The sequence below is a fragment of the Hevea brasiliensis genome, chromosome 15 (genome assembly GCF_030052815.1).
Source record: "Hevea brasiliensis isolate MT/VB/25A 57/8 chromosome 15, ASM3005281v1, whole genome shotgun sequence".
NCBI lineage: Eukaryota > Viridiplantae > Streptophyta > Magnoliopsida > Malpighiales > Euphorbiaceae > Hevea > Hevea brasiliensis.
The window spans coordinates 64744589-64815414 of NC_079507.1; the positions used below are offsets into that span (position 1 = coordinate 64744589).

At 31.9% G+C, this 70826-nt stretch overlaps 8 protein-coding genes and 1 long non-coding RNA gene across 12 annotated transcripts; 5 read left to right on the forward strand and 4 right to left on the reverse strand.

The window, feature by feature from the left end:
* The first annotated feature begins 9431 nt into the window (after window positions 1-9431).
* On the forward strand, window positions 9432-12366 carry LOC110655332 (protein RICE SALT SENSITIVE 3). Of its 2 annotated transcripts, XM_021811606.2 has the most exons (7): window positions 9432-9833; window positions 9946-9996; window positions 10483-10611; window positions 10812-10917; window positions 11112-11153; window positions 11255-11311; window positions 11410-12366. In XM_021811606.2, exons 1-7 carry the CDS (start codon window positions 9703-9705, stop codon window positions 12154-12156), a joined length of 1263 nt encoding a protein of 420 aa, XP_021667298.2. In that variant the 5' UTR covers window positions 9432-9702; the 3' UTR covers window positions 12157-12366. The 2 variants fall into 2 exon arrangements, with proteins under 2 accessions (XP_021667298.2, XP_021667299.2); XM_021811607.2 differs by lacking the exons at window positions 9432-9833; window positions 9946-9996 and having other exon boundaries at window positions 10484-10622.
* Window positions 12367-13765: 1399 nt separating this feature from the next.
* Window positions 13766-14590, reverse strand: LOC110655380 (probable membrane-associated kinase regulator 1). Its single transcript, XM_021811681.2, has one exon. It carries the CDS (start codon window positions 14455-14457, stop codon window positions 13966-13968), a length of 492 nt encoding a protein of 163 aa, XP_021667373.2. The 5' UTR covers window positions 14458-14590; the 3' UTR covers window positions 13766-13965.
* A 1983-nt stretch (window positions 14591-16573) lies between these two features.
* On the forward strand, window positions 16574-30310 carry LOC110655333 (uncharacterized). 3 transcript variants are annotated; one of them, XM_021811608.2, is made up of 14 exons: window positions 16574-16705; window positions 17129-18254; window positions 18404-19136; window positions 20344-20839; window positions 21605-21756; window positions 21829-25212; window positions 25316-25528; window positions 26341-26544; window positions 26653-26856; window positions 27676-27831; window positions 28138-28488; window positions 28827-29247; window positions 29395-29479; window positions 30050-30310. In XM_021811608.2, the coding sequence occupies exons 1-14, from the start codon at window positions 16636-16638 to the stop codon at window positions 30255-30257; spliced, it is 7803 nt and encodes a 2600-aa protein (XP_021667300.2). In that variant the 5' UTR covers window positions 16574-16635; the 3' UTR covers window positions 30258-30310. The 3 variants fall into 3 exon arrangements, with proteins under 3 accessions (XP_021667300.2, XP_021667302.2, XP_021667303.2); XM_021811610.2 differs by lacking the exon at window positions 29395-29479; XM_021811611.2 differs by lacking the exon at window positions 16574-16705 and having other exon boundaries at window positions 18100-18254; window positions 18427-19136.
* A 3198-nt stretch (window positions 30311-33508) lies between these two features.
* LOC110655284 (probable protein phosphatase 2C 39) lies at window positions 33509-37382 on the forward strand. The gene is made up of 5 exons (XM_021811530.2): window positions 33509-33785; window positions 34715-34960; window positions 36037-36313; window positions 36853-37007; window positions 37145-37382. Exons 1-5 carry the CDS (start codon window positions 33753-33755, stop codon window positions 37280-37282), a joined length of 849 nt encoding a protein of 282 aa, XP_021667222.2. The 5' UTR covers window positions 33509-33752; the 3' UTR covers window positions 37283-37382.
* Window positions 37383-41235: 3853 nt separating this feature from the next.
* Window positions 41236-42063, reverse strand: LOC131173864 (uncharacterized). Its single transcript, XM_058136482.1, has one exon. It carries the CDS (start codon window positions 41688-41690, stop codon window positions 41373-41375), a length of 318 nt encoding a protein of 105 aa, XP_057992465.1. The 5' UTR covers window positions 41691-42063; the 3' UTR covers window positions 41236-41372.
* Window positions 42064-43977: 1914 nt separating this feature from the next.
* Window positions 43978-48511, reverse strand: LOC110655335 (phytosulfokine receptor 2). Its single transcript, XM_021811613.2, has 2 exons — window positions 48154-48511; window positions 43978-47998 (listed from the first exon to the last, which is right to left on the reverse strand). The coding sequence occupies exon 2, from the start codon at window positions 47382-47384 to the stop codon at window positions 44226-44228; it is 3159 nt and encodes a 1052-aa protein (XP_021667305.2). The 5' UTR covers window positions 47385-47998; window positions 48154-48511; the 3' UTR covers window positions 43978-44225.
* A 5770-nt stretch (window positions 48512-54281) lies between these two features.
* On the forward strand, window positions 54282-56710 carry LOC131173996 (uncharacterized). Its single transcript, XR_009144346.1, has 2 exons — window positions 54282-55833; window positions 55924-56710. It is a non-coding gene; the product is annotated as an uncharacterized LOC131173996 (long non-coding RNA).
* Window positions 56711-60174: 3464 nt separating this feature from the next.
* Window positions 60175-65771, reverse strand: LOC110672201 (protein DETOXIFICATION 19-like). Its single transcript, XM_058136671.1, has 7 exons — window positions 65234-65771; window positions 61884-62428; window positions 61463-61549; window positions 61289-61345; window positions 60950-61188; window positions 60604-60722; window positions 60175-60479 (listed from the first exon to the last, which is right to left on the reverse strand). Exons 1-7 carry the CDS (start codon window positions 65543-65545, stop codon window positions 60345-60347), a joined length of 1494 nt encoding a protein of 497 aa, XP_057992654.1. The 5' UTR covers window positions 65546-65771; the 3' UTR covers window positions 60175-60344.
* A 2879-nt stretch (window positions 65772-68650) lies between these two features.
* On the forward strand, window positions 68651-70341 carry LOC110672204 (early nodulin-like protein 1). The gene is made up of 2 exons (XM_021834917.2): window positions 68651-69204; window positions 69295-70341. Exons 1-2 carry the CDS (start codon window positions 69027-69029, stop codon window positions 70176-70178), a joined length of 1062 nt encoding a protein of 353 aa, XP_021690609.2. The 5' UTR covers window positions 68651-69026; the 3' UTR covers window positions 70179-70341.
* Window positions 70342-70826: the final 485 nt, after the last annotated feature.

Sequence of the window (70826 nt, forward strand, 5' to 3'; positions counted from 1 at the left end):
ATTGAGATTGAGTATGAAATTGAAGCAGTTATTGAGAAAAGTTTTTAGAAGTGCTTGTTACAGGTATTTGAAGAACTGTTTTCTCAAAATACAGAGGGAACTCTGTCAAAACTTTTATAAAATTTGCGTAAAAATAAAATGGGCCAAAAATATTAAATAGTTTTAATTTTAACTAAATGTTTTAAGTACTTATTAGAAAATGCTCACCACTTATCAAAAGTAAGAAAATTGTTTTAAAATCCCTTGTAGGGTACTTAATGAATTATCGGTAGGTGAAGTTCGGTAGTTCATTAGGTATTCTACGGGATCATGTTATGCTTTACAGAGAGGTAAGGTGTGACAGACCCTTCGACTAGAGAGAGAAAAGGTTAACCAGCATCGATCACCTATATAGACACAATGACCTCTATCAATTTATTGACAAAATTAACCAATTAATTTAATTAAAGAAGCATAAATAATTCCTAAGGTCTTGTTAAAATATTTCGACAGAATTTATCCTATAACTAGACTTAACCCCCTGCAAGAAAATGCAACAACAACAATACACAAAACCTCAAGTTCATAACAACAATTATAATGCCCATCCGAAGCGTACAAGAAACCTAATCTAGGTTCAATATTCAACTCGAGTTCCTAACTCCTTTACAGTCTAAATAATTATTTTTAACATTTCAAAAATTATAAAAATATTTTTAGAGATCCTTCACATCGTTCTTGTATTAATTAAAGTCATTTTACTTAACTTTACTAAATAATGAATATTTTACAGATTTAACCAGCTAACTAAATCAAGGCACAAACTACACAACTTAAGTTAAAGATTACCTTTATAAATTTTGCTATCTAAAATGCGTTTGAAACGTCTAAAAATACTATGATCAACTATAATATTGACTATGTTTCGAGACGGGCCGTCGGACATCCGGATCAGGCCGAAAACTTAGTCCTAAACGCCAGTGAGCTATCATTGATCTGAGTACATATCCAGGATACCCATGAGCTGCTGGTAATGGATTCGCTGACGGTTCATCAAAACTCTACTTCGATCGTCTTATATCAGCCGATTTAGTTTAGGCCATCCAATGAGCATATTCTCCATTTGATCTCTGATAAAGGAGTAATTGGTGTCAAAACAAAGCTCGAGGAGCGTAAATCATGATCTTGAGTCTGATCGTCCAAATTGGAAACCAATTGGTCGAGATCTAGTCGAAAAGTCATAAAAACTCAAAACTTTTCTCCCCTTGATCTCACTTGTTTGGCCACCAAACTATGCAAAATTGGCATGAAACAAGCCTTTCAATGACACCAAAAACGCTCTGATCGGACTTTGAATGAAGCTAGAATTGCGCCTGGAGAATGCCCCCGCTGCGCATGCTTTGAAGGAGAAGCGCTTTGCTTCTGTGCCGCTGTTGTCGTTGCTCCGGCTGGCTGGCGGCTTGCCAGCATCATTGGGTGGTGGAGCTTCTTCGTGAACCACTATTGGTGGCCGGAGGTTTGCCAGTAGCTGCAAAAATGGAGGGAGAAAGAGGGTGACGAGAGGGAGAGGAGAAAAAATGTGTGTGTGTGTGTGTGAGAGAGAGAGAGAGAGAGAGAGAGAGAAGCTGGGTTGTGGTGTTTTTTTTTTTTTTTTTAACTTTTAATTTCCTGATAAATCTTTAAAGTTTTGCAAGTTTTTCAATTAGGTTCAAACTTGTTTTTAATAGGATCCAATATTACTTTAATTAGTTTAAATTAGATTTTTAAGTAAAATAATACAACAACAATAATAATAATAATCCCATTTAATAATATTAATGGCTAACAAGTTGGTTAAATTACATTAATGTTACTAAAATAATATTAAGATAATATAAAAAATTCAAAACTTTATATTTTTAAAATTAAAGTTGTTACAATTATTCAATTATTTTATATTACAATTAAATTATTAATTCCCTAATTATGAATATATAAATTACAAATTATTAAATGATTGCCATTTTAATGCTATAATAAGTTATAATAAATAAATAAATAAATAAATATATATATAAATATATATTTATTTTATATGTCTATAATTTTATATTAGACGTCTATATAATTTTGTTTTCATTTTTTTTCTTTTTTACTACCTACATTTTAGATTATTAATATTATATTTTAAAAAAATATTTATATTACTACATAAAAATAATATTTGAATATATTATTTTTTAATATATTAGGAGAATATAAAGAAATTGATATTTTAAAATGATAAAAATAATTATATAATTTAATCAATTTATAAATTATTTCATATCCTTAATAAATATTTTAATTATATTGCTATATTTTTAATATTTTTATTATAAAGTATTTGTTAAAAAAATTAAGAGATAAAAAATTTAGCCTACATAAAAAGTTATAAAAATAAAATATAGAGTAATTAATAACAAATTTACAATATTATCTTATTTTTATATATTAAAATTAAAAATATACAAAATTGAAATTATTTGCATATTAAAATTATAATTAGATTAATGTCAATTTTTGAAATGAGGGTATATTTTTCTATTTTACTTTGCTTTTTATTTATAATATTTTTTCCATCTCTGTCCAATGGCTAATTGGGCCATCTTGAATCTATAGTCATTGGCCTGGCCTAAAGAAGTGCATGAAATTCTGTCCAAGTTAATTGGGTAATGGCAAATTGCCATTATTCATGAACGATGGGCCTTTGTTTATTTCCTCTCAGCCCTCTCTTTTCTTTCCACTAATATTCTCTTTGTTCTTTCCATACTCTATACAAGCATATAAAAAAAGCTTCAAAGTGATACAATTTTTATTAGGAATGCTATATGATAGAAATACACATTAAATATATGTTTGATAAAATGCATTTGTATTTACAATTATATTACATGATTTATTATTTTTATTTATTTAAAAGAAATATAATTATTGACATTTGAATAGAGATAGCTCAGTGAATTAATATTTTATCCAAATTCATTCAGTAATTATAGTTATATTTTTGTTAAAAGTTTAAATTTTTAGCATGATGATAAATGCTCGATCTTATAATTTGTGTTAAAGTCAAGATCATGAGTTTGAATCCCTAACGAGTGGGAAGAATGTTGGTACCGATTGGGAATAATTCAACGGGATAGCATCTTACTTAGATCCATTTAATTTATAACGCTTGAATTATTATACTATAAGAGATTAAAATTATGCCTACGGCTTAAAATTTTGATATGATGATAAGTATTCAATTCTATAATAATATATTATAATTATTATTATTTTATTATATTTTTTCTTTTTATTACAATCCTCACACTCTTTAATTATTCCCAACACCACCATCTTTATAAAATGAACTAAATACAAATTATCATCATTTTATTATATTGTATTAATTTAATTATGCGATTAAACATGAAACTAGAATAATTATGATGCGACATTTTTCATTTTATTTTATATTTTATTAATAATTAGATGATTACATTCTAATAAATATAATATATGCTAAATTTGTGCACCATTTTTTTATTTGGAATATGCTTTTCCTTTTAACAAACAAAGTGGAATTTACTTTGTTGCTTTATGCAAAATCAATTGCACGAAATGTCAAAGTTCATCCCATATATAGTTAAGAAATCAAAGAAAAAATAAAGTAGTAAACAAACAATTAATAAATATATTGTAGGACAAACTTTTCTTTCTTATGGTACATTGATGTATGATAAACTTTTACTTGTGTAATTATTATCTATATCATCAACTAATTTAATGAATTTTTCATTTGAGAATTAGGCATGGCAAGCATATGAAGTTGATCACTTTTGAGCTTTAAACCTTATAAATGATCCATCTGGCTAGGCACGTGCACATGTCTCAACTGCCACTGTCCAAAACTATAACCATTGTCAGTTAGCCACCTCCTCACGCGATCATCAGCTGCAGATGCAAATGCAAAGCAAAAGAGGTTACCTCTTTTATTTATTAAAAAAAATATCCATCTTTATTATAATTTTCATAATTCTAAAGCCATTTTTCAAAGATAAATAAGAACATTAATGAAATTTGTTAGTGTTCTTAAGGAAAAATGCTAATGTGTTGAATGCATTTAACAATTTATGGTAATGAATAACATTGGATTCAATGGTTACAACCAAAACATGAGTGGAGGAAACCTTTTCCAGCTTGCTAAATTTGGCTAATTTCCTCCTGTAAATACGTTGACTTGTATATTGTGAGGCACATGCCATCAATGAAAACTTGTTCTCTCTTTTTGATTTGGTGTAAATACGAAAGACTACTGCCTAACCCCCACTAAATATCACCTTATGGTCTTTATGCCACCTAATTTTCCATTATGGCAGGAATTTTATAATTCATAATGCTTTAATTTAAATTAAAGTTACCCCAAAATATCACTTTTCTCTCAATATCTGAATTTTATAAAAATATAATTATTTAATTTATATGGATTAAAAATTTGTTATATGAGTTTGCTTTGAATTTAATCCATAGGAAAATTTAAACTGATTGAAACTTACTTTGCTTTAAATCAGGTGAGAATTCAAATAATGAACATGATTATTGAAATAAATTTCTGCTTCCATTTATTTATTTTTTTTAAAATGAAGTAAACATGTTTAGAATGATTATAACCAGACAATTGCAGTGCCTGTATATCAAACTAGTTGATTAAGCTATAGCTGCCTTGTGATGCCTATGCATGCAAACAAAAGAATCAGTTGATTTCATTTTTCATGCGATTCCAATAATGAATGGAGACTACTTCCAGATTAGTCTTCACCTCTTTAATGGTAGTCGCTTGCTAGACGATAAAAAGAATATTATTTTCTATTGTTCTCATGTAAATTTATTATTATATAAGATCAAATTTATATTAAATACATTAACATATATATAAATATTATTTTAATGAATATTTATTTGAAACACAATTATAAAAGTAATTTAGTTAATTATTCATGATTATACACTAATTAATTAATTAACAACAGATGTGTTATTGGTCTTGTGTACTTTACATTGATCATTCAAACTCTTATAATTGGTAATGGTTGGTAAACATTCTCAAAATTACATAGTTACATGTCCTTGGTTTTCAATAATCAACAAAAATTTAATTATTACAAATTTGACCAAAATAGTCCCATCTATAAATTTCACTATTTCTCCTTCAATAAACCTATCTAAAATAGATGTAATTATTAAGTAACCACAAATAGAAATTAATTCACCTTCCAAGAGGAAAGTACCATAGTAATTCTAATATATAATTGCTTACACAAACAAGTCAATCTTGCAAAGATAGTACACATTTTATGATCCGTAACACCTTCATACACGTAAATTTTATATTTTTAGCTGCATTTTAAATTTTATAATAAAAAATAAAAATTTACACTTTATATTTTTTTACACAACCATTTTTATTTATATAATATTTTTTATACATATAAAAATAATATTTTTTATTTATAAAAAAATAAATATTTATAATATAAAAATTGAATTTCATGTAAGTGCGTGGGATAATACTTATATTGTTAGAGTTTATTTAATATTATTATTTAAATTATTATGAAAAAAAAACTTTAAAAGTGTTAATTAGATATTATAAAAAATTAATTTAAAAAAAAAATATATATTTTTTTAATCTTTATACACTGCAAAATGTTGAAGGAATTGCAGTTTGGATCCAGCCAAAGATGCAGTGTATTGGTTAAAAGGATACATTAACGTTAAGGGTTAGGTTAAATATTATGAGAAAAGAGGGTATGGAAGTGGGACCCACAAAAGATACGGTCGTGGGGTTTGAGCGAGGCCTGAGCCGGTCAATGCGGAAAAGAGTGTTTATTAAAGGATTTTTGGATTGGATGCCTTTTTCTATTTCTCCTCCTCCCGCTCTACGCGCCACCTAACTTTTTTTTTTTCTCCAAAAAATTTTTAAAAAGAAAATAAAATTTGATAAAATTTAATTAACAAATTTTCATTATTAATTTTATGAAATTATTTTTTTCTAATTAACTTTTATCAAGTATTATAATATTTAGAAATAAATTAATAGCAAGTAATTAATTTATTTTAAATTTTAATTTAATTAAAATAATTAAATGTGCAAAAAAATTATTAAATAATAAATATCAAATAAAAAGTTTGTCTGATCTATGTTTTATGTTAACAGAATAATTAACTAAAAATATAATTGTTTATTCTATTATATATTCTATTATAAAAATTAACTATGTAATTTTAATATTTATAGTAATCTACTTTTACTGTTTTGATTTATAATTAAATTATAATAGTAAATTTTTGACAAAAAGTTTTGTTAATAAAAAAGTATTTTAGAGATTAATTTATTTTTCATTAAGATAGATAGATTGAATTATAATTTTCATTATATTTTAAGGATTAAACAGTAAAATATTAGAAAAGAGTTGTGTAATGTAGCGCGTGGGAACGTGGAGAGTGGAAAAAATGAAGATGATGTCGCAGGTAGAGGACGCAGTGCCCCGTAATTCGTGCTCTCCGTTTTCTTTATGACTAACGATGCACCGACCCGCTGGCTTGCTGCCATGGCACGTGCACACGTGACATTCTCAATTCTTCTCTCTCAAACTTTATTATTATGCGTTACAAAACTGCTTGCTTGTTAATTATTTAATAATCATAATCATAATATTGCCTGCTCCTTTCCCCCCCTTTAAAAATGATTTGAGCACTCTTACATTTTTTGGATTTTTTTTTTTATTTCAAACGCCACTCCCATTGCAAAAATACAATATTACCATTAATAGTTGTCCATTTAATTAAACAACTTAAATAAAATTCTAATAAATTTTAAAATAATAATAGGAAATATGATTTAAATTTTTATTGATTGAATTTACCTAAAATTGAATGATTTAAATTAAATATATCGCTAATTATTATATAAAAAAATCTCAAAAAAAATTTTTAATTATGAAAGGAAGATAAATAGGGTAAAGAAAGCAAGGACAATGTTGGTATTTGATAGGCTAAGTCCATCGTTTAGAATTGGAATCGTACAAATTTATTATTAAGATATTATTTTAAAAAGCTTTTATTTTGGTCCTTACAATACTTACTGACATAACAGCATTATGATACATATTGTTAAAATAATAATCCAAATCTAATCCTCAGAATCCTTCATATCTCTTTTGGCCATTAAAGATTCTCTTCAATGCCAACACTCATTCATTCTTTTTCCTTCACTTCTTTTTAATCCTTTGTCGTAAAACTTGTTTATTTGTGAACTTCTTTTCACCACAATCATCGAGCGACGCCTCACTGTCTCTCTCTCTCTGTCTTTCTCTCTGTAGTTGTCTGGTTGAGAAGAGAAGAAGAGAAAACCCTAATTCTCTGAAGTGGCATATTATCTAGGCTTTGAGAAAATTTGATGAGTAAATAGCTTAATTTCTATCAATTGTAGTCAAAGTATAGAAGCTCTGGGTTATGCTTGTCATTTATGTAAAATTTCTCCTGGCAAAGTCTGATCTGCCAAAGTCCCCCAATGCAAATAGTTTTTCAACTTTTTGTACAGTAATATATTATAATTATAAATTATATATAACGTAGTATTATTTTAATTTCTTTATATTTATAAATAATTTTAATTATAAATATATTAAATTATTTTATAATTATTAATAGTAATTGCATCATTATATTATATAATATAATATATTTAATTATTAATTATATATAATTTATCATTAAAGACTACATAATTAAGAAATAACTAAAAATATATATTATATAATATATTATTTATAAAAATTAAAATATAAATCAAACTCGAAATATTCAATAACTGAATTAAAATTATATTGAAAATTTATGATATTTTTGTCTAACAAAAAATAATTTATATATGAAAAATATTTTTTTAAAAAAATATATTTTCATTATTTAGTTACAATCTTAAATTAATGTATATATTTATTTTATATATGTATAAAAATTTTTATATTTTAATATAATTATCAAAATTTATAAAATAAAAAATGATATTTTCTTTAAAAAAATTATTTTTTAATCAGACCTATTGGTTAATTTTTTTAAGTGCTCAAAACACTAAAAATATATAAAAATATTTTCTATAAAATAAACAAAACTTTAATTTAATTATGATATCTAAGCGGACATAAAACAAAACCCAAGTAAATATACCTTTAATTTTGAGACTTTTTTTTTTCTAGCGAAGCCAAAGAATATTAAAGCCAATAATAATTTTTAAAAAAATTTCTTAAATATAGAAATATGGCTTTAAATTTACTTCGAATAAATAAAAACAAAACATTATTGGACTAGATTGAGGCCTTGCAAATTAAGAAATATCAAGTTTTATTTTCATATTTATTGTAATATTAATTTAGTGATTTTTTTTAAGGGATTGAGGTGTAAGAATTCAAACACGAGTCTATTAAGTGATTGATATACCTTTAACTACTAAATTAAGTTAGATTAAATATTATTCTAGTAATTTTACTTAAATATTTTTATGTAAATGTATTTTGAATTTGTATAATGATTATGATATATATTTTGCACTTGCACTAATAATTTTTGAGTAAAAATATTTAAAAAGTATATTTAGTCAGAAATGTATTTATATTTTTAATTGAAAATTTATATACATCTAAAACAGATGCATACACATCCTATTCACGTAACGTAGACAATGTTATATAATTTACATGCATGACAAATAGAGTTCATTTATATAAAAATAAATAAATAAATAAAATATATGATTTTTGACAAATAATGTCATATAGTTATAATAAAAAATATATTTATATTTTTCTTGAAATTGAAGGGCATAATCTAAAAATTTAGAATTCACACAAAACAAAAGAGGAGTTGTTAGTGTAAGTCTTTTCTTGACCTCTTAATGCAAGCAAAGTTTACAAACACCACCAAGTGGCCCAAAAAAAAAAAAAATACAAACAAAACCAAGTCAATATCAAGCAAAAAAACCAACCTAACCTAGCAAGCACCCACCTAAACTCAAAATTCCCAACAAGCCAAATATATAAAATTTGTCAAAATAGCAGTTTTGCCCTTAGCAAAAAGATTAAAGCCACTTTTTCTACCCCCACCCTCCCATAGAGAGCTAGTTGTCCCCACCTCCTTTTCCATGGTTAGAACACTGGAAAGTTAAAACAGGTAAAAAAAAATTCATCCCTTTCTCTTTCTCTGCCTTTTTTTAACCCTTTCTCGTTGATCAAGAATCGAGATCACTTATGGACAAACAAAAGGAATAGTAGAGGGAGGGAGGGAGGGAGAGAGTTCAAGAAATGGGTCCGTTCACCTTTATTGACAAAGAAAAATTAATTACTGAAAGGAACATATAAATATATATAAATATATAGGATGGTGGTGAGGCAACTGGTTTAGACTTTGAATTAGAATAGAAAGAAAGAAGCGGTGGCAGTGTGAATTGTGATTCAAAGGCTTAAGAGAGAGAGAGAGAGAGAGAGAGAGAGAGAAAGAAGGAAAGAAAGAAAGAACTTCACAAAAGGGGTTTCTGCGGCTAACTGTGAACTGTGAAGTGAAGTTTTAAGGGCTGAAAAAATATATATATAAAGAAAAGAATATACAGATAATATATACATATAGAGAGACCCAGAGAGAGACTTTTGGAGAGAGAGAGAGATGGTGGGCTCAGGAGGAGCAGATAGGAGCAAGGAAGCTGTTGGGATGATGGCCCTTCATGAGGCCCTCAGAAGCGTCTGTCTCAACTCAGACTGGACTTACTCAGTCTTCTGGACTATCCGTCCTCGCCCGTACTTTCTCTGTGAAACTATCACTTTCTATCTCTATGGTTCCCTGCCTCTGCCTTTTATTGGAGGTACTTAATGGATTTTTATTTTTTGCATTTTTTTTCTTATTTTGCAGAAGAGTCAGAGGTGGTAATGGTTGCAAGGTTGGAGACGATAATGGGAGCTTGTGAGTATACTCGTTTGTTTGTTTGTTTCTCTACTTTCGTCTTTATATCTTCTGTTTGTTTACAGAGAAAACAGAGGAAAATGAGAGAGGAAACTGTAATTTTACTATTATAAGTTGCAATTCTTTCGGTTTTTGACCGAATAACAGATTTCCCTCAGTTACAGCTTTTATATTTCTTTCATTTCTCTGGTCGTTTCTCAGTTGCCAAACAGAGAAAGTTACTAGCTTTTGCGTCCCTCTAGTAATAAAGTTAAAACGCAGGAAAAGAAAAAGTGAGCATTTAATTATTGCAAATGTTTTGAAGGACATTATACGAGTATGTAAACTTTAATGAGAAATGGTTTCTTTAGGTAATTAGTGATTTGGATGTTTCTGTTTTTCCGATAAATTTTACTTTTTTTGGTTTGCTAAGAATTTCTTTAACTGATACGCACACAAAGCACAGGCACAAATATAATTAATACAGACTTGTGAAATTTTGTGAAGGATGCTGATGTGGGAAGATGGGTTTTGTCGAGGAAGAGTAGGAGATTGTCTGGAAGAGATTGATGGAGAAGATCCTGTCAGGAAAGCTTTCAGCAAAATGTCTATCCAGTTATATAATTATGGAGAAGGGTGGGTACTGGGTAGGTGTTATTATTTTGGTTTCAGTTCTCTCTCTCTCTGTCTCTCTCTCTCTCTCTCTCTCTCTCTCCCTCTGTCCATCTCTCTCGGTGGAAGCTTTGTGGCAAAGTGGTTAAAGTGGGAAATTAAACAATATTAATAATTGAAGCCTTGCCTTTTGTATCTGTTTTGATTTAATTTCCATTGTGCAGGCTAATGGGAAAGGTTGCTTCAGATAAGTGTCATAAATGGGTATTCAAAGAACCTTCTGAATGTGAACCAAATATCTCCAACTACTGGCAGAGTTCTTTTGATGCTGTATGGAACTTGACTTTCAAATCTAATTTTTCTTGCCCTAATTAGTACTGGTTTTTAAGTTGTATTTCAATTTTCAGATAACAAAAGGATGTGGGAATTTATTGTGCTCCATTACTGGGTATAGTTACTGGATGGATGGAACCATATTTATGATTTGATAGTAACTTTCTCAAATTTGATGCTATTAATTGCAGCTTCCTCCAGAATGGACTGATCAGTTTGAGTCTGGCATTCAGGTTAGTGCCCATATGTCCAATCCCACTGTTGTTGCTCTTGTCTTTTTTATTCACTCCTTTCTAGTGCTTATATTTTCCTACACACAATTTATGTCTACCAGACTATTGCTGTCATTCAAGCTGGTCATGGACTTCTACAACTGGGGTCCTGCAAGATTGTGAGTTTACAGTATTTGTCGTTCTTTATGCTTAAGAGCAAATAGTTAGTTAGTTGCACAGTCAAGTAGAATCTGACCAAGGCATTATCTATTTTCAGATACCTGAAGACCTTCATTTTGTGCTGAGAATGAGGCATGCCTTTGAATCTTTGGGTTACCAATCTGGTTTCTACCTTTCCCAGCTCTTTTCTTCAACCCGAAATACTTCCTCTTCATCTTCAATTCCCTCTAAGCAATCTCCCATTCCAACCCGCCCACCTTCGCCTCTCTTCAACTGGGGTCAAAGGCCACTCCCAACTGCAGCTTCTATGCTTTCTTCGCCAAATTTTCAAAACCCAGCAGCTAGACTTGGATTTCCACAATCAAAAGATGAGCCCCATATGTTCATCCTTCCTCATTCAGCAGAAACCCGAATGGAAGAAATGATGGGAGAGCACGAAAATGACATTAAATGGCCTAATGGGCTGTCTTTCTTCAATGCTTTAACTGGACGCACCGATGATGCCAAGTTTTTGTTCAACCCTGAGAGCTTGGGGAACAAAGCAGACCAAAATCACCACCCTCTCATCCTTGAAGGAAAGAATCCGAATCCCAATCCAGATGGTTCAAATATGCATAGTGCAGGCAGTACAAATCCCAATGAGTTCTTGAGCTTGGATAGCCATCCAGATAGTGCAAGAAAAATAGAAAACAAATTCAAAAGGAGCTTTACTTTACCTGCAAGAGTGGCCACATCATCTTCTTCAACTTCAGTTGATCACCATCAGCAACAAGCTGTTGAGTACAGAAATTCTGATGCAGGGACTGGGATGTATTCAGATGTCATGGAGACATTCTTAGAGTGAAATCTACAGAAGGCCTGTATTAGAGGGAGAAAGGGTGAGGAAGTTGTATCTAGGAAAAAGCTTCTGTTCACTTTTGCTACTGGGATTCTTGTGTTTGTTTTCATGTTCTTTCACTAGTACTTGTGTTACCTTTAATCAGTTTACTGAACTTTCTGATCATTTGTTGTAGTTGGTCCTAACATAAGTTTTCCTCACAAATTTTCTTTGAAATTAGGGACTATAGCATTTGTGTATGCTTTCATGCTAATTTCTGCGCTCCTGTTAGGGGGCCAACTTTTTTTAGGCAAATTGTCAAGGCCAAACTGTAGTTGTTGAATGGTTTCAACATCCTCAACCAAATCTTTTGGACTGCATAGGACAGGTTTAGTTGTCAAACCATTTAGGAGGCTTTCTTGTATGGTTTGGTAATTTTGATCCTCCTCTCTTTAAGCATGCTTTTGTAAAACCTCATTTTGTTAACAGGGTTGGGAATTAGACTTGGAAGGAACCTTTGATTATGGGCATGGCTTAGGACTACACCTCCAAGTCTGACTACACATCCAAGTCTTTCGCGCGCCCTATCCATAGATGACAGTCACATAGAAGAAATGGAGGTAGATTTGAGAATAGGGCCTAAATCAAATATATGAAAATTGAACAACTGTAATAGTGGTTTATTTCACTTACCATCAATGAATTAACCTTTTTTTTAGAGCTTCATTATTTTTTTAAAATTATTGTTGAATAATTTCTTTCTGTTTTGCATGCGAATTTCTTTCCTGTTTATGCTATAATTAAGTAAATCATAAATAATTTTAATTAAAATTTTATGGACTTAATAGCACAAAATTGAAGATAGGATTTAATAGTTAAAAAGATATTGAAAATTCCGAAAGCTTGAATAGGAATGTGACCTTGCGATCTACTAACTGAGGGATGGGTGGACCCGTGAGCCTTGCATTTCAGGCCTGTTTTCATTTATGGTCTCGTCGCTGCTTAATTCCAGTTTATATAATCTGGAAAATAAAAGCTACCAGCTTTGGGATTCCAGTATGTGATATGATCTAGGAAAACATGATATTTATAGGTTATTGATTACAATTTTTTTATAACTTGGAAGTAGGATTGGAGTAGCTAGTCCACAAGGCCACAACATTTAAAGCATTGCCTGAATGAAGTGTAGCAATACTCTTTAATGGCCACAACTAGTGTATTCTTTTGCAATGATTGTAGTCTCTGTATATTAATCCTATAAGCCTTTACAAATCAAATAACACAAAACCATCAAAAATTTCACCATAAAATGTCAGCCGTTACAATAGTTAATTAGGACACACACACACACATATATATATTATTTTCATCTTTTATCCTTCTAATCAATGGATTGTCTCATCTACAAAGGCTCCAAGGCATTCACAATTAGTGATTTTTACATGACAAATCATGGCGAAATCATTTCACAAACCATTAATAATCTGTCTTTCTTTTGGTTATATATATAAAATTTTATGATCTCAAATTAGTGCAAGGGTAAGGGAGCAAAAATTGGAGACTTTTGGTAATAATCAAGAATAATTTACTCAAAATTCCAACCAATTACATATACTATACCCATAATTATAATAGCTTCACTCTTCCCTGCAATACATCATCTTCTGTTGGAGGCTCCATGGCATGGCATTCTCTGCAAGCCACAAAAAGTGACCTGAAAAATCTCCGGCAAATCCCTGGTGACTTATCTTTTTTCCCTTGTCGATGACCACTGTCTTTCTTGTTCATCAACCCTGGTTTCACCAAAACCATTCCACCATTTTTCTTCTTGAATCCTCATGTTTCATGGCCGGCACAGGCTTGATATGTTGCCACCGTTGGGATGATCCATATAGCTGTGCCAGGTGTTCTGCTTGCAAGTTTAGTACTGTGATATAGTAATCTCCTTTCAGAATTGTCGCTGCTCCAACTTGTTCTGGCGCTGCTGCTAACACTGCTTCTGCTGCTGTTAACACTATTGCTCCTCGATGTTATGAGGGAATCTTTGCTGCTTATGCAGTTTCTGCTAGATGCTCGAGAGATTGAGCCGACGAAAACCATGGCAGTTGTCGGTGTTTGTTGCTGTTGAAGTACTGGGAAAGAATTAGGCAAGAGACGACCATTGTAGAAAAGATGGTCAGCTGGTGAGGTCTTGCATGGATCAGTTGAAGGAGAAACTGGTGTGAAACAGCCGAATTCGAAATGGAAATCGGAATCTTGGACTTGACTTGGAGTGCTAGGGAAGGAGAAAATGTCTCTACAGCTAGTCTTTTGGTGGTGGTGCTCCATGGGAGGTTTGGGTGAAAGGGTGTTTAAGGTTTGTATTTATATCAAAGGTCTAATGTGGATGATGAAGACTAATATGAAGAAGATATCGGATATTAATCCTATTGAAGAATGAAATAATAATGGGAGATTAATGTACTTAATTGCCAACTCAACCTTAAATATACTTAATTATAGTTAGCAGTGCTGTATAATAATTTTGTTTAGTATGGGATGTTGGTGTGCTAAATGATGTGGGTATGCAAATACCATTTAGTTTAGGAAAAACAATGAGGCTCCCTTATATGCAACATTCACCAATTTTTCTCTTTATTTGAGGAAAAAAAAAAAAAAGACAGCTAGTTTGTTCATCTGATTTATCATGAATCCAATATATAAAATATATGATGAGACTTATTAAATAAATAAATTTCACATATAAATTATGTCTTAAAAGTCATATTAAATTGAATTTAAGTAAGAAAATTCTTCCTTCAATTCATGTCCACTTACTTTTATTTTTCTTCCCGTACACATCCTCCCAAATATATTCTTCCATGAAAAGAGAAAAAAAAAAAAAAAAACCTTTAAACCTCGATGTAGAGACAGGGATGGAAGAAGGTGGCCAAACTACACTAGTACGAAAACAAATTGGGTTAAGCTGTATGGTGGGATCAACAAAGGGATTTTCTTTATGGAGGGCTAAAAGAAGGGGTATATGGGGGAATGGGGACTCCTTGAAATGAAGTTTTTGTTAGGAATTTGATCAATGGCACTTCTGATTACTGATCACTGTCCTCAAAATGAGGACAAAGGAGCTCATATCAAATTCTTGTGTCTCCCATTTTTCAAGGAAACCTTTAGGGACCATCTCAGCTCATCATGCCTTAAGGACCACCTATCCCCAGGTTTAGTCCTCTTTTCCCTCCCCACCTAGCCTAGCGAGTTCTCCATTGATTTCCTTTGTTGATACTCTAATTGTGTCTCGTGGCAGGTCTACGTGATATTAAAGATTGAAAAATTCTTGTAGGCACCAAATTGTATATACACTTTAAATAAATAATAATTTTAATTAAATTTAATATAATTTGATATTTATAAATTAATTGAGTGTTCCTTCAAAAATTTTATTTGCCCCATAAACCAATGTTTTTACTTGAATCCAATTGTTATTATTTTTTATTTATTTCTTTTTTTATTATTAGTATGTCTTCTTTGAATTACACTTAGGTAATATTTGGTATAAATAAATTCTACAAAATTTTATTAAATTTATTTATAAATCTAAAATTTTAGTATCTATTTTAAGTAAAAATTCATTTAAAATTTTTAATAATCAATTTCATGAAATTTATTATAACTAAACCAAATTCTATAAAAAAATTAATAGAATTTACAAATGAATTTTAAATTTAAAATTATATATATTTAAAGTGATAAAATTATTCTTTTATTATGCATCATTTTATTTTATTTTATTTATTTCAAACACAAAATTTATTTCATTTAAAATGAATTTCATATTTAATATAAAATATACCAAATAAAATTTTTTTTATAAATAAATTATAAAATATAATTCATTTATAAATAAAATAAATTTTATCATATAATTAAACCAAAAAGGATTTTAATAGTCTGAATTTAGCACTTGCATATATTATTATCATTAATTTAATTATTGGGTTAAAAGTTTACTAATTGAGTATATATGGATACATTTTAACCAAACTTTTATTTTCACCTTTATTATTGTGTATTTATATTTCATTAAGGAAGAAGAAGAATACAAACTTTCAAATACAAGTTGGAGGATTTTAACTAAAAAAAAAAATCCAACTAATTTAATTTATTTCTTAATTTGATATTTCACTTAAATCAATTTGATTTAAAGAAGTCTAATTGTTAGATATATCATAGCATTAAAAATAGTATTTTTTTATATATAATAAAATAATTTTTATATAATTAGATTTTATTTTTAGAGTGGAGTATATGTACACCAAATATACCTGTTAATCTCTCCACTTCGAAATATTCACGTGCAACGTAGTAGGTTTTTTGTATTTGCAATGCCCACGTGTCGTGATTTTATTTGTTATTCATGCCAACTAAGATTCTGACAGTGAATTGAGTATTCATCATTTAATTCATTTGTCAAAACCCTTCTTTAAACCCTAGACTCTGGAGACACGCCTATACATGCCCCGAAAGGAGGAGTTCTCTTCAGTGGGGATGGATGACCAGACTTCAGCCTCCGACGACGACCTAGGTGTGTAATTCTAATTACGCGTCTCTTTTACTAGAAACTTCTACTGATTGGGTGCCCAGAAAATTCAGGAAATACAAAATTTGAAGTTCGTTAAATTTGTGCTTGATATTGCTTTTCTGATTCCAATATTTATTTTCTGTTGAGAGAATTTATAAATGAATTGGTGTTTTGTGATGCTAATTTGATAAAAGGCTGTAAGAAGCATAATTTTTTTTGGCAACCTTTTAGGTGTATACATCTTTGTTTTTTCTTTCAATGGCCAGAAAAAAAGGATATATTTATCGCACTTGGCCTTATGAATTGGAAGCTTTTAATAATTTTATGTTTTCTCCTGCCTTAGCCTCTCCGAGTAGCATCATATTATTTGCCTGGCCAGTAACAGAAGTAGGAATTTACTTATATTTTTGCATTGTCAAATTGCAGTTTTGAAGGAAGAGGAGGATAATGAAGTGGAGGCGAGGGAAGCTACAAATCTAGTTTTTAAAGCGACCTATGAAGCTAAACTTAGGGAACTCTTACATAAGATCAATTCATTTGAGATTAAGTTATGTTCCGATGCTACAAAGGAGTTTGTTAAGCTGCTCAAAGGTAATTCTGGTGGTGAATTGCTCCGACTATATGTACAGTCAACTTCAAATTTCTCAGAACTTGTGGGAGCTTTGAAGCTTCGAGAGGGGAAACCTGGAATGTCTTATATTTTATCATTAATATCTGTGATTCTTAGTCATCCTGATGGAAAATACAAGCCAAATGATAAAGAGAGAATTGCTATAAGTGTGGTTCTTGATAAGTTTGCTCGATCTTTTATTGAGGAAAAGTTTGAAGTTGTATATAAGGAGTTGAATAGTAAAGAAGGAAAGTGCCAAAATGCAGCTCTTTTGCTAATGGCTTCAATTGTTAGGCGTGGGTCAGGTTTGGCTTCTGAGGTTGCTAAGAAGTTTGATTTCAAACTTCAGGCATTCTCCAAACTTGCAGAGTATAAACTCAGGCAGAATAACAAAAAAAGGAAGCACTCCACTAGAAGGGCTTTTGTTGAATTTGCAATGTCGTTTTTGGAGGTGGGGAAGCCAGGATTACTGAGGTGGATCCTACAGCAGAGAGAAATGTTCTCTGGTGTTCTTCGTGGGCTTGAGAATGATGACAATGAGACTGTTATTTTTGTGTTGTCCACATTGCGGGATAAGATTCTCACTGAACAGTCATTGGTTTCCCCAGCTCTTAGAAGCGTTCTCTTTGGGAGTGTTGTTTTGGAACAGTTAGTTGGCATTTCAGGAATGCGAAATGGACCCTCTGCAGAGTTGGCACACAATGTGCTACTTATGGTTTGTACTGATCCTTGCAATGGATTGATGCCGGATTTCAAGAGACGCCCAACTCCATTAAGGGGTAATCCAAAGAGACTTTTGGAGCTCATGAAGAAGCTAAAGGCAACAGAGATCGACAATCACAGAGACTTGCTTTTAGCTATTGTTAGGGGTAGTCTGTCCTTTGGCTCAGCATATATGGAGGAGTTCCCCTACAACCTTGAAGATTATGCATCTCCTAGCTGGTCAGATTTCTGTATATTTATGCATACGCAAACACCAAGTAGTCTTTGATTCGATTGTATTCTTTCATCATCATCTTTCATGATGATGATGATCATCATCATTATTATTATTATTATTATTATTATTATTATAACTGAAGCACTTGCAGGTTTTCTTCTGTTTCTCTGGCAGCAAATTTGGTTTCCTCAATGGCTGTTGGCGATCCTTTTGGTTTCATTGATTTTCAGTCTAATGATCCACCTTGTTGTAATAGTGTGCATGTGCAGAATATCATGACTATTATTTCTTCTCGTCCATTGAGCCGATCGGTAATAAATAAGGGATTACTTCACTTAGATTTTCTTGTGAAGAATGGAACTTTAAGACTTCTTTTGGAGGCTCTGAAGTTGTTGGATTCATTCTTAAGGGCTACAAGCCTGTCTTGTACTAGGAAACAAAGGATACGAAAGTGGGCAGTTCTTAAGCAGGAAATCTGGAATGAAATTCGAACTCTGCTTCCTGATCCACAAGTTTTGCTCTCTCTACTTTCTCCTTTAAGTAGCCTTGCCAGGTCTGACAAGTCATGCTTGAAAAGAACAGCAGATAAAGAAATTTCTCTTCTTTGTTGCAAGAGAAGAAAGAAATTGAAAAGAAAAGCTACAATTGAGGATACTGATATTATTATAGGTGGGATAAATTCACTTCCGGACATTGCATTGGCTGAGGATGATGAAAATGTTGTGGAATCACAAATACCACATGCATCGGATGGTACAATGGATTTTATGAATGTTATATCAGAATTGTGGGGTTCTGACTTATGTTCTGTGCCTGACACTACATTAAAGGATGCAGAGATACTCTTCCAGTCTAAGCTTCTTGATGCTCTAAAAATATATCTTGTAAGTTTCAAATTTTTAAATCTCGTCTGATTTCTTATCCTATCAGGGCCATCTGTTTAAATGAAGCAGGATTGTTTTAGGTGAATGTAGGTTTAACTAAGTTGCGTTTCTTAAATGTCTTGGTTTTTCTATTGCTGTAAGCTCTGTTGGTTTGGTCCGTGGATTGCAGGTTTTCTGAAGCTATCGAGCCTATAATATATGCAAGTATTGATGGTAACACACACACACACACACAAGTTGCAGGATCACACTAGAGATCTTGCCATACATCTGAAAGCGTATGCTTCTTGCTAAATCCAATTAAAATTTGTGTTGGTTTTTGTTTGAATTTGAGATTCTTTATGGCCAGTGGAAGGTAAAATTGAAACCAGTTTCTTAAATCAGACTAAATTGCCAATATTAAAGGGTGATCAGAATTTAAAAAATATTCTAAGATATGAATGTTTGGTCATTGGGCCTTTTGAATATGAAATAAATATATTTCTTCAAGACAAAAAGTATTCTGTGAGTGATATCTTACTTGAAGATGTAAATAATTCATGTTTCAATTTTATGTGCGGGACATGTTTTGGCATTGATATGCTTTTTGTCTTACTGAATTCAGCCCCTTATACGGGTTAGGCTCTTGGTATCTGAATTGGTGCCTTAACTGTTTTGAATTGGTATTGTTAATAATTTTTTTTTGCTAACGTCTTTTGTTTGTTCAGCCCTTGTAAGTTTGTTTCACTTGTTTGTGGTGAATTCTTTTCCTTTGGTTGTCATGTAGCACGCTTAATTCTGATGTTGATACCTGTTTTCATTGCCAAATGCCTATAGGGCATATAAATTGAAATTCCACTGACTTGCCCTCCAGTTTCTTAGTGTATGGCACAGGTTTATTTGGAGAATGTAAAGATGTGTCACATCACAGGCACCCACCTTGAGCTGCCTATCTCTAATTTTCTGCTATATATGAGCTATTTTGTAATTCTATTTTCAATAATTCTTATATTACATCACTTTGTCCTTGTTTATCTGTTAGATTGATGGACCTTTTGCTGAAAATCCTGTTATCATACTGCAACAAATGAAAGTTATTATTACTGGATATCTCACAGGGGATTAATGGATTTGGATAGGGATACCATTTTGACTCTGTAAATTTTGTAGTTAGATAACTGCTCCTAGTTATTAAGTCTTACAGTAGATTTTATTTTATCTCTTACAGCTGATAATGCCCACTGCTTTGGAGGGATCATTTGATTTTTTTATGAATCTTCACAACAATCCTTCAGAATTGCCATTTAATATCCTTTACTCCCTGTTGCCTCTTCTAGTTGAGTACATTAGATGGTCTCCAGGGAGTGAAATTACCGTCAGAACTCCACCACTGATGTATAAGCATCTGCAGCCATTTCTTAATTTGCTAATCTTTTCACCAAGTGGTGGCATAAAGGCTCAAGCATACAAGTTGACACAGGCAGCCATGTCAAGTACTGGTGCATTTGACAGAAACTTAAATGAAATAGTTGCATGGATCTTATTTTTACCGGGTTACAGTGTAGTTAAATTATCTGTTGAGATCATTGGAACAGAAGTGCTGCAGAACTTGTCAACAGCTGCCATCTCATTTTTATGTGATGCCATTTCTACCATTGGGAATAATTTATTTAGATACTGGGATGCAGTTAGGAACCATACTTACCATTTAAATGAATTTAAAGGTAATTGGTATGCTTTCTTTCTCTTTACCTTAAATTTCCAAGTCTTGTTTTTGTGTTGATTTTGCACTTTTGAGGTAAAACTATCATATAATTGTGCTTCCCATTCTTTTTGGCATTTCTACTCAGCCTCATTCCCTATCTAGTTGGGTCTTGACCACTTCACCTCCTTCCTTTTCTGCACCTTTCTCTGGTTTTTTCCTCCTTCCTTTGGATGAAATTTGTGGTTGATAGTTTTGGGTGGGTAAGTGGATTTCGCGGCCCGCCCATGGGGGGGGGGGGGTGGGGGTGGGTGGGGCGGGCGGCACGGCGGGGAATGTGACCTACATCTTTTTGGAGATTACTTGAAGGATTGTCTGACACCATTATAAAACTAGGTGCAGTGCCAAGTCAAGCGTGTGTGAGGCCTAGATTATCTTATTCATCTTCTTGTCCTCTTATGTAGCCCATCTCAAACCTTTCTTCAACTCATAGACTGCCATTTCCTAACCACAAGCTTTTCTTGGATAGCTAATTTTTTCTTATCCATTGAATCAATTACAGTAGGGCCATTGAATCTCAACCTTAGGAACAACCACTTTTACTTTTTGCCTTACTGTTCTATCGAATTACTAATTCTATTTGATGCCTAGAGATTGGCTTTTGTTTTTCTGTTTGTTATTCTACTAGATTGAATGAGACAGCTGTCAAGCTCTTTATGATCTTCCAGAACAATTATGACAAATGATGAGACATTTTTTCTGAATGTCTCCTCTTTCCCTTGCACAGATGTTTCACCTGAATTCAGTCCTCTCGTCATATGTGTCTTACAGAAGTGTATGAGGTTACTCAGTTCTGAATCTGGAACCTTTTCATTGCTGGAGAAGTCAATGATATCTGTGTATGTGTGCAATACATTGAAATATCTATTGCAAACTCAGGTAAATTTTTTGTGGTTTAACTTATAATTGCAATTTTTTTGTACATGATGTGATGAGACATAAATTTTTCAGGTAGATGCAAGGTTGTTAGCTGCTTTGATTAGATCAGTTTTGTCTGAGGGACTTCAGGATCAATGTTCTGTGGAGTGGCAGCCATTGAAAAATTTATTGCTCTTTTCAGAGAGTATATTGCATCAAAAGGCCTTCTGTTTTTTTCTCATTGATGAAAAAGATGTGCCTGTTGATAGTTCTTTTGTGAGAGCACTTGGTGAAGTAAGAAAAATCTTAGAAAGTGGGCATAGTGGGGAAATAGCTGTAATAATGAAAGACTTTTTTTCTGCAATTATGTGTACAACTTCAGATGGGCTACTAATGAACTTTCCTACAGTTATGACTATTTCTCAGCATCTTCATATTCCTCTGCCATTCTTATCCTCAGTATTTTTTCACAAGCAAAATTTTCTTGCTGGTGTTTTGAAGTTATGGCCGCAAGTGTTCTTTCCTGGTCTAGAAAAGGCTGTTTCTATGATTGATCCTCAAGGTGTAAACGATGATGTTTTTGCTCAAGAAACAATACTTGATGTGGATTTTGATGCCAGTGAATTTGCAGCTGCTGTTGCATTTGGTCTCTTTCTGAGGCAGGCACCTTTTCATGTGCTTTTTCCTGCAATAATAAGCAGTGATGGTCCTTGTTTATCAGAGTCTTCAAAGATAAAAGATGTACTTATGGCTAAACTATCTGAGTGCACAAGTGAATTTGTAGTTTCCTACTTGCGCCTTCTTCTATTTTGGTTTTATCAGATACAATTGTCATATAGAATAAAACCATTGCCGATATTGAGAGAATTTGCTGAGATATGCTATGTTCTTTTGAAGCACATGCTTGCTCAACTATCGGCTTTTAAGCCTGATTCAGAGGATCCTCCTTTGGCCAAAATGATACAAGAAGTGGCTGAAATCATCTTTTGTCATCCTGCCGTGAAAGCATCTTTGACATATCCTTTGAGCTGTGATCAGAATTTGGCTAACGATGATTTTTCAGAAGGAAACTCTAGGGACAATTTACAGGCTTTTCTTAGTTTTTCTCAGCAGAGAATTCATCCAATAGATCATCATGTCTTGGATATGTTGACAACAACTTTTGACTACTTATTATCTTCTTTTACTGGGAAACATTGTCTACTCAAAGTTGAAGATGGTGTGAGCAAGCAACTTGTGAAGGCTTTCAAAATCCCGATACAGAAGATATATCTGAAACTGAAGGACAAGTTTGACCTGTGCATTAGGACTGAAGATTATTTGCCCCTTCTCCTTCCATTTTATGCTTTGCATGCTTTAATGCAGTTTACTTCTCCGTTTGAACTTTTTGATTTAGTGCTTTGGATATTTGATAGATTTGAATTGAATGGTTTGACTAATCAGAAATCCTGTATGACATTTGCTTTTTCTATTGCATTTTGTATTGCTGGTGATGCTTTCAAAATGTTATCTATTTATTTGCAGCGGCCTGTAACAGCAAGAGCACTGTTTTATACCTTTTGGGAAATGGAAAAAAAGATATTGGATATTAACCTTATTGAGGAAATCTATTTTAAAATATGCAAGTTTGCCACCAATTTGAAAGTGGATTTTGCATATAGTTGTTTGCTGGAAGCTGTCAGTGCTGTCTACAGGCAGAAGTACATGCAGTGTGATTTACTCGATGCCTTAAGCTTGGTGTTATCAAGGGTTATTATTAGCACTCCTGTAGAAATTCTTTCTCACTGCATTTATGGCGCAAGCAAGACAAAAGCTAAGTTGTTGTCTCTTCTTGTTGACATAAGCCCCCTGCATCTGTCAGTCTTTGGGTACTTATTCTTAGAAATTTTGAATGAAAAAGTCCATCTTAAGGGCAACAAGGTGGAAGAGGCCTGTGAAACATCGCTTTCAGATGAGGACTTCATGTTGCTGTTGCCGTCCGCATTTTCATACTTGACTACAGTTTTCATGAAATTTGAAAAGCAGTTCTACAAGCAGTTTACTAGCATACCTTCATTTTATTCAAAAATACTATTAAGCGGCTTCCATAATTGGAAGAGCTTTGTATCTGGATATGTATTTCAGGAAAATTATGATGAGTTCCTCCCCTCATCTATTGAAGAACTTGTCAATCTGGTGGATGCTAGCCTTCTTGGAAAGGCAATTAAGATGTTACAATGCCACTTTGCCTTCAGTGGAGGCATGAAAATGAAGGAGAGATTGAAGATGTTCAGTTCCATTCTCACCTGTTCTGATGCACATGATCAGCTGCTAGACTGTGATGTTGATGAAACGGAATTTTATTCACTCAGCCAGTCACTAAACCTTATCAACAGGGTTGTTGCAAAAATTTCATTGTGCCGAATGATGTTATTTCCAGTCGATAATCACATACTGTCTCCAAAAGAAGCAGATGGGAACTCAAAATCGATCTCATTGGACATGTTGTCTAATAAAGAGGGTCAATCAAGAATGCTGTTTATAAAGATTTTGGTCAGTACTTGGCGATGTTTGGTTAAGAAATTCCCGTCAGTCTCCAATGGTTCCAGAGGAGAAAAGAGCTCCGGTTGTTTACAGTTGTTCAGATACTTGGAATTGTTCATTTTGAGAACCGTTCTTGAATTAACCACAGAGATGCGTGGTGATCTTGTCCATTTGCAAGCCATTCCTTTTCTTGAACAATTGATGAGATCATCTCTTCTCTTTAGGTTTGAGGATCCCACAACATTGGATGTTCTTCGTAGTATCCTAACTTTGCTGTCAGAGGGAAAATTTTCATCTGCTCTGTATATTCGGCTGCTTCTTGCCCATTCTCAGTTTGAGTCTACCATTTGCTCTTTTACAGAATCTCATAGTTCTCAGAGTGGTGCTCTTTTTAAGCCTATGCCCAGCATTCTGAGATCACTTGACATCACCCATCCAAACAGCAACAATGATCTGCAAACAACTAAGCCTCATTTGAAGCAGTTGGAAATTGTTAAGTTACTTAGGACACTCATTCAGTTGAAGCCTGAGTTGTCTGGTGGTTCTTCTGGAAAAGAAAGTGGAATAAATCTTAAAGAACTGCATTTATTGCTTTTGTCTTCTTACGGTGCAACTCTGAGTGAAATTGACTTGGAGATATACAATCTAATGCAAGAGATTGAATCTATCGATAAGTCAGTCTCTGAAGATCTTTCTGAAATGGATTACCTGTGGGGAAGTGCTGCTTTGAAAATAAGAAATGAACGAGCTTTGGACCAGGATCTATCTTCCAATATTATGACTGATACAGAAGCATTTGAAGAACATAGAAGAAGTCAATTTAGGGAAATCCTTCCTATTGATCCCAAGAAGTGTTTGGCAACAGTTCTTCATTTTCCCTATGACAGAATTGCAAGTGATGGGGGATTATTGTTAAGTAGGTTTGAACCAGAGAATCTGAAGACTATGCATGTGGTATGATCTGAACTGCTTTGGCTTTATTATCTGAATTTTTTGCTTTTGAGTTTACATTTTTGTTGTAGGTCTGAGGCATTTTACATCCTCATATGATATGCAGAAATATTCTCCTCCTGTTGACAAAATACAACGATATGATCCTATTTTCATCCTTCGTTTCTCAATTCATATTCTGTCCATGGGTTATATTGAACCTGTGGAATTTGCTGGTTTGGGCTTGCTTGCTGTTGCATTTGTGAGCATTTCTTCACCTGATGTTGGGATGAGAAAGTTGGGTTATGAATCTCTTGGGAGGTATAAGAATGCATTAGAGGTAAAGTTGTCCCGTTGCTGTTTCTGGTTCATGGCAAGTCTCTACATCCTTCTGTGAGCTCATATGAGAGAGCTTGTATGTCCATTGGGGAATGTCTTTGCTGTATGTTGTCATGCATGCGTGTGTATATTTTTAAGCTAGGCTTTTCTATCGGTTGATGTTTAATAGTTCAGTTAAATTTGTGATGGCATGCTGTTCAGGTTATGATGATGGGTTACTTATTTTAGATATCTACTTTGCAATGCAAAAAACTAAAAAATGTTTTCTTATAGTGTTTAGCTCATCATATAAGTAGATTTCCCACACTTCTCTATTTAATGCACAACAGAATATTAAGTGCATTAGCTAGGAACTTATTACTTATGGTGTCAAGTCATTACCATACTAATGTAGAGCAAATAAAAACAAAGAACAAAATAAGAACTGATCCTTAGAAAGGAGAACTAATACTCAACAATTTTATTAATCTCAATAATAATCATAGTCTAAAGTTACTGAATAATAGAAAATTAGCTCTATTGATAGAGTTACAGCTCTAATCAAATTAGGATTGGGAAACCCTATTCATGTCTAATTAGGAATACTAAACTAATTAAATTCCTAAATAAATTAATTCTTAAATATTATGATAATAGTAATAGACTTCCTAAATAAATGAAATACTAATTTCCTAATTTTACATGGAATTTGATTCCTAAATTGTATTAGGATTTTCATCTCCCATTCTGCATTACATACTTTCATCTTGCTCATAGGTGTGTATGGTTTTCATTCAATTCTCATTTAATTTATTGTTCAAATTATCTATAAAGGGATGCCAAAAGAAAAAGGATATAATGCGGCTTCGTCTTCTGTTGACATACATGCAAAATGGAATCAAAGAGCCATGGCAGAAAATTCCTTCCATCCTAGCACTTTTTGCTGCAGAGTCTTCTTTGATACTGTTGGATCCTTCAAATGATCATTATACAACCTTAAGTAAGCATTTGATGCATTCTTCCAAGGTGAACATGAAGGTATATGTTTTATGAGAAAAAAAATTTCCCCCATCTTTTATATATTTTTCTTTGTTTTTTAACTTGCATTATAGATGGATCATTTGTTTCCTCCATTTGATTTTGCAGTGCATACCATTGTTTCATACTTTGTTCCAGAGTAATTCTGTTAACTTCAGAGCAGAGAGGCTGTGGATTCTTCGTCTTGCATGTGCTGGACTGAATTTAAATGATGATGCTGAAATATTTATCAATAATTCCATTCTTGAGACCCTACTGAGTTTTTATGCTACACCTCTTGCAGATAATGAGTCAAAGGAACTGATACTTCAGGTGATTTGTATGCATCCTGACTAAAATTCTGTCTCGTTTCTTTGATATTTTGTTGCATAGTCCTTTCATTTATGTAAAAAATGTTGACCAATACATGCTTAAGAAGCAAACATTTGGAATTATATAAAGATATTGTACAATATACTATCAGGTGGCCAATTTTGGTATTTTGAAATATTAATGAATTCTGCAAAATTTTAATATTTCTAGAGATTGTTTGTTTGTCAACTACATATTTCTTTTATTGACTAGTTTGGAATTTATTCCACAAACTGAAATATGGACTTTTCCTGAAAGGCATAAGAACACAAATATAGCTAAAGTCTTGACATACTCCTTATCGAACTGTTTTTGGCTCTTTGCAATTTCTATTAATGAAAACACCAGGTTTATTTTCTATTTTAATTTACTGATTGACAATTGATAAAATATGTTATTAACTCAGTTTTTTTTTTATTGATTTTTTGTTTAATTCTGGAGGAATGTGTCTCCATAGCTGACTACTTTTATGCAATAGATTTCCATGTCTAGATACTTCAATGTTCTTTTGTTTTAATCACCATGTTGTACTACACAGTTGATAAAAAGATATGGATGACTTCATTTAGGTCCTAATTGTTGTTACAATGTGAAAATCAATGGTACGCACATTGAGTAAAACCTTGATTGAATGGAATAACAAATTGAGTTTTATGCAGTGGATGCTTTCTGAATATTTTTTAACCTGTTGAGATGTAGAACCTTTGCTTGATTTACATTCTTTCTGTTGTTTGGATGAAGAAAAATTATGATATTATAGTGTCCTCATTTGCTTTGCAGGTAGTGAAGAAGTCAGTCAAACTGCATAGAATGACTTATCATCTAGTTGAAGACTGTGGCCTGTTTCCATGGTTATCATATATAATCTCGATCTCCAGTGGGCTGTTAGATGAAAAGAACAGTTTTTCTACACTGCAGTTGGTTGTGGCCGTAAAGGTAGTTGCTAGTTTTCTTATCTTCTTGTTTGGACCTTATTGTTTGTCGTGTGAAGTTTTCTGTTCCATAACCTATATCATTTTTGTTCCTCAGGAATCTCATCATTAAGGTATCCCTGTTTCACAAAATTAATGCCATAGATAAGATTTTTGCAGATACAGCCCTTGACCTGCATTAGCTAGAGAATAATTGTGTGCATTAGCCATTATTCTAGGTTATATAAGCACATGTACTATATGCTCTGTGTGTAAGTTATGATAGAGAATAAATGCATTATTTCTAACTTCACTTTTTAATTCCTTTTAGGTTGCATCTGATATTATTTCATTCAGAGACATCAACCAGTGGTTGCAAGACTGTGCTCTTGAGCAGCTAATGGAACTTTCATCTAATCTGTACAAACTCCTAGTTGGTGGCTTGGAGTTGATAAAGGAAAATGTTTCATTGATTGATTCAATTCTACAGATAATGACGTTAACATTGAAGATATCGCAGAAAAGGAAGATTTATCAACCTCATTTTACTTTATCGATGGAGGGTTTATTTCGAATATATCAGACTCTAGATGCATGTGATACTTCAAGATCTAGTTCAAATGCAGAGTTTGGGCTTCAAACCATACTTATGAGCACACCTCCAGTTGACATTTTTTACATGGTCTCTCTCTTTCTCTCCATAAATTTACATGCACTTGATGGTCTGAAATGCACATGTAGGTAGCTGAAAACTTAGAAAGAGGAAAACAAGATAGAAGTAGGTTTTATGATAATTTAGCTACAGTTCTTGGAAAAAAAAAAAAGAGAACAAAAAAAGCAGGTCAGTAGTGCCTGTTTAATGGCTTGCAATCAGGATTGTCCGAAAGTGGATTTATTAGATGTAAATCAATCTATGCATTTCCCATTTTAGTTCAATTTTTATATATTGCTATGCAAAATCTGACATTTACCTTATGCTTGTTCTGTTTAAGTAAATCTTCTGTTAAATGTGTTTTGCAGAATAAGGAAAAGCTTTCAGGTTTCCTTATGTGGGCACTTTCTACTGCCTTGAAGTCTGATTCGCTGAAAATATTTCACCATAAAGTCAGTCTGATGATCATCTCAGAGGAAACACCATCCGATGAGACTTTGATCTCAAAACTCTTACGTTGGCTTGTTGCTGCTGTCATTCTTGGGAAGCTTTATTGGAAGCTTAATGATGTAAATTCCAAATATTCAGAAAAATCAAGCTCAAAATCGTTGCAGTCCTTTCTGGAATATGTAGAAATGGCACACGGAGGAAGGAACAACTGTAAATTTGACTGTGAAGAGGTATTAGCTGCGACAATAATTTTCCTTCAACAGCTTATTGGTTCAAATAGCAGAGTGCTTTCTTCAGTTGTTTCTGCACTATGTCTTTGTGGTCCTTTCAAACATTCAGGTATGCTAGTTTAATTGTTTTCTTTTACTTGTCTGTTTGTATGCTAGCTTCTTCGACCTGGAAGTTATCTTAATTCTCTTTTGTTTTGGACAATTAAGTTTTCATCAACATTCATCTATATATTTATTTATGTTGAATCTGGATCAGATTTCATGCATGATAATGGAACTGCTATGGTATCACTGTTGTCAAAAGTTCGTTGCCCCACTGAAGCCAATCCTGAATGGAGATGGTAATATAATTTTCCTTGCTGCTCTTCCCCCTCCCTTTGCTTATGAGTTGATCTCTTTTGTGCAAAGTAGATGGCTCCCTAGTATGGATTGATAATTTTTGCATGAGTGGATGCAGACTCTTTAACCAATATTATATCAGCATGTTAACCTGAAGTAAATGTTTAGTTGGTCACTTCAAGTGAGAAAAATGAATGCATAATTTGATCAGAAACTTGTGTTTGCTCTTTGGAATCAGACTGCTGATATTTTCTCATGTATCACGGAAAACTTAATCTTATTTATTTTTGTTTCTTAAGATTGAATGAATTTTCAAATTTTGATGAATATATTTGTGGTGAAAAGTACAAAGATGAGTCAGAAATTTACTTCTTGTGAGAGCTGTCTTGTAACCTTGTAGACGGAAAAGATGTTTATCTTTTATATGATATCTAGTTACTATTCTGCAATTTCTAGATGTCCCTGTTAAAGGGGGAAAAAAAATCCACTGAATTTTTGGCCTGATGAACAAAAAAGATATGATATTTGGGTGTTTCAGGAAACTAAATTGCTCCTCCATGTTATTTATGCAGGTCATTCTACCAACCTTGGAGGGATCGTTCATTAGAAATGACTGATATAGAGAAGATGGATGAGCATAATGCTTGTCAATCTCTGATGGTGATAATGTCAAATGTTCATGGAAAGAAACCATTAGATTCAGAAGTTTTGTCATGTCAAGTTATAGGAAATACTAATGTCTTCGAATGGGAGAGAAGTATTATTGAGAAGCCTAACTGAGGCAAATATAATTCACTTTCAAAAGTAAATGCAGTCAAAATTTTGTGAGTCAATCTTGTGCAAATCATTTTTTTTTGTTTAATTATTCGGCTAATTAGATTGCAAAGAAAATTAATAAACACCGAGTGGAATTTTCACTGATTGAGAACTTGAAATAAGTTTGCTCTGATTGCTAAAATTGTTGGAGGTTTTCTATAGTTACCTTCCATTATGTGATAGTCTACTGTGGTTTTATTCAGTCCCAATTGGACTGAACTTGTGCACCGTACGCGTCCCTTGGCAATAAATGAAACGCAAGTTAATAGAAAAACCTGGTATGCGAGTTTATATAAAAAAAGAAAAACTTGCATTATCAAATTCTCTTTCGAATATTATTCTTTTTAATAATTTTTATTATAAATATGATAAATATCATAATTAACAAATAAAATTTAAATTTAAAATTTTTCTATTTCTTATGATTTCTTTGAAAGTTTAGTCCTTTCTTTTATCCATAAACTGAAGTTTCTTAATGATACACAATTTATTTTCTACTTTTTTAACGCTTTCTTTAAAAGTTTAGCCCTCTGTTTTATCCAGGAACTTAGGTATGCTAATGAATCACAATTTAACTATAAAATTATGAATTTTCAGTATAATTTTAAACTTTTCTTATTGCACTTTTTTTTTAATTTTTTTATCGAAGTTATTACAATTTAATCTCTAACATTCTACAATAGATTACATAATATTTTTCTCTACAGGTTACATTTTTCAATAATAATAATAATAATAATAGCAGTAGCGTAGTCTTAGTTTCTTTTTGTCATTAACCCAAAAAGTAAGATTTCAAAAGAAGGTAATGTGGATTGTCATAAAGCTCGTAGGAGTGTTCTAAAATTTGGATCAATCTGAGGGATCGTATCGATTTTTTTATTGAATTTGATGAAAAGTTAATCCCAAAAAAATTGAATGATTTAATGGTTAAATTACTAACTCTTTGACCCAATATCCTATTTGTCCGGGCTGATTTGAATTTTTTTTTTAAATTAAAAATTTATATTTAGTCATTTATATTTAAATATTTTATATCAATTTTAAACTTAATTAAACATTAAAATTCAAATTGATATTTTAATATCAAAGTATTTAAATTTATATTTTATAAATGAATAAAATATTATTTAATTATTATGTTTTAATTTATAATAATATAAGAAATTTTATAAAATGGTATGTTATTTTCTATTTTTAATATATAATTAATATTTCATAAATATTAAGAAGATAGTTATTTATTTATAAAAATATTTTTTATTTTATATATTAATTATAAATTTTGACAGTAAAAATATTTAAATTTATATTTTTTAATATTTTCAAATAAAATTTAAAAATATTATTAAAATATATTTACATATAAACTAATAAATATTGAAATATTAATTTTAAAGTTAAATTTTAGTTTATTAAACTTATTTAATATATTAATAAGTATAGTATTTAATTAATATATATTTAATTAATTTTTAATGATATATTTATTAAGTTATTGATTCAGTGATTAAATCAGTGACTCAATCTTTTAGCCAGGTCAAATTTTAAAATAGATTTAATGATTATTAAGAGTTGCCCTTTGAAAAAGCACATAGCTAATAATAATTTTAATATATAAAATATTTTTAATTTTAATATGTAAAAATAAAATAATATTTTAATTTTATTATTAATTATTTTATATTTTATTTTTATTAGTTTTATAGAAACTAAGTTTCTATCTCTTAAATTTTTATTAAGATTTCATAACAAAAATATTTAAAAAATGTAATAATATAATAAAAATATTAATTAAATATATAAAATTATTTGAAATTGGTTAAATTAATATCTTAATCATAATTAAATAATTAATTAATAAAAACAAGAAAATTTAAAGACATTATATATATATATATATATATATATATATATATATATATATATATATATAAAAGGATTAAAAAAATTGTTGTTTTAACATGATTAATATTAATCAAAATAATAATATTAATTATTTATTAATTACATTATAAAAAATATTAAGAAAATAATGAAAATTAAATTTTAATATAAATTTCTTGTTTACCAACCCTAAGTAAATAAAATTTTATTTTATTTTCCAATAATTCATTATATATATATATATAGAGAGGAAAAACTTTTAAGCATCACTGCTTTTTATAATATAATTTAATTATTTTATTAATTTTTAAAATATATAATTCTTAAGTTCTTATAATTAAAAAAAATTTTAAAAATTTTAAAAACATTAAATAAAAATTTTATAAAATTTTAATAATTAAATATATCTAATATTAGACATTTATTCATGAAAATTAAGATAAAAATGCCTAAAAGGAAAATAAAAAGAAATTAAATAAAAAATAAAATTAAATACTTAACATAAAAAATAATAATTACTATGATTATAAAATTTGATAAATGCCATGTGGGAACACTAATAGAAAACCTATGTACATAGCAATATCAAGAAAAATTTTATTTGCTTTATATATATTAATAAATAAATATATAGATTAGCATAAACTTACTTTATATCTTAAATAATTATAAAAAATATTATAAATAAAAAAGCAATTATTACATTTTTATTTAAAAATTGAAATTAATTCATTTTAAATATATTATTAATTAATAAATTTTATTATTTTTTTATTTACAATATTTAAAGTTGATTATAAAAATTTTGAGAGTTGAATAAGTACTGAAATAATATGTTTAACTGTAATAATATGAAATTATTTAAATAATATTATGTACATTAATTATCTGTAAATAGGTTTAATGTAAGAGATGATTAAATAAATAATATTATAATAATAATGTAAAATATTTTCTAAAAGTCAATTTACGTTTGAAATGGTAAGAACTATATAAATTATATATTTAATATTTGTTAATTTAAATATATTATAATAATTAAAATTAAAAAAAATTTAAATCATTTACATGTGGAAGTACTATGAGAACTATATATATGCATATATATATTCTCGGATAACTATAACATGAGCTCATATGGGAAAGCGTTCGAATTGCCAAATTTGGCAAAGTCCTCAAATTAGCAGTCAAGGTTAAAATCTGGAAAAGGTCATCCAATGGTCAATCAAAAAGCGGACAATAGGTGTAATAGCGAACCAGAGAATCTGAGCTCCAAGGACGGTTTATGGTAAATGCATGGAACGCGGAGCAAGATGAGTACAGGAAACACAAGGCCCCATGTGTAAATGTACGCGTGAGTCTTGTGTAAATGTATGCGTGAGTCTTTCTTAGTTGTCAACTGTTGGGAGATCCTCATCTGCTCCATTTTACACTCGTCTCTCTCAGCTTTCCTCCTCCTCCTCCTCCTCTTCATCCCTTGTCTTGTCTTTTTTTCTTTCTTGGCCACTGTGATATTGCTTCCATATCCATTGCTATCCAAATTCCATATATATTATTAGCTCTACCCTCAAAGCAATGACTGGTAGAGAGATCCTACACAAGATGAAGGTACTTCTGATCTTATGAATCTATTTTTATGTTATTTCTTGAATCTTGATTATTCTGTACAGAGAAATTTGTTTGTTTGTTTGTTTGTTTGTTCTGTTTTTTATTGGTGAGTTAGAATGTATGTGCTTGAGATTGAATTGGGTGATTGTTAGATTTGTGCCATTGTTTGAGATCACATCCAGAAAGGTTGCAGTTAGTGTTATTATCAAGAACTTATATAGCTCCATGTCTCCATTGTGATGTGATTCATTTTTAAGAAAACCTTGGCGCCCTGCTGATAAAGGGCTGTTTTCTCCACTGCTTTAATCTCAAGAAATAAGTGTGAAGGATTTGGTCTATTCGAGCCTAGATTCTTAAAATCCTTCTAGTAAGAGATTGTGTTTCTGGGAAAAGCTAGTTAATAGGTGACTTTTGTTTCCTGAAAAACCTGAAACCACATTCAAGTCCGAGAATAAACATCAAAAATTGATGTGAACTCTCTTTTTTAAGTGATAAATTTGATTTCTTGCTGATGGCATGTGATTTTTTTATAATCACAAAAAAAAAAGGTAGTAGATTTCAATCTTGACCATTGAACCATTTACAGATGAGGTAATTTTAGAACATATTATCATGCAGCATACACCAGGAGTTATTATATCTTTAAATTAATCAGGAGCCAAGAACATGCCATTTTCCATTTTACTTCCAATGGCCTCCCTTTATTTGTCCATGTTCTGTCCTATTTACAGTTGTGGTGTTTTCTTGGATGGACATTCTCCTACGAGCGTTAAACAAGGATAGGAGTGGAAATTTTTAGATTTCTGGAAGTGCTATATTTTAGCTGGCTTTGCCGGTTTGTTTGACTGTGTTTGATACTTGAGTATGCTTCAACTTTCCACTAGAACATTTTTTCATGTGAATTACCAGTTTGAATGTGCATATCACAGGAAAAAGTTGGATTAGGTTCATCTGCAGACTCTGGAAAGGGCAAGAGCAAGATATCAAAGAATGTAACCCATGGCTATCACTTAGTGAAGGGAAAATCACATCATGCCATGGAAGATTATATTGTTGCACAATTTAAGCAAGTTGATGACAATGAACTTGGCTTGTTTGCAATATTTGATGGTCATCTGAGCCATATTATTCCTGATTACTTGCGATCGAATTTGTTTGACAATATCTTAAAAGAGGTAAAGCATGTTGTTTGCATTCTGTACTGTTTTCCGTTCATGCTGCTTTTGAACTTCTTAAATCTTATTTACTGTAGTCACCGTTTTACTTTTTGGATACCTCCCTCTCCACCAAAATCACCTGATCTAGCCTAGGTTGCAATAGTTATGAACTTTGAACTGTACCTTTGGGTCTCTCTCTCTCTCTCTCTCTCTTCTAGGCTTAAACTTTGAACTAGATGTAGTGCAATATGGAACGTAGAATTGCCATTTCAATTCAAATTGTATAAGTCTTACTTCAAATATAGACTTCATAATTTTTGAAGTCTACAAATAGATCCTCAGTTTATCATCCTTTTCTTTTTTTTTTTTCTTTCTATTAATTTTTTTGTTTGCCAGATTAAAGTTCCATTTGTTTTAGAGAAACTAATGTCCTGTAAATATTTTCTACTATTTGGTCGTTACACTGAAAATCAATCGAACTTATTTCTGGCATTTGGAATATTGGGAAACGAATAGTTTGCTTTAACAACAAAAGAACGTGAGAATGTTTTAACCTGGATTAGAGGCTTCTGTATTTTCTTTGATAAAGAAGCTCGTGAGTGTGTATGGACCTAGAGGATTATGTGTTTTCCAACTTGGTTTAATCTACTTCAACAGGAGAAAATTATACAAAAAAGAAGGTAATTACTATGGCCAATGGCAACTGCCAACTACTTGTGATGATTGGCGGTAGTTAGACTGGTGGGTATTTTTTTTTCGTGTTTGTTATAATTGGCTTCGACTTGCACTTGAACTCGAGATCTAAATTTTATTATCTTATTTACTTACATGCGTTTTGTTTTTATTGAAGTCCAGAAATTGACTTTCCATTTTCAAGCTCTCTAGATTAGGAAAGCACTTTTCATTAGTTAATTTTCGCGAATGCCTGAAACACTAGAAGATGCAAAGAATGTTTTATCAAAACATTCTCCATGAAATAGATGGAGTATGAGAATGATTACTAATGTTCATTCTTGTTCTTTCAGCATGCAGTTGGCATAGCTAAAATTGAGGAAATAAACTTTTTTTTTCTTTTTAAATTTTCCTGCAAGTAGCCAGACTTCTGGACAGAGCCAGAAAATGCCATGAGGAGAGCATATCGCATAACTGATACTACTATTTTGGACCAAGCAGCTGATTTTGGTAAAGGGGGTTCGACTGCTGTCACAGCAATATTAATCAACTGTCAGATGCTGGTAGTAGCCAACGTTGGTGATTCTCGAGCTGTGATTTGCAAGAATGGCGTTGCTAAACAACTGTCAGTTGATCATGAGCCAAGTGTAGAAAGGGAGGAAATTGAGAACAGGGGTGGTTTTGTGTCAAACTTTCCAGGTAAGAACTTCCTCGAGCTTTCTGTTGCACATATATCAAACTGGTGACATTCTTTGTTTCTTTATAATACTAACCAATCATGCATGGTTGCACCCTTCTCCTTTCTGCTTTTTTTTTTTTTTTTTCATGGGTGTGACGTTTACGTGCCATTAACTGTCGGCCGTATGTTGGGTGTTAACTGTGTGGGTTTCTAGACAAAATATTCAATTTAGTATTATAATTATTGAGATGTTCAATTTAATTTATTTTTAAATTTTTATTTAATTTAATTTAAAATTTTCAATTCAAACTTAATTTTATGATAATTTTTTTTATTATTTAATTTAAATTTAAAATTAAGAAATTAAATTTTTTGATTAAATTTTTAAATTTTTTAATTTAAATTTAAAAATAAAAATTTTAATTTTTTAATTTTATTAATTGTTGGACTAAATTAAGTTAAAATTGAAAATTTTAAATTAAATTAAATAAAAAATTGAAAATGAATTAAATTAAATTTTGCTTTAGGCCGCAGTAAACTATAATATTTATGAATTCAGGGGATGTTCCCCGAGTTGATGGGCAATTGGCGGTGGCGAGGGCATTTGGTGACAAGAGCTTGAAAGAACATCTCAGCTCAGAGCCGGATGTAACGAAGGAAATGATCGATGATGATACAGATTTTATTATCTTAGCTAGTGATGGGTTGTGGAAGGTTAGTCCTATTGGGAGCTTTCATTAGAATAACCTTAAATTATTTCTTCCTCTTCTTCCTTTTTTTTTTTTTTTTAAAAAAAATCACGAAAATTGGAAAAAGTATTTAAGTAAGATCTGTTTTTGGCATGGTGCTAGGTAATGTCAAACCAAGAAGCAGCAGATGCTATCAAGAACATAAAGGATGCTCGTTCTGCAGCGAAACACCTTACTGAAGAGGCACTTAATAGGAAGAGCACAGATGACATTTCCTGCGTAGTTGTAAAATTTCTGTGATCTCTGGATTTCTCTTGGCATTTTTGTTTGATATGAAATTTCCCATAATAGCTGTAGCTAGCCCTGCTACACTAATAAACCTCATGCATATTTTCTGCCATTTTGCTTGATGTTCTTGGATTATAGAATTTACGGTTATGTTAATTAATTAATAAAATTAGTTAAATATCTAGATATTTTATTTAAAAAAATAACATGTTTTAAGAATTTTCAAATTTTTAAGAAAATGCTGTACATGAAAAAAAGAAAGGTATTTCAGTCATGAACATGAAAAAAAAAGAAAAAATTGCAAAAAAATATCACGTGGTTACATTCATTTTCACTTGAATCTATGGTTTACTTTGTAATTAAGTAGTACTATGAGGTTTTAGTCCGTTAGCAAATCAAGACTTTTCATTATTTCTTATTAGTCGCATGTTGACATGGATTAAAATAGTAATATTATATTATTTTAAAATACTTTTCAATAATTAAAAATTAAAAAAAAATGAAAAAAAAAGTAGATGCACCTCATCCTTCTCTCATCATCACTGGCACCCACTCTCCTCATCGTTAATGGCAGAACTTAAAATTTTAAACTAAAGTAGAATTAAACTAAAGCTTTAAAGTGGAATTATACTAAAGTTTTAGTTTATTGATGAATGACTTTCTTTCTATCAAGAAGTTAAGCAAAAACCTAAAAAACTATATATGTTTATTTCTTACCGGTAGTGGTGATGAAGAGGTCCAAAACGATGGCTTTAGTCATCGAGTGAACGACTTTGATTTTTTTATTTCTTACTTGAACCTTTAATGACACTTGATTCTCCAAGCTTATCATCATTGCAAATCTATCACATCTGGGACTAGGAGGCTCATTTTCAAAACCAAATTCATCATCACTACAAGTGAACACGTTATCCTTTTATCTTAATTTTTTGTGCTCCTTGTAAATCACATAGCCTTTAGGATCAAGCTTTTTTCTACATTGAATATAACTTCTACTAATTTTCTAGAATAATGAATTAAAAAAAAAAGAGAGCAACAACTAAGAAAGAACATAAGAATCAACATGATCATTTGAAAGTGAATTAACAATAGTGCATGTAGTTGGTTTGAGAATCTCATCTACTTGAGATTTGGATAGAGATCGAAGGCCCATCCCTCCAAGATCAGTAAAGAAGCTAGGCTCAGAAAAGGATACTTCAAGCCTCTTTTCATAGCCTTCAAATCCAATAGCAGAGACAAGCAAGATCATCTTGCCTCAAAAGAATAAATAAGAATTCTCATCCTAAGAATTCTAGAGGATGAGAATGAGGGATCGAGCAAAGTAGAAAAGAAATGTAGACTACAGGCAATAAAAATATACGAAAGAGCTGCAAGGGTCAACACTTAGAAGATCTTAGGATGACTTTAGCACACATTTAAAGTAAGAAGCACATCAAAAGTTCTTGATTCCACTTTGGGGCTGAACATCTTCAATGCTGTAACCAAGAGAAGCTTTATAAAATAAGGTTTACTACTGCTAGACTCTTTCTTACACCTTTGGATTTCATTAGATCATTCAGTCTTTGGAATGTTGTGTTGCAGAGCAACCAAGAGGGTAGCAACCTATAGAATGCTTATAGAGCGATAAAATAAGGACAGCAAATCATAGGCACACCAACAAAGAGCTCCAAACAAAAACACCTACCAAATGCCTTATGTTGTCCTAAAAGAATGTGTGCATGTGTGTATAGAGAGAGAGAGAGAGAGAGAGAGAGAGAGGTAGTAGATGCCTAGGATAAGGTATTGAGTGAAATGGGAAGATTGGACTTTAGATTTACATTGAGAATTTAGAGAAGGTTTGATATAAAAAAAGTAATTAAAAATATTATAATATTACTTTTTTAATCCGCGTCACCATATAATTAACATAGGATAATCAAAAGTTTTAGTTTGCTAATGGAGTAAAATCTTAGATACCACTTTGTCACAAAGTAAATTATAGATCCTGAAGTGAAAATAAGTGAAACCATATGATATTTTTTTATAATTTTCCAAAAAAAAAAAAAATTTATGTCGCCTGTGCCTCACCAATGCCGCTTACGATACTCGTTCTCTTCCTAAGCACTACAACACATCTACTTTCTTCTTCATCATCAACAAAACCTCCACTTCCCTCTTCCTCTTTCATATCATCCTCTAAATCTCCTTCAACAATGAAATCCTCTTTGACGATCACTCTCTCCCTCTCTTTGGAACTACGATTCCCCTCTCGGCGTCCATTATTAGAAGAGCTGTACTTGAAGGATTCAAATGAAGGTTGCTGAGAGAGAGAGAGGCGGAGGTGACAAAGGTAGGTGGAGGACCAAAAAGCTACTACATGTTCTTGATTCTTGTGTGTTTGTGCTTTGTATTGGACAATCGGTGAAAACAGTGAAACATTACAGTCCAGTTTTTTGTGAAAAATAGTTTTCTAAAAAAAAAAAAGAAATTAAAAATAGAGTTTGATATTTATATGTTTTGAGTTCTCTAAATGAAAAACTTAATAATTAATTTTTCAATTTTAAAATTTAATAAAAATTATTAATTTTCAATTATTTTCTATAATCAAAATTATATTACAACATTCTTACAAATAAAAATGTGTCATCGAACATATTTGATTTCAAGTTAAAAAATATAAATCATTTTACTTTTTGTAATAATATATATATATATATATATATATATATATAGTTTATCGGTTCGGTCCTTTATGGCTAGTCTTTGGTTATCAACCCATCCATCTTTCTTTTTTCAACTTTTTGTTGTGGTAGGAATTTTTTTTTTTAAATTTGCGCCCGCTGTTTCTTTGTTGGCCAAAGTTTGAATGACTTCAAGTGGACTTGGCTTTTTCTCTGAATTAGCCTTGCAGGAAAGGTGCCTTAAGATGCTGTGAGGATAGGTGCCTTAAGATGCTTTTTCTCTGAGTCGGCATGCTTCTGATGACCGTTTGACCACTAAGGACAAAGTCACCGTTTAAGCTTTTACCCATCAACTCTTCTTGCAAATCGCAAAGCTTGGACATGCTGTTCGCTGCATTTGAGGCCTTGATGTCGTTTTTGGAAGACCATACTTATGGGTGGTGCTAGTCTTGAAGCTTTTGCTTGCTTTACTCTTGATCGGAGGGCTGTCTACTTTTCTAGTTGGAGGAAGAAATTAGGTGGCGCTGCTGCTCCTCACCTTATGCATTGGTCTAAGATTTGTGGTAGAATGGGTTGCTGGGCCTTTGTATATGTTGGGCCTTTGGTTTTGAGACCTCTTTAATGTGTCAGTTGCTTTCTGATATGGGCTTACGTATTTAGGCATTTTGTGAAAGGCTGATCTCGGACTGAATTAAATCTACCGTCTAATCTTTAGGAAAAGTACTTTTTGTTTTGTTTTTGGATAATCTATCCATCTAATATTATAGGTAACAGGCAAAAATTTTCTTATGAAGCTCATATGATAATAGAGGCAGCAACTAATTGCTGAGTAAATTAAATTTAGAAAAAAAAAACATAAATTAAAGAAAAGGAAATTAAACACTAATAGCTTAATAAAAATTAAAAATAAAGAAAATAGTTGCTAATTAATTTTCATTCAAGAGCAGCAGCAGAAGTCTTAATGCAGAATTTAGACAAGGAAAAATACATTTATTTTTATGCCAAAAAAGAGAAAAATATGTATTTAATAAAAATTTTATGTAAATTTAAATTTTATTTTATGATTATAAATTAATTCAATAATATTTTTTATATTAAAATAGAAAATTAATGTGTAAAAAATAACACTTTATTCTTTAAGCGCAAACATATAAGGTTCATAAATTTATAATAGGCAAGTCTAAGTAAGACATTCTTTGAGATTCATCAATTTTACCCTATATTCTATATATAAGAATAGAAATATAAATTTATATCAAGCCTAAAAAAAATAAATTTGAACGTAAAGTAATGGACGTAACCTCATAATTGAAAACTTGAGTTTAAAAATAAAAAACCTTACATTTTAAAAAAAACCTTCCTCCAAGTCCGATTTCGTATTTGAACCAGTCTCCTCAACAACAAGAAAATATGTTTGTCATCGGTCTGCACTCCTCCAATCCTCAATTCATTTCTATGTTCCTATATTCTACTGTATCAACAGTTCCATCAATCTTTTCAACCTCCACAACTACTAGGTCTTCCTCGTTATTTCTATTGCTATTACTATTGTCACCAACTACTCTCTCTCTAATCTTCTCGTTCGCCTCCCTACTTGCTTTCCAAGCACCATCCATGGTCTTCTTGGCTGTATCTGCAACTGTATCTGCCATTTCCGTAGCTTTTCTCACCCCTTCTTTGGCTGTATCAGCTACAAACTGAGTTGCTCCTGTCCTTGACCTCTCGTCCATATCTAGTGCTTGTTGCTTGGCCTCGTGCATGCCTTGGCTCGCAGGATCTTTACCTGCACCTGACGATATCCCTGGTGTCCCATCTGGGCCAGTTCCTTCTCCTCTCGTTTCTGCCACTGCATTGCTACCCTAAAAAGGAAAAATTATCAAATCGTTTAGGCTATTGAGAGAATAACCCAGCTGTGATTCATCTGCCAAACCTGACGAAAGGAAAAAAAATTACAGTAACTCGGCACGTTCAAAAGCAGTGGAGAAGCCAACAAAAGGAGGCTTATGCTTAAGTGAAGCTTTAGAGATGTTATTAATGGCGATTCTCTTTGCCAAAAATATTGACGTCGTTGCCTTTCTTTGATTGAATGATTCTTGCGGTGCAGAATCCTCGTTTCAGCGCATGCAATGTGTGGATATATATATATTGCTTAAGAGGCAACAAGCGGTGTGGTGTGACTCCTTGGAGAAATTGCCACGATTTCAAGTGAATTTGACACCTTTGAGTTTCTGACAGGATTTGACACGCTCTTATGAACAAATTTTGACAGTAAATTATAAAATATATGGGACGTATTAAAAAATAATAAATTATATATCTGTATAAAAATAATTATATAATAAAAATAAAAAATAAAATTTATTATTTTATTAATCTTTGGGTGCTGCCACGTTCTCAACAGCCTTAAATCAAAATGGGCCTTTTCTTTTTTCTTTTTTTTCTTTTTTTTTTTTTTTATGTCCTTCTACGTTCCAGCGCATACTGGTCTGGGTCCTGAGGAGTCATGCTTTGACAACTCGCCGCAATAGTATGAGCTACTGCTAGGCCCAATAGCCCATGGGCCAACACCTGTAAACAGAGGAGAATGGATGGTTCGCCACTTTCTAAGTCGAATTTATTTTCTTACAATGTTGGTAAACTAGTGAGCTTTTGGTTTAGTAACACTAAAATCGATAATTGAGTAATTTAAATAACAAGTTAAATAGAATTTAAATAATATAATTAAATATTCAATTTGTTTATATAAAATTTTAATAATTAAACATTTATATTGTAATGTAAAAGATTATTGGAAAGATTTTGATATGCCATACTTTCAATATCCGATGTATCTACGAAAGCCTTATTTTGTAGGACAAGCAAACAATATTGTTACTATTCGACCTCAAAAAATCATTGTATATAAAATGATGTTGTTTAACTTTTATTAAAAGTCTTTGATTTACTGCTCATTTTCAGTTGTTCCTTCTTCTCTAGACGACAAATTGAAATCAAACCAAACCCCAGCTACAATTGAGAGGGAATTGCGGAGCTTCAAGCTCGAGGCAGAGGCAGCAGAAAATTTTTTAAGCTTAAAAGAAAAGGATGTATACCAAACCTCAAACACCCTTCAATTATTGATTTGTTGTAAACTGTTTAAACTTTCGAGTCATATTTAATATAGTTTTATTTCATCATACTTAGAAAATTATAAGAAAATCTTACTGTTTCTAAATATGCATATAGACTTTAAAATCTTGATTCATAAAATTCATATAACATACAAGTGTTCTACTCTCCATAAGAATAAATATTTATTATTCATTTAGAAATATTTTATTAGAACTCAATATATAATTTATTTATTTAATATTATAAGAATCTTTACTCCAAGAAAAATAAAAAAAGAATCTAAAATGTTTCATTTGATCAACAGAGGATAATTTTATCTTCTTGGAAGTTCAAAATTGTCACCTATCACCAAAAACTTTACTCATGCATTACTACTAGGCTCAAAGGAATCTGGTTCTTTTTTCTGCTAAAAGCCACTTTTTAGTTTATGCACTATATAGATTATCCTGTGCTGTTAGTGTAGGAATCAACTCCATTAATTGGATATTTTGTGCCTGTTGCTAGTCTCTCCATATCCAATGTAAACAAAAGTCAAAAAGAAGGTAACCTAAAGGCAACCCTGTCTGGTGCTGTCTCAATCTTCTATCAACTGATGGGGTATCAAATAACAAACCGACTCCAAACAAAGAAAAAGAACACAAAAGCACATGTAGTTCTTTATGCTGCGATAGAAAATTTAGGTTTTATTTGAACCAATCATGCCTGCGGCGGGTTTTTAGCAATGCAATGCATAAATTTTAACCAGGCAATCCAGTTTTCAGATATGGTGCTTTAATTTTTGTAGTACTGAAATTATCAGAGCATGAGAATGAACCAACAATTCAAAATCTAAAGACGGAATAGAACCATTTAAAATGATTGTGTAACAGATTATAAATCGGAAGGCTTTGATTTTTCACTTGGTAATTTTCAAGGGGAACAAAGAAAGAAAAGCTATACAGAGAGAAACAAGATATTTTATGATGCTTATTGCTGACATAAAAAGGGCCAAAAGAGCCTATTTATACACAGCACTTTTGTCAATATACAGTACTAAAGATTGTTTCTATGGAGGACAAAGAACATAAGGTGCTTGGTCAAGACTTGCTCCAATCTTATAGAAACTTGGAATAGTGTTTGCTTTACAGGTATACCTTCCTTCCAACTGAAGCTAATGGCCATGAATCAAAATGCAGTAACAAAATTCAGTGTTGAGAACTCTGAATTCCAATACCATCAAGCCATGAAACAACCTCATCAATGAGGGGTCTCCGCCTAGGATCTTGGTCTAAGCATCTACAGGCAATTTCAAGCATTTCAAACAGCTGCTTCTCGAGATCTTTGTCCCAAATTGATGAGTCCACAACATCTGCCTCCCTTTTTTCAGACTTCATCTGAAACACCCAAGAGACTAGATCCCTGCAGTTTTTTCCTTTGCAAACTTCCACAGGCCTTCTACGAGTAACGAGCTCAAGAAGAACAACACCAAAACTGTAAACATCACCCCTGCAGGTTGCTGTCAATGTCTGACTATATTCAGGAGGAATATAGCCTAAAGTGCCAACCAAATCCGTTGTAACATGAGTATCATAGGGACGAAGTAGCCTTGAGAGGCCAAAATCGGCCAAATGAGCTTCAAATTTTTCATCTAAAAGTATGTTGCTAGATTTCACATCCCGATGAACTATATGTGGCTCACAAACTTTGTGCAGATAAGCTAACCCAGATGCTGCACCTTGCGCTATCTTGAGTCTCACATCCCATTTAAGAAATGAAGCTCCATCAACACACTCATGTAGCCAATAATCCAAACTTCCATTCTCCATGTATGAATAAATCAATAATCTGTCATTACCATGACGGCAATAACCTTGAAGAGAAACAAGATTCTTGTGTTGAGCCCTTGAAAGTGCTTCCACTTCAGCTCGAAATTCACGTTCCATCTGACCACAGTCCCCAGAAAGCCTCTTGATTGCTGCTTTGGTACCATTGGGAAGGTTGGCCTTGTAAACCAGGCCAAATCCACCACAACCAATGATATTTGCTTGGTTAAAATTATTTGTAGACTTCAACAAGTCTGCAACTGTAAGATCCTTACAATCTGAATTCTGAAATAGCACCAACTTGGAAGACCCAAGGCCTTCAGATAATCTGTGTGGCCAGCTGATTTCCTCATCCAAATCCTCAATTGGATCTCCCACATCCCTCTTTGACATCTTAAGCAAAACAATCGCAAGGATCAGTGCAAGCCCCACTCCCACAGTGATTGTTATCCCCAGGATATTTCCAATGTTTCCTCTACCAAATCTACCGTTTGAACCAGATGGAATACCAGGCTTCAACATATTGGTAATGACATTACAAGGAGAAACTACTCCTCCACATAGTCCTGGGTTGCCCTCAAAGCTCGAACTTGGAAAGCTAGAGAACTGCCCTCCAGCTGGAATTTGCCCCTTCAAGTGATTATTAGCCACACTAAACTTGGATAAGAATGTGAGTTTCTCAAATGATGGGGGAATTGACCCATACAGATCATTAGATGACAAATCTAAAGTTTCCAAGTTCTCCATTTCTGATATGGAGCTAGGTATGGTCCCAGTTATACTATTCCTGCTCAAATCTAAGACATGGAGCTGTTTCAACCGTCCAATTTCGGGCAAAATTGCCCCATTTATTCTATTGTTACTCAAAAGTAGCGAGGGGGGAAAACTTGTAGGTTGGTTGTACAGCAAACCGCTAGCACTCCGATTTCTCTTTACATACAGCGGAACACCAGCAGAAACATTGGATATACTGCAATGCAGGGAAATGAGGCTCTTCAGCTCGGTCAAACTTTCTGGGATCTTCCCAGTGAGAGAGTTATTTGAGAAGTCCAAGTAAAATAAATTCTCCATCAGACCAATCCAAGGAGGTATGCTGCCATCCAATTGATTCCATGACAAATCCAGAACTTGTAACTTCCTGCAACTTAACAACCAAGCTGGAATTTGGCCTTTGAGAGCACAATTTCCCAGGGCTAACACCATTAAATTCTCAAATCCACTCACATTTCTGGGAATTTCTTCACCAATGAAATTCTTTGTGAGGATAAGAGTAGAGAGATTTTTGCACTGCTGCAGTGCAGATAATGCTCCAGATAGGTCAAAAAAACTATTGTTTGATAAAGTGAGAACCAGAATGGATGTGAGCTTTGCAAAACTATTGGGGATATGGCCAGTTAACTCATTCTTAGCCAGACTCAAAACTTTCAGTTTTTGGCAATCAGACAGGGAATTTGGAAGGGGGCCAAACAAATGATTACTGGCAAGATCAAGAGTACCAAGGCTAGGCATTCCAGTGAAATTAAGATCGATTGGACCAGTTAGAGAATTATTTCTCAGGTCAAGTATGCAGAGCTCTGTGCATAATGCCAGTGTTGAAGGTAATGGCCCGGAAAACATATTTGAATGTGCAACAAGTTGTTCTAGCTGGGTAAGGTTACCAAACACGTTTGGAATATAGCCTGAAAACCGGTTTCCATAAATAACCAAGGTTCTGAGGCTAGAAAGCTTACTCAATTCTTTGCTTAACTGGCCAGATAAGTTGTTGTTGGAGATTGAGAATTGCTGCAGAGCTGACAGTGAGTACAAAGAATCCGGAAGAGAGCCTGAAAGTGAATTGGAATCCAAATGCAATTGCTGGAGAGATGTGCTGCAATTATCCAAGCCTTCAAGATTGCCAACAAGATGGTTCATTGACAAATCAAGAAACCGAATCCCACTAGAGGAGCTGCAAATGTGGGGAGGGATTCGGCCAGTAAATGAATTGTTGCTCACATTGAATACAAGAAGATTTGGAAATCCCCCAAGTTCAAACAAATCCTCTTTGAACAGATTGCTAGAAATATTCAGTGACTGCATAGACAACAAACCAGAAAGCACCCCAGAAACCCGTCCTGACAACATGTTATGGCTCAAATCAACAACCTCCAGCTGCTTCAAGCTTGAGAACTCCATAGGCAATCCACCTTGAAGATGATTGCATGAGAGATCAAGCGATTTCAGTTTATCCAAACGGCCCAAAGATTGCGATATTATCCCTTTGAGACCCTTCCTAGGCAGAATTAGCTTAATTACCCTATTACCAGTCGAACCATTGCCATTATTTCCGCAAACAACACCATCCCATTGGCAGCAATTAGCCTCTTTGGACCATGCTGTAACAATGGACCCATTTGTGAGGTTTCCGGAAAATTCTCTCAGTGCCAAATAATCACTTGGATCACAGGACTGGGATGAGGTTTTGAGACCCAAAGATGAACAAAGAAAACAAGCAAAGAATACCCATTTGAGGAAAGTCATTGTAACAATGTCCAAGACCATCATTACAGAAACAAAAACCTAGCCGCAGCTCAAACGAAGCCAAAACCCCTCAATTGAAGCTGGTATGTTTTGGGGCAGGCAGTACTTTTCAAGAACAAACCCAAATGAAACTTGCTCTTTGACATCCCAAAAGGACCTCAAGAAGGAAACGCAATTGCAAGCTGCAAATTGCAAATGAAGCAACAAAAAGAAGTAAATTTAATGGAGCACCAATCCCCACCAGAATTCAAATCTCAAGAACACTAAGCATGGGACTCAGAACCCCCAATTGATTTTGTAAGCGGTGCCCACTACACAAAAAGAAAGTTAAAAGAAAGAAACTTGTAGCACAAAACAACTCAGATATCAGAAAACAGAAGGACCAAATAGCAACTTGAAAGTGAAGCAATAATGGTGATCTTTTAAATAAAATAAATTAGTGAAGCCAGGAAAGCACACTCAGATCTTCAGTCCCCACCTGCAACCAAAATCCTTGACTAAAATCAACAAATTACAAACCCCTAAACCCTATACTGTTGTACAACTACAACCATTAACTCCCCTGTAGAGAGAGACAGAGAGAGCAAGAAAGTCACCCTACCCAAGGGAAGAAACTTCAAACACACATCCCAAAGCACCTAGAAAACCAACAAAAAGCCACCGGTTAGCAATTTAAGCAACAATTCTTACTTAAAAACTGCAGCGAGATCCCAAGATTAAAGTTTTCATATTTATGGCATAGAAAAACTCCACAAGACCTGAAGAGTTGAAGGAAGAAAGAAAGAAACTATACCAGTATTTAGACACATGAAACTTCAAAAAAAGTTACGATGAGCATTAAAAACATCACTTATAAGGCAAGCAAAAGCCCCCTGTGAACCCAACACCCATAGTGAGCACTTTCCCTCAAGTAGGCTAACCCCAACCTCAAAACTAGACGACTCTCTTTCTCTCAAAATATTTTAAAATAAAGAAAAAAAAAGCAAGAAATAAATGGCAGAATCTAGGTAAAGAAAAAGATTTCAAAGGAGAGAGAGAAATATAATAGGGACAAGAAGGCTGTGGAAAAGGAAAGTTCCCTCTATTTCATAAAGAATCTATTGTTTATTTGGACAAAGAAATAGGCAGTGGAGGGGTGTAGTGATTTGAAATGAAATGAGGACACAAGAGAGCTGACTTTTTGGGACATATTTAGTTGCTTTTGGGTATTTTTCTGGTTCATCTCTTCAGCAAAATGGTGCACAAATCAGTCTTACTGGTCTCTGTGTCTAATTGTCAATACCTACATTTGTCTCTTCTCAATCTCTTTCTTTAGAAAAACAAATATATTTTGGTGGCCAAAGTTTTCATCTTTGCTCATTTTCTGAGCATCGCCAAACATTGGGATCGACCAACGAGGAAATCCCAGGATGGAACTCCATTTCTCACGGTTCAAACACACGCGTGCTAAACACTCATATACTGAATCCCCTAATTCCTATTATTTATTTAATTAATTATGACATTAGTATTACAGGTTGACAGTTTCAGTTCGAATTTCTGATTGAAATCTGTATGAGCATCGGAACTGTGCTAATTTTCTTATAATTTTTAAAATAATTTTATACAATTATTTTTATTAAAAAAAATATATTTAAAATTAACATTAAATTTTAAAATTATTAATAAATAATATATTATATAATATAATATATTTTTTAATTATTTTTAAATTATATAATGTTTAATTATAAAATATATATAAAATTTAAAATTAAATATATTATATAATATAATAATATAAATATATCATATAATATATTTTTTAATTATTTATTAATTATATAATATATAATTATATGGTGTAAATATAATTATATATATAATAATATACTTATAATTAAAAATTATATAATAATTTAATATATTTATGATTCAAATTATTAAAAAAATAAAATAAAAAATAATATTATATTATATATAATTTATATATATATTATAATTTTAATTATATATAAATATATAATTATATTAAAATTATATAATATATTTAAAAAATATAAATATAAAATCGATTCCTATATAATTTTAATATAATTTTAATTTAATTTTTAATAAAAATTAAAATCAAATTATAATATCAAAATAAATTTAATTTGATATTACCCTTACTCTTTTTGGTAAAATTTTTCAATTTGATTTAAAACTTGAGAGCGTGCACGTGTCTTCGTCAGTAAATGCTTAAAGGAAAATATGGCATTAATGTGTTTAGCACGAGTTATAATTGCGGGTGTGGAGAAAAGCCCAGTTAGTGATAAAGAGAGTGAAGGAAGTCAAAGTGAGTGAGAGATGACACGAGAATTGACCGGTTGTAGCCAGTTGCGTGAGCGGACGTCACGGGCTGCTACCTCAATTTAGATTTGAGATTCTACGAACGCAGGTCATGAAAAGATTTTGGTTGTCGGGTCAACCACTCTAACCTATTTTCATGTGAATCCACCAAACCCACTTCTCCTCCTCATGTTTTGTTTGGAAATGCAAGTGAGGGAGGAAAGAAAATTCAAAAACGTATATATTTTTCATTATTTTACTTTTGTTTAAATAAAAATAAAATAAAATAAATATAAAGTTTTTTTACCGAAACAAATTAAATATAATTATTTTCTCTTGCTTAAGAAAAAATAAAGAGAATAAAAATTTAGACAATAAAATAAAAATAATGAAACCATCCTAATTTGATTTAAAATTAAATTTTGTTTGATAAAAAAATTACTTTTTAAATTTATTAATTAATTATTTAAAATAAATTTAATAAATATCAATTATAAGAACAGTATTAAAATAATATTTTTTAAAATAATTTTAACCCTTTAAACATAATACCAAATAAATACTTAATTATATAAAAAAAAAAGCTTATGTGATGAATTATATTATACATTTTGTTGAGAAGCATTGATTTTAATCAATCATATAAAAATTACTCACTCTATTTTAATTTTGTCTCCATGAGATTATTAATTTTAGTAAAACATAAAATAAAAATTAATTTAATTTAATTGTATGAATCATGGAATACAGCGTCTCCAACTCAATGCATTGATGGATAGGTGATAGAACCAATCATGAAATCCACCTAAGATTTATAAGTCAAGAATTGCATGAAAGGTGTGGTTTAAAAAAAAAAAAAAGGAAAATTGAATAATGGTATTTTGGCAGGTGGTAACTCTTTTCTTTTTGGCTTTTTTTTTTTTCTCTCAAATCATTACTTATCACTCATAATATTAGCTTCTTAAATAAGCTTGCAGGAGCCACTATTTTTCATACCCTTATTCATGACCTCGTGCACGATTTCAACTTCAATCATTCCCCTTTTTCCCACTTTTATAATTCTATTTCATTGCTAACAATTAATCTACACATGTAATTATTTATAGTATATACCAAGCTATCTTCTCCCTCTAACTTGTAAAGAAAGAAAATTTTTCAATTTTTCTTATTTTTATCGTTTTGGTAGTCTCTCCTGTTCTGAATGGCTCCTTTTCTGCTCAGTTGTGGGTCCATGCTATCATTATTGTGTGAGATATAAATAAGCTTTTATGTTGTGCTTTATCGGCAGATTGAAGCTTTTGGAAGGTTTTATTTCTTGATGTGCTTGTGTTTAGGGTTTCTTGGTTTTGGTTATTCGACTATGAATGGCAATGGAGCAAATTAGGGGTAAGAAAAGTTTTCCCAATTCTCACTCTAAAGGAGTTCAGGGTTAAGACAAGAACTTCTTCGTCTAATATTTGTGCGAGGTAGGTTTCTACACTATGACTTTTCTTTTTATTTTTTTCATTTTAATTTATTATTACATAATATAAATTTATTTATTAAAAAATAAATTATAAGTTAAAAATATAAATTTTAAATATAATTTTAATAATATATATATTTTTTTTTGTTAAAATTATCATATTTAAATACATAAAATATAGAAATAAAATATTTTTTAATTAAAAATAATAATATATTATTGTGCGGAGCGTACAAAGACTCGAGATGAAAAGACCTTTTCCCCATTCCCCTCGTACAATATTGGATCGGAGTGGGATCGAAAAAATTGATCAAATTTCAAAACAATTGTCATTCCACACATCTATAGCTTTGTGAACTGAGGAAGGGTATCTGAGGTTCTAAGATCAATCCTTCTTATGGAAAATCGATCATCTTTTTAGCAACGAGAAAGGCCAAAAGCCCTCTTCCTTCAAAGTCTTCAACAATAGATTCTCCATTGTCTTTGGGAGCTTGGATGATGTTTTGGTTATGGAGATTTTGCCCTCTGCTTCTTCTAAGCCTTATGATAACTAAGTGATGACTAGGAATAGATATGTTAATAGGATAGCAACATGTGGCTAGCGGATGTAGGTTAGAATAAATGAGCAGGTTCTTAAGGGTTGATACGACAACTTTCTCATGTCAGCTAGGCTTACTTAAATCTCTTGGGGAATGTACTTCATTGGAGATAATAAGGACTTGGTTTTCCATTCCTTCGCCCCTAAAAAAAAAAAAAATCTGTCTTAAGATTAAGAAGTCCCTCTATTTATAGAACTAGGCATCCAGTACCAACCCGACACTTGTGAAGTTTCTTCAAGTGAACTGTCTCAATTACTAGCGATTATGTCAGAGTCAAATCAAGCCATTTTTATCATAGTGATTGCTCTAACATTCATGAATTAGCGATAAGAATGGTCATTTGGTCGATTTAATGTTTGTATATGACTTTATTCGACTGGTTGTTTAGAGGTGGTAGTTTTTTTGACCCCTTATAAGAGAGTATTCCAAATTGAATTAGTTGGAGGTCAGCACAACTTATTCGAATTCGAAGCTTGTCCTTACGATTACTGCCCTCTAACTATTGGTCTCCAGGTCTAATGAAAGCATTACTCTGTTTGTTATTTTGCTCCGTGGTTTCTTATCCATTTAACCCCAAGTTTTCCCAACTAGTAAATTCAAGGCACCTTTAATGTCGATTTGAATGTTTCACTAAAGGCTTGTTGAGGTTCAACTAGGTGGGTCCACTAATTACTGGTTAAGCGTGGTTAGATAACAACATATTTGAACCAACTTCTAAGACTAAAATCTAGCCCAACGCGAGTTGGTTATTACATTAACTCAATATTTAGTTTATGTAGTAAATCCGACCTCTTTTATAGCTCTGAAATATTTGACGTGAACAGAACTACTAGTGCTCTGCTTGTGGATGCACTTTTCACATGTATATAAGTGCTTTTAAGTGTGATTTTTGAAAGTCATATGTATTCTTTATTTTAAATATATTACACATGTCACTCATCCATATGGTCATCTTAATTATAATGTATCACCTGACATGGCATTCTAGCATATATGTCCTCAATGTTTGTCTTTTGAAGATGGTTTCCATGACCCAAGGAGGTTAGGACGCTCTCGGAATTCCAGACGGTGTGGCGGGGTCCAGATGGTGGTTGCGGCGCTTACATACCTAGCTCAAGCGTTAGTTCTGTGGGTCTAAGCTTTGGTTTATGGGCCTCATAACTGGGTTGAAGAATCTATCTTAAATTGGGCTTCTAGGACAGTTCATGGTCGTATTTGTCCTTTGGGCTCTATTAATAAATCACTATCTTTTTTAAAAAAAAAAAAAAATTCGACACATATAATTTCAACTCACCGCTTCAACACACAGATATTTCAAGTTCTCAACATCAATTTTTTGTAATTATATTTTTATTATAATAAAAGTAATTTATTTTCTAATTGATAATATATTAATTTTAAATTATATTGTTATTAACAATAAAAATAATTGAAATCAAAATATGTTAGTCCAAATATCTACATTATTGTTTGATTATATTTAGCTATTACTTAAAAGAATTGGTAAAATTCAAGTACTATCATGATTCATTTTTTATATTAGAGTAATTTTTTAAAAAGGGGTTGCACATTATTTCAATGATTGACTTAATAAAAAAGTAAAAAAAAAAAAAAAAATCCTTATCTTGCCCTAAAATGTTTAATGGACGGAGTTTTATCACAGAGTTTGAAACTGGCACTCAGGCCTATACATTTCTTATTGGGCTAGAGCATGAGCGTTAACAGGAAACGTTATTGCCATTGGAATGTTTTTGGGTGGTTCTCCATTCTCTGCTTCTCTAGAAATTATAAAATATAATGGTTATATGTGTAAAATGATTTTGTTATAGCCCCTACTCACTTTGGATCTCACCATAATTAACACTAAAAATATATTTGTTATATATAACGATTATATGAAATAATTCTCTTTTATTTTAAATTGCAGGAAGTAAGAAGGTTTTTATTTTTTTTAATTTATCATCTGCATTATTGTAATTGTAATTGTAATCCACTATCTACTTTAACATCAATGACTGTTATGTGTGCCGGTTTGGTAAGATAGTTATATGCTTTCAGGAGTTTTCTGGTTTCACTGTAAACCGAATGCTAATGGCAAGGATAAATGAAGCATTTCAAACACTTGATAAAGGATTGTCAACAAAGCCGGACATTAAATTCAGGAATGAAGTTAGGAACAAACCATCCAATGGGTCCTTCACAAAAAAGGGGAGGATTGTGCAGCTTTAAGGAATGAACTTTGCAGAATTGTTTTATCATATGTTCAAAGTTCTTGATGCTTTGGTAATATTCCTCAGCTTTATTCTCTGATGCTGGGTGGGATTCTTGCCTATGCTATTTGGAGAAACGATAGCTATCGACTCCAATATGCGGTTGAATTTCACAGGCTCATAGTGTGAAGATTTAGAAAAATCAGTTGTTTAGAATGGATCAGTTGTAGAATGGATCTCAAAAGAACAAACACAGAAATTTTTACAAGAAATACAAACATAACCTACTTAACCATCCATAGACATAACATTTTCCTGAACAAGATCCAGTTAAGGGTTGCATATCTAATTTGATGTGAACCCAAGCAGAAAATAAATGAGAGAGAGGCAGTGATCTGATGTTAGGAAGAAGGGAAAACAATGAAATTAGACAAAAATAAAATAGATTAAAAATCAGAAGCATAACATGAAATGAATGATTAATTGACTAACGACCTGAAAATCTATGCATTCAAAGTTATATCACAATGCAATGTGTTCACCACAATATAACATCAATTTGAAGGAAATATTTTTATTGAGAAATTACTTGATAACGACAAGTTTTTAAGCTTAATTTACAACAACTGAGATGATTAGCTGAACCGTAGAAAAATAGTACCTTCTTCTAAAGCTCAGCAATCCACTAGTCCTCCGCCCCTTGCTGGAGAAGGAAATGATGGCAAAACTCAATTCCTTTTCCCTTCCGCAGCTGCATATTATGAGAACCCGCAACAAGAGGTACAGTTCTTTACACAGCTAACAACTCCACATGGATGTTGTCCAAGAACCCACTGTCCACTGATACAATCTCGCCCTCCAATCTCTTTCTTTGCCGGTAAATTTGCAGTGTTGGGCGCTACCGGCTAGCTTGATTAGCGGAAACATGACAATCTGATGCTTTTAATGGCTGTGCATGCTATACAATTGACAATTTTTTCACGGGAAGGTTCGTGTAGTTTACAAGTTGACGGAAAAACAATGGGTAGAGGAAAAAGTGTCCCTGTCGTTTATGATCGATAAGATTGGGAAAGTTTCCTTTCCACAGGAATCATATCTGCCTGAAAGACACAAAAAGTTTCCGTCCAAATTAAAAAAATAAAAAATAAAAAATGAACCTGCAGTCTTCAATCAATTGGTTACTAGCAACTGGAAGAAGATTGACAATAATTTCTCTCAGTTCTCTCTTTTCCTCTCCTCTCTCTTTCTGTTTCTTGTTTCCATCCCTTTCTATTCTTTTCTCTGTTACCAAGCAGATATTGGATTGAATTAGAATTCAATCCAATATCTAGTGGTATTAAAAGTAGCGATGTGCTGATGCATTGATGCTATAAAAAGTTTCTTGTTTTTTTATGGAAACCGCCTGATTATTCTTTAGTATGGCTATCTTTGGGGCCTTCTGGCATGTGGGGAGTTCTGAAGAGCAGAAAAGGAGACATTTCTTCTTCTATTTTGCTTGTCCAAAGGTGTCATGGAATCAAATGAAGCTACAATATTAGCCATTAAAAAAGAGCCGAGTAACCCATAAAAGAGATTTACTGTATCCTTTCAAAGTCTTATAAGTAGTGTTAATTGCTGAATTAAATTATCTAAGGAATTGGCGCTAAGATGTTGATTTCTCCAGTGAGTTCAGATGTCTCACTAGTACTTGTTCTGCACCCAGAAAGGCCTTCACATAAAGAGTGGGTCAGTACTCACACAGTGGAAGCAAAATTTTTAAGCAAGCCTGTATTCTATGATAGGCTTTCAAACCTGGACCAAACTAAACTTACAGTAAAATATTAGCTCAGGTGCAGGTGCTAATAGGAATGGAGGAACTAAACCCATTTCCTTCAGAATAATGGGCGATTGTGAGAATAAAGTGTTAACAAATTAATTCTTGTTTCCTTGTAAATTCGTGAGCATGAACTTTAAATGATTCTGGCTTTTCAACCTGACAGGTAGTTTTCGAGGATGCTATGGGGCGTCTATACTCTATAGCCAGATTTAGTTATTGAAGCTATTGTGGAATCTGAAGATGTGAAGAAAAAGTTGTTTCTTCAAGTTCATAAGATTGTTAAAGTTTCGGCCAGTTTGGCTTCTGATACAAGTTCTAGTTCTATCTCCATAACTCATCTTGCATCTGCAACTAACAGATTGTGTCATATTATTTCTTCTTTTGCCCTTAATTTACCTTAGAACATCTAATAAGAATACTTGCATAAATTAACTAATTGTCTCTTATACCAACTTTTGCACAGGTCTCAAGGGACTCTGGAGTTTCTGTTTTCCTTTTCATCATGGTTATGTATTGATCTCAACATAATATTCTAACTAGGTCGAAAAAAACTTATTATCTGAAACATAATTGGCATTCAAATGATTATTATTAGTATTCTCCATATATACAAAATTAAAAAATATATTCTGGCGGTGCTTCATTCTCTGTTTCCCCTATGTTTTAAGTTGCAATAAGCAAGTACAATCCTCTTTTATTGCTTTTATTTAATTAATTGTAATCCTCTGTTTTAAGTTGCAGGAGAACGTTCATACAGGAATAAAGTTAGGAACAAACCATCCAATTGGTCCTTTAAAGCTTGCAGATTTTTGGAACATTGATAGTGTAGTATTTTGCCAATAATGCAATGCTTTATCAATTACCATTTACTCCAACTGTGTTGTTTTCTGCCTTTGCACTCTTGTAAATTAAGAACAAGTTCTATAGAAAAGTCCGCAGAATTTTATGAATCATCTGATGCTTTGGCGATATTGCTTTCTGTCATCTTGGGTGTAATCCTCGATTAAACCTTAATCCAAACTAGCTGGGCTTAAGGTTAACTTTATAGATATTTTTTCCCAGTTCATCTGCAAGGCATATGAGTTATAATACTGAACTAAATGGTAAGGCTATGCTATAACTTCTTATTGAAGAATCTCATAATTATGTATTATGTTACACACAAAGTGAATGAATGACATGTAGCCATCGAAACTTTCTGTCCGTGGATGTGGGCTACCTACCCGAAATTCATAAACCCTTATCTTGTTTTTTCCCTCAGCTTCTTTCTATAATATTCCAAAATTTGTCAGATGGAATGAATCTTAACTGTAGATGATGATGATGATAGCAGCAATTTTAAATTATTAGGGTAACGTAACTGTATCAATATGCTTACCTTGAAGATCACAAGGGAAGTTTCAGAGCCGGAAATAGTAACATGATCGGAGGAGGTAGCCACAATAATTGCACGTCAGTGCTCTTCAGAATCATTCTTTTCTTTTACCAGCAAAAGCAACCCTGAAAGTCGCATACTAGATTGAAGTTCACATGCTTTCATTATCTTTTTTTGTGAACATTTAAAGCAAAGTCAAATGATTGTATATAAAAGCGATTCCTTGCGATTCATGAACACCATCATGATTGGAGTAGAATTTTCTCCTTGCTTTTCCAAGAAAAAAAAAGGGAAAATTTGGTAAAAAATTTGAAGCCTTGCTTGATTATTTCTTGTTCAGTAATCTTAACATTAATGAATGCAACCCAATTGATATAATATATCAAAGATTTCTATCAGACGGCTTAATAATATCTTTGGGTGGTTCAGAAAAATTGTGATGGCTCCAGATGAACCAGGAAACAAGATTTGAAACATTTAGCTACATGATAATGTAAAATTTATTTCTGCTAAAGTGTTGCTTGCCAGCTTGGAAATCTTTTAGGGTGGGACAAAGAAATCAAAAGGAGCCTCTAAATTCCTAAAGTAGTGATGAAACATGACCCACAAAGAGAAGCCTATTAGAAGCATTAATTTCTTTGTTTCTCATGGCCAGCAAGGCCACTCCACATTTTATAGTTGGCATTATTAGGCTAGCACCTTCTTTATTGAAAGCGATTGAATTGGAATCCTTTCGATAATTAAAAATTATTAAAAAAAAAAATGAACAACATTACTAGATAAGAAAGAAGATAAAAAGGCTGTAACTCAAAAAAAAAAAAAATTAGAAAAAAAGAGAGAAAAAGAAGATAAAAAGGCACGGGAAAGCTAAAACTTTTGCTACATATAAGGTTTTTGGTACATTTTCAGAGCTGAGAGCAGGCATAAGCAATGAAGTTCTTGTTCCAGGGTCCTTGTTGTTCATGTTTCTGCTTCATGAAGCCCAAGCAGGGAAAACCAAAGGCAAAGGAAGCCAAGGTAGGTGATTCCAAGGAAGAGAAAAAGGAATAATACAATGCTGCTGGACAATGATGGAACTACTTTCTACTTCTAGTGCTGGACTCTTTTCTTTTGCTGATGCTCAATTAATTGTATGTAGCATTTTTCTTTAGTCCATGTGAAATGCTTCCGTCTTTAATTGCAAGCTATGGAAAATAAAGTTTTACAATTTATTTTGCCTAAATTTGACAAGATGTATGTGATATCATGTCCATTTTGTGCTTATTTTGCTTGATTGCATTGCATATCAGTTTGTCTTATGACAGTAGTGGATCAGAATGTGAATCAGGTTTGATTGAAGCATTCTACAACATTAGGTTTAGCACTTCTAAGAGGTAAACTTGAAATTCAATAATCTCTTTTCTATGTGCTTCTAATTTAGCATTTAGTTTAGATATTGTAATCATCTCAAATTTTCTCACGATGTTTATAATTTGGGTAGATGCAAAAAACTATGAAATATAAGCAACTCCATTGCTTGCTGCCTCACCAGATGGCAGCAGGAGATGAAGATAGATGCTTGTTCAAGCTCAAAATCCTTTGGATTTTGTAGGAGCAGTTAAACAATAAGACATGAATTTCATATGTGATGTTGTTTATCATGATGCTTCTTCCTAATCTCAATAATAATAAAAAAATTAGATATGCTAACGTGATGATATTGTTGTCTTTAGGAAATGTCAATATCAATGTCAAATTGTAGGATTATCATTGGAAACATTTAAATTGACTTCTTCAAATTGATGTGAGAGTGAGACCATATGAAAGCGAAAGTATTCTTTGTAAAAACAAAATATCTGAACAATAAGCGAAGGATTAATTGCATCAATCATCCCTTAACTTAAATGGTTGTTTCATTTCACTCACTTAACTTCAGTTTATTAAAATAAAATCTTTAATTTTAATTTTATTTCAAAAAATAACCCTATAATAATAGGTTTCCAGGGAAAATAAAATTACTATTTTACCCATCTTTTACAAAAAAAAAAATTATTATTTTATTATTTTTTACTTTTTCTTTATCTCTCTTTCACATTCACCATTGCTTTAGTTTTTCTTTTTCTTCTCTCTTAAAAAAAGTTATTGACTTGTCAATTAATTTGACCATAAAAATTAAGAATGTGAGAATGTGAGAGAGGTAGAGAAAAAAAAAAAAGAAAAAAAAAGGGTAAAATGATGATAATTTTCTTTTTAGAAAAGATGGTTAAAATAATAAATTTTCTCTTTTTTTTTAATTTGGAAAGCTATTATTACATGTTAAGGGTATTTTTCAAAAATAAAATAAAAATTAAGAAATTTTATTTTAATAAATTAAAATTAACTGATTAAAATAAAATGGCCGTTGAGTAACAATTAATCCCTCAGGGAAGCGAAAGATGAATGCAGTGTGGTCCCAGTGCCATGAATATGCTGAACTTTTTTTATTTTGTAAAATATATATTCGAAAAAGGAGTGCCAAACGCTACAGACTAGCGAAGGATAAAGGTTCAATTATGCCCTCATACTTTTACTCTAAGACCAAATAAATCTAATATGAAGTTTTAGCTCATAAAAACCCACACGTTTGTATTTAAGGTCAAATAAATTCAATTTTTGAGAAAAAAAATAAAATATTATTTTTTTTATTTTTTTAATAGTAAAATATTATTTTTTAAATTTTTAAAATTTTACAAATATATATGAGATTCTCATATTTTGTATTGTGATGGGTGCTTAAGGTATTGGATTTGAGGGGGAACTCTATTATTTGATAATGCGATTTCCTGGAGAAGAAGGAACAAATTTTCAACTTGAGAAAGTTGGATTATTGGAGTTTCATACATAAATCTCATATTTTTTTAATAATAAAATATTAATTTTTAAAATTTTACAAAGTTGATTTTTGTTCCTTATTTTTTTATTTTAATTAAATTGATAAATAATTTTAATTTTTATAAATAAAAAATTAATAAAATATTATTAAATTAATAATAATTTATAAGGCTAGGACTAATTTGAACCTTATCAGAAAATTTTAAGTTTATTTAAGCTAAAAAAATAAAAATGGGTTTATTTGGACATCCTTACAAAGTTAATGGCCAATTTGACCCTTTATCCGACTAACAAATGACCCAACAACAACTATTTGTAGTTTACATATAATCGAATCAAGCAATTAAATTGAAATTTTGCTAACTGACAAGTGGGTTTTCTTCATCTTTGCTTATAGAAAGATCTGCCGCCTGAGTCCATTTTGCTTGCGTTGTAATCAATGAGAGGGTAGCAGCTTGGCAAGAAAGGCCGCAGATTAAGCCAATCCACAAACCCTATTACCAAAATAAATAAGGCAGATGAGTTAGTAGGAAGTAGGAACAGAGACATTATTTGTACCAACAGGTTACTGAGCACTGCCCACTTCATTACGTTTCTACTACTACAATGTTGCTTTACCTTGACATAAAGCTTCAACTTGAATCCAAGAAGACATGCTATTGGCATGCCAATGATGTAAAATGTTGCCAAGTTAGCATATACGGCTAAGTGCTGCCAACCACATCCTCTGGCCACTCCTGTAGCATCATAATATCACTTGATTAATTAGACATTATGGAAATGCATTCAAGATGAAGACCTGCTGATTAAAAGCTTGAGCTTTTAGGTTAAGTGATTTCTTTAATATAGAATCAGTGCTCCTTTGATTAAAATGTTATAGAGTTCAAATCACAGCTTGAGGAGTAGTGGTGATGCTAAAAGCCGAAAACTGCTCGACGCTATAGAAGAAATGAATGGTTCAAACCTGACAAGACACCTTGAATGGAATCAACTGTAATGGAAATTGCAAGGAAGGGTGCCATGGGGGCAAAATCCTTTATTATTGCACGGCTGTCACTGAACATTGCAGCCCAGATATTATGACCAAATGCTAGAGCCAAAACAACTATGAGGGCAAGGAAGACAGAGAGCTTGAGAGTCACAGCCATAGCTCCCTTAGCACGGTCTGGATTGCCTGCTCCCAACTCATTAGATACCCTTGTGCTGTCCCAGAAAGTCCATGATTTCAACATACCAAAAAAAAAAAGATAGAAAACAGAATATGGAACTAAAACATGAGGATTAATTTAATCTATCAGCTAACCTTGCAACAGCACTGAGACCATAGGTTAACATGTAGGCTACAGCTTCTGTGTTCACGCTGATTATGAAAACCAACATGGAAATCCAATTAGAACATGAGAAGTTATATGTCACGAAGACAAAGAACTATTGTAAAGGTTAAGAGAAGAAAGGAAAAGTAGGAAAGTAAATATACCATATTGCAATTAATGAGGTAGTTATCTTAGAGTTTGGCATTATTCCTGCTACGAGCACCAGAACCTCAAAAGCCCAATACTCCAAGCTAGCAAAAGAATTAAAAAGGAAAAAAAGGAAAAGAAAAGTGAATTGAAATTTTTTTAGTGTTCATGAAATGAATATGTCTCATATTCCTGTTGAGTATGATGTTGTTCTGATAACATGGCAAGGATAATTAAACACACAAGACCTCTTAGTTGAACTAAGTTTTGAGGAATTTTATATCGGATTGCTAATATGAAATAGAAGATGATATCTTCTGTATGTCAGCAATGAATTTTGGTAGACTTAGTTGTGGTTAAAGGACTAATACAAAGAATTTGCCTTGTAAACGTCAACTATGAGGAAGAGAGAATTTCATGAATGATGGGGCTCCTTACCATACCATTGCAGCAGAGGGAAGAGCTAGTTTTATGTTGATAAGAATGTAGCTGAATGATTCGAATGAAAATCCATCCCACGTGTGCTCAAATTTCTTTGCAATTATCACATACATAGCCAAAATAAGAACTGATAACCACAATGAAATTGAAACTGCGAGTGGAGCTCCCTTGAACCCAAGAGCTGTGCAGTGAATCAAAGCATAAGCAATACCAATATGAATGCACATTGGTATAATTGAGAATAGGACAAGGGGCATGACAACAGATTGTGTCTGAAGAAACCTCAAGATGTTCTGCAGGAATCCATATGCAAATAATCCAGGAATGAGATACTTCATATAGAGAGCAGCAGTGACAGAAATTTGCGGATCTTGATGCATTGAGACCAAAATTGACTCCGTATAAAACCAGATTACAGAGATGATAATGGAAAAGCAGAATGATATGGCGCAGGACGCTTGCAGATAAATTCCCAACCTTCTATACAATTTAGCACCAAAGCCTTGGCCACAAAGTGTTTCAAGCGATCCACTTAAACCTATCTAAAACAACAAAAGAAAAAAAAAATTAATAGAAAACCAAAAAGGTTTATTAAATAGAGACAGTGAGACACCAAGCCTATATGAAACAAAATACTGCATCAGAGATGTCATTCATTTCCCTAGGATTGTTAATATAATCACCATATCACCATTATCTTGATTTTTTTTTTTGGTAATAAATTAAATTCCAGGAAGAAACCTCTTGCTGCTCCTGTTTTTCCCACATGCATCCAACACTTATGACTGCTAAAACAGTAAGCTAATGGCACCAGTAATACTTCTTTGCTGTTGGCCTGGAAGCAAACTTTGGGAATGGAAAATGCGGACTCGAAGTGATATGTCTTTAATTGCTGAACAAACCAAGCTTGGCAAACTTAAGTACCCTAGAATAATAACTTCTCAATAACACTAGTAGTAGATCTCTCAATAACAACAGAAAGCTCGACTCGATCCTTAAAAAAGCAGGTTTTGTTCCTAGGCCTAGCTCAATAGCAATGATAATAATAATAAATGCTAGTATTGTGAAGGTTTTAAACTTGGACTTATCTAGTTAGAAGTGTGGTTGAATCAAGTATGATCAAGATAATAAACTATTTGAACTCATAAATCTATACTAAGATAATGCCATGTGAAATTCCCTTTTATAATATTATTACATGATATTTTCTTTCATACTATTATTATGTGATATTTTTTATTATATCTAGATTATAAATTATTTAATAATTACTTTATTAATACTATAACCAATAGCTATTATAAGGTAACTTATAATATATTAATGTATATGATTATATATATATTTATATCTATATTATATATATACATAGATTTTAATTATTTCTATTATGAAATCTTTTTTTAGAGATAAAAATAATAAAAATAAATTTAAAATATTATATTATTTTTATATATTAAAATTAAAAAATATATAAATTAAAATTATTAATAGTCACCCGTATTAATATAGACAATTTCTTAATTTAATTATAAAATAAGACGCTTAAAACTCAAATTAAATTGATCAAAATTTTATTTTTTATGTTTAAAGCCAACTCGCTGTATTTCTGATCTTGACTTCGATTTTGCTAGATCATTATTAAAATTATTTATTAAATTAATATTTAAATAAACTTAAGTTAATTTGAGCTTGAGCTAGAATATATAAACATTAAATATTACATATAAAATATATTTTAAATTATGTAAAAAATTTAAAATATTTAAATAAACTAGTTAGTAAGATAGGCAACTTTGGTCTCTTTCAAGAGACTTGGATCAAGTAACACTAAACAATCCCTTCGGTCTCGAATTTTAAAGTAGTTATAGTTAAGGAATGAGTATTTGGTTAATCGAATTAAATCAAATTAAATTTTTAATTAATCAAATTATTAATCAATTTTAAATTATTAATCAAATGGAATAAAGAAAATTAAAATAAATCAAAATAAAAAATATTCAATCAATTATCGATTATATCTGAATTAATTGAAAAAATAAAATATATATTTTATATAATCAGTTAATTAATTAAATATTAAAAAATATATATTTATAATTTTTTATTTATAAAAAATAATAAGTATGATTTAATATTAATAAGAAGATAATTATAAGTTAAATATTATTATAAAATAAAAAATAATAATTATAAATAATATTATTAATAAATTAAAATTAATATATTAATTAATAAAAATTTAATTATTTTAATTAATTTTTAAATTAATAATAATAAATTAAAAATTTTAATTATTACTAACTAAAAATAATCAAATCAAATTTATTCTTACTAGAATAATTAAATTTTTTTGGTTTGGTAACAACCGAATAATGCTCACTTCCAGCTAGCAAAACACTCTTGTAATAGGCCAGCCTAGAGGTGAGCATTCAGTTCAAATCGAATCGAACCGAATTAAATTACCAAAATTGAATTATTATATTTTAGAACCAAACTGAACTGAGATAAATAAAAAATCAAATCAAACTGAACCGCTTTATTTCAGTTCGATTTGATTCAAACCAATCGGTTCCAAATTTTGTTTATTTTTTAATTTAGACTTGATTTTCAAGTTATATAATTTGATTTTAACCTTAGTTTGAACCTAATAACCATTAATCAATGAAATTAAGCAATATATATATATATATATATATATAATTACATATAATTCATAAATTTCCTATAAAAATAAATTAATTCAAAAATAAAAAATACTATTCGGTTCGATTTGGTTCAAATCGATTTTTTTTTCCAAAATTAAATCAAACCGAAATAATAAATTTTTAAAATATAAAATCGAACCGAACCAAATTATATTAAAAACTGAACTAAATTATATTAAAAACCAAACTGAATTATCCAATTAAGGTAGTTCGGTTCGATTTTTCAGTGTAAACCGAATAGTGCTCACCCTGGGGCAGCCCACTGTTTGGCTAATCAGAGATGGTTCCTTTTCCTTGTAACTTTGCAGCTCAAGTAAAACAGTCTAAAATAATAGTATCAAATTAAGGAATTAGGCGAAACTCCGACCAGCGGGTGTGAAAATCCAATGCCGGAAGTCGGAACTCGAATGGGCCCAAAAACTAATCAAGTCGGAAATAGTAAAAATAGTCCTGCGCTACAGGGAGAGCCCTAGATTCATTTCTTCAAATACGTGTTGATCACAAACAGCTTATTAGCAATTGAATCTTACTTCTCAATTATGAGTCTTAGCTAACAGGCAAAGGGCAAGAACCGAATACTTCTATTAAGGGAAAACGTGAAAGATAAATTAATAAAAAAGATAAGATTGAATGAATTACCAAGAAGGCAAAGCCAGTGACGCTGGCCCAGGAATTGGCGAGAGTGGCGCCAGCAAGCTCAAGCTCACCAAGGTGGCCAGCAAACATGACCGAAACTAAAGGTATCAAATAGTAGAAAACATTAGTAAGAATCATGGGTAGGGAAAAAAAGATTTGTTTCTTGGCCTCCTCCACATCTAACACCTTCTTCCACCAGAACTTTCTCCTGCTTTCTTCTTTCTCCTCTTTTTTTCCACCGCCATCTAACCTTGCGTTTGACAACAATTGGATCTGCTCCTCCCTTGGCTGCTGCTGCTTGTTGTCCATCTTCATCTCTATATTACTCTTGATCGGAGGCCGAAGCACTGCGATGAACCTTACACCAATGATAAGCCCAGAATGGTGAGAAATTGAGAATACAAAGCGGCTACTCAACTAGGCCGTTTTCTAATAAGATGAGATCTCACGTTTTTCTTAAAAAAAATATTTATTTTATTATATTTAAAATTTTGACTGTTCAACTAGTGGAGTCCATGAATCACGGAAAACAGGATTTCTGTACTCGACCATATAGTAGTATATACACATATGTTTTTAAAATCATATTTATTTTATAGTACAATTGACTTTCGATAGAAAAAAATTACATCGATCCCCATCCCAATTAAACAACTTTAATTGAGCAGCCGTACTACATGTGGTTGTCATATTGACATGACATGGTGTCTGATACGTAAAATCATCACAGGCCCACAAGGAATCCGTATTGGTTCCGTCAATAGGTCCCATTTGTATAATAAATTTATCATTATAATTATTAATTATGATAAATTTTATATAAATTTTATTATAATTAATAATTATAATAAAAATATTATATATACATTAATTTTATTAAATAAAAATTTCACTGCTGCAATTAGCTCCTTTTATCAGGAAAAACTCATTCTAAATATGCACCAATTTTTTTTGTCAAGTAAATATGCAACGATATAAGAACAATAGAATATAAAATTATAACTGAAAATTTTCATTTATTGTGGGCGCCTGGTCATCACTCTCTCTCCTAACTAATTTATTTCCCTCTCTCTCTTGCCTTTTTCTATCATTATGAGTGATAAATGCTATCAAAACAACTTTTTTTGTTTTTTATAAGTACAATAAGCGGAGAAGACAAATTTAAAAAAGAAAAAATCTATTAATCCTGTAGAGCGGAAGAGAGACAAAGTTAACTGAGTATATTTGGTTAGATAATTTGGTATATTTAGTTAGATATGAACTGGAATTAAAAAAAAAATTATAATGAAGATTTGATGTAAAGATAGTTAAAAATACAATGTACATAAGAAGTCTGCATAGCCCTACAAAAATAAAATCCATAAAGCCACACAAAGCAAAACCTTTGAAGCAATGCCTCTCCTTTCCTTTGTCTCCATAACAAGCCCAACCCATCTAATAAAACCCATAATGAAATCAAATAAAGTCATCACCAGCTCAAAAGACTTTCCGTGAGGACTCTTTTAAATTTAATCCCATGAAACGAGTTCTGTTTATAACTGCTGTGATCGCAACTTCAATGATATTTCTTCAATGAATTAATTATATCTTTCGGAAGAAAAAAAATAATTATGATTATGATGATATTGATATCCATTACTCGAAGTTGGAGAAGCTAGGGATTGGCGATGGGAAATTAAATATGATAATGAGTGTTACGATGCTTGCCACGAGGAATGCATGAGTTTTGAAGACGTTTCCACGCCTTTCAATTAAGGACAAATGCACACCAATATGCCATGCCGTGGCGTGGCGTGGCGTGGAGGGACAGATGCACTGCTGCGTCATTACCAATATATATATATTTTTTTTTTCTTCATAGTTTGTGACTGTGCATTTCCATTTTATGCCCAGGAGAAAGAGCCATTTTTTCTTAATTTTACAAAATAGTAGACATATCATTAATGGGCTGAAGAGTAAAATCAGGGTTCAAGGCCCGGTTACCGAAAAGGATCCAAATCTAACCAACCACCCAAGTTAAAAAAAAAAAAAAAAAAGGGGCCAGCCCAAGGCTCCAACCATTGAAACCCTAGAGCAAGAGGTGGCGTCGCGGGCGGACTTCGACCCGAATAGCAAAGGAAGCCACGAGAGCAAAACCCTCCGCAGCACCGAGCCAAACGACGGCCAGTAACGACTTCACAGTTCACACGCAGGAAGCACAAGTATGGAAGGTCTGTCCACCAGAATCCTTCCCCTGGACAAAGAACTTTTACTCTATATATTATATTTTTATGGAAAAAGGCTTCTCCAATCCTAAACATGAAATACAAGCCAATGGAAACTATGCTTGTTTTCATGGCTTTCATCTGTGTTTATTTGTCTTCTCGGCGAAAAAAATATTAAAAAGAAAAAAAGAAATTACAGCATATTGTCAAAATAGATGGATTTTTAAAATGATTTATTTTTATTATGATTTATTATAAATAAGAATAATGATAAATGAAACATGAATGAATTATTGTTTCAGTTGTCCTTGCACTTTTTTGATTTGGGCAGTTTTTCTTTAAAGATAAAATATCATGTATATGATTTTCAAATTTTTTTTTATTACAGCGTATACACTTAATTACTAATCTCATCATATAATTATTAATATTAAATTATTCATAAAATTTTAAATGAATATATTAATTCTTTTTCGTCAAAACTTCCTATTAGTTACACATCAACTCACCAAACTCATCGCTTATATTTTTCTTTATTTTTAAAAAAATATAAAGGTCTCATTATTAAATGAAAAGAATTGTTTCTTATTATATAACTCACAGTAATTTTTAATTTCTTATGTTTTATAATAAAAATTACTTTTATAAAAAATTATTTTAATTACGATTCAATTAAGGGTTAAGCAAATACCAGAAATTCAAATTTGGTGTCCAAAATTGAGGCCATAATCAAGGCTGTTGATTTTACCACATCCTCAAAGTTTTTGTGTGCTATTATGACATCTGCTAAATTATTTTAAGCAAAATTAAAATCAAGTGATTGATAAAATTATTGCCTAACTCGTTCATTTGTTCTTATGATTAAAGATATATTATTTATTTTGCATTTTACTATTCAGCTCTTCGACTAAAATCGATTACCATAAAACCCCTGCAATTCAATTTGATCGCCCATAAGCTCTTGTTTCAAATATAAATTTATATTACAAAAACAAGGACAGAATAACTCAAATTTAAGACTTCGTCAAATTAAAGTGCATGCCCTCATTCTTACGCCGGCCATTATAATATAATTGATTGGAAGCTAATCTCCCGACGAAATTTACCGTGAGAGCACATATATATATATATATATATATATATATATATATATATATATATATATATATATATATATATATTATTGCAGTTGATGTTGCTATCTATGATGGGGTGCCCCGGAAAAAAAACTATCACCAAATTTACTTTTTGTTTCCCACTGATTACCAAAAGTTAAGGCAACTTGAGAAAAAGGCGACAGCTTTAATGGGGGTAAACATTTTACTTTGTATCCATTAAACCAGCTTTTCCCTATTTCTTTCCTGGAGAATTCTTGAAGGTCTTCAACTTTCATGGAAAGTCCTATCATAATTCAACCCTTTCTTCATCAATATCACTAAGAAATCCCAAAAATCTTTTGCTTCCTAAATAGTACTCCAAATTACTATTTCTTTTTCCCTCTTCCTCTCACTCTCATTTTTTTCCCTATATATTAGTGGTGATTTTAGGCATACATCAGTCCTTCCATTTCTCCGTTTAGCTTGTATTCCAATATGGCGTCTCAATTATATCCGTGCCTTTTCTTTTCTTTGTTTGCTTGCTTTTTCTTCTCTTGCTCAGTGGCGTACACCAATTTCTATGTGGGTGGCAAAAATGGTTGGGTTGTAAATCCTTCTGAGAAATATAATGACTGGGCTGGGAGAAATAGATTCCAAGTTAATGACACTCTCAGTGAGTTTTTTTCTTTTTTTGATTTGTTTTGATTTTTTAATATTTGATTTCTTTGCTTCTTTTACTGATGTTCGATTTGATCTTTTGTAGTTTTTAAGTACAAAGAAGGAACAGACTCGGTGTTGCTTGTTAAGAAAGATGACTATTATAATTGCAACACAAAAAATCCTCTCAAGACTCTGAAATCAGGCACCTCTGTTTTTCAACTTGATCACTCTGGTCCTTTCTTTTTTATTAGTGGAAAAAAAGACAATTGTGAGAAGGAACAAAGATTGATCGTTGTAGTTATAGCTATTAGAACAAAATCAGTCCCACCAGTCTCTCAGCCTCCTATCATATACCCAAATGCGTCATCCCCAGTAGCTCACCCTCCATCTATTTCCCCTGCATCTCCATCACCCAAAACTCCATCATTGTCTCCGGTGCCTACAGTGTCCCCTGCTTCTCCATCGCCAATTGCCAAGACTCCCTCAGTGTCTCCATCACTGTCACCTGTTTCTCCATCGCCAATTGCCCCGACTCCCTCATTTGCTCCATCACCCAAATCTCCATCCTCAGCTCCGGTACCTGTACCTACAGTGTCCCCTGTTTCTCCATCACCTAATGCCAACACTCCCTCTTTGGCTCCATCACCAGAGTCTAATACTCCACAGACATCTCCAGTGAAGTCACCGTCTCCATCTCCTTCTGCAATATTACCAACATTATCTCCAACAGAGGCTCCTTCACCAGCAACTCAGGCACCAAACCCTCCATCTCCTGCAACTGCTCCTACTGCTGCCTCTCCAGCTCCGTCAGAAACATCCACACCTGAGCCAGCATCATCACCAGGCAACGATAATACTGGAAACGTCAATGCTCCTGGTCCATCTCGTTCTGCTTCATGGGCTTTAACTCCTTCAATGATGATGTTGTTTGCGGTCTCTTTTGTTGTCAGTGTTACTATTTGTGCATCTCCTCGGGGAGTCTATTGAATAATCTGATAATGGGTTTGATTTGGATTTTTTTAATAGTTTTGTTAGAATTTCTCAGTTAATTTTTTTTTTTTAAATATGGTTTTAATATCACTGCAGACCTTTGTTTAATGGTTTGATTTATTTTAATTTATGTTAATGACATATCTTGATATTCTTAAAATATTTGTGCACTTGTTTATTTATTTTTTCCTTTGGATTTATATGAGAAAATTCTTTTTTTGATGATCTCTTATTTCATATTGCAAAATTCTATTAAAATTTCTTCAATCACTAATCTGCAGAGCAAATGAGATTATAATATCTGTCATTGCCATATCAAAAGATGCAATTTCTTTATTGCTAAGATTTTTAGATAATCCCATCTATAAATTAAATTATTTATATATAATTATATAAATCAATTAAAATTAAATTATATTAGAAGTTGTTTTTGCGCGTAACAAATTAAGCTTTGCCCAAATTGAGTGGTATTCTTGCTAATGGAAACCCAGTTGGCATTCCTCTCATAGAAGATATTCTTTCCCATTTTTAATCATGTATTAATTACAAAATCAAGTGAATCATCACCCCCTTTTATAAGAAGTGATAAAATTCTCCATTTTTATTTTAACTTTATTTTTTTAAATATATAAATTACAAGTCTTG

Bases quoted from the DNA above. Each gene is read 5' to 3' on its own strand.
- LOC110655332 (XM_021811606.2), top strand. From the start codon at position 9,703: ATGGTGGGCTCAGGAGGAGCAGATAGGAGCAAGGAAGCTGTTGGGATG. The intron at 9,834-9,945 runs GTACTTTCTCTG...CTTATTTTGCAG, and splicing joins TGGACTATCCGTCCTCGCCC to AAGAGTCAGAGGTGGTAATG. The intron at 11,154-11,254 runs GTTAGTGCCCAT...TATGTCTACCAG, and splicing joins AGTTTGAGTCTGGCATTCAG to ACTATTGCTGTCATTCAAGC.
- LOC110655380 (XM_021811681.2), bottom strand. From the start codon at position 14,457: ATGGAGCACCACCACCAAAAGACTAGCTGTAGAGACATTTTCTCCTTC.
- LOC110655333 (XM_021811608.2), top strand. From the start codon at position 16,636: ATGCCCCGAAAGGAGGAGTTCTCTTCAGTGGGGATGGATGACCAGACT. The intron at 27,832-28,137 runs GTAGTTGCTAGT...AATTCCTTTTAG, and splicing joins AGTTGGTTGTGGCCGTAAAG to GTTGCATCTGATATTATTTC. The intron at 29,248-29,394 runs GTATGCTAGTTT...AATCTGGATCAG, and splicing joins TGGTCCTTTCAAACATTCAG to ATTTCATGCATGATAATGGA.
- LOC110655284 (XM_021811530.2), top strand. From the start codon at position 33,753: ATGACTGGTAGAGAGATCCTACACAAGATGAAG. The intron at 33,786-34,714 runs GTACTTCTGATC...TGCATATCACAG, and splicing joins AGATCCTACACAAGATGAAG to GAAAAAGTTGGATTAGGTTC. The intron at 34,961-36,036 runs GTAAAGCATGTT...TCCTGCAAGTAG, and splicing joins TTGACAATATCTTAAAAGAG to CCAGACTTCTGGACAGAGCC.
- LOC131173864 (XM_058136482.1), bottom strand. From the start codon at position 41,690: ATGCACGAGGCCAAGCAACAAGCACTAGATATGGACGAGAGGTCAAGG.
- LOC110655335 (XM_021811613.2), bottom strand. From the start codon at position 47,384: ATGATGGTCTTGGACATTGTTACAATGACTTTCCTCAAATGGGTATTC.
- LOC110672201 (XM_058136671.1), bottom strand. From the start codon at position 65,545: ATGAAGATGGACAACAAGCAGCAGCAGCCAAGGGAGGAGCAGATCCAA. The intron at 62,429-65,233 runs GTAATTCATTCA...TTGTTGTTTTAG, and splicing joins TCACTGGCTTTGCCTTCTTG to ATAGGTTTAAGTGGATCGCT. The intron at 61,346-61,462 runs GTATATTTACTT...TTTCATAATCAG, and splicing joins ACCTCATTAATTGCAATATG to CGTGAACACAGAAGCTGTAG.
- LOC110672204 (XM_021834917.2), top strand. From the start codon at position 69,027: ATGGCGTCTCAATTATATCCGTGCCTTTTCTTTTCTTTGTTTGCTTGC. The intron at 69,205-69,294 runs GTGAGTTTTTTT...GATCTTTTGTAG, and splicing joins CCAAGTTAATGACACTCTCA to TTTTTAAGTACAAAGAAGGA.